At 44.7% G+C, this 71,650-nt stretch overlaps 1 protein-coding gene and 4 non-coding genes across 5 annotated transcripts; 1 reads left to right on the plus strand and 4 right to left on the minus strand.

The window, feature by feature from the left end:
• Positions 1–4,529: 4,529 nt before the first annotated feature.
• Pecr (peroxisomal trans-2-enoyl-CoA reductase) lies at positions 4,530–31,757 on the plus strand. Its single transcript, XM_052193481.1, has 8 exons — positions 4,530–4,704; positions 12,580–12,713; positions 13,401–13,566; positions 18,633–18,714; positions 22,189–22,285; positions 25,333–25,443; positions 28,817–28,928; positions 31,502–31,757. The coding sequence occupies exons 1-8, from the start codon at positions 4,581–4,583 to the stop codon at positions 31,585–31,587; spliced, it is 912 nt and encodes a 303-aa protein (XP_052049441.1). The 5' UTR covers positions 4,530–4,580; the 3' UTR covers positions 31,588–31,757.
• A 3,737-nt stretch (positions 31,758–35,494) lies between these two features.
• Positions 35,495–35,685, minus strand: LOC127693141 (U2 spliceosomal RNA). The gene has a single exon (XR_007979616.1). It is a non-coding gene; the product is annotated as a U2 spliceosomal RNA (small nuclear RNA).
• Positions 35,686–44,049: 8,364 nt separating this feature from the next.
• On the minus strand, positions 44,050–44,240 carry LOC127693153 (U2 spliceosomal RNA). The gene has a single exon (XR_007979626.1). It is a non-coding gene; the product is annotated as a U2 spliceosomal RNA (small nuclear RNA).
• A 6,810-nt stretch (positions 44,241–51,050) lies between these two features.
• On the minus strand, positions 51,051–51,241 carry LOC127693165 (U2 spliceosomal RNA). Its single transcript, XR_007979630.1, has one exon. It is a non-coding gene; the product is annotated as a U2 spliceosomal RNA (small nuclear RNA).
• Positions 51,242–62,373: 11,132 nt separating this feature from the next.
• On the minus strand, positions 62,374–62,564 carry LOC127693173 (U2 spliceosomal RNA). Its single transcript, XR_007979636.1, has one exon. It is a non-coding gene; the product is annotated as a U2 spliceosomal RNA (small nuclear RNA).
• Between the last annotated feature and the right edge of the window lie 9,086 nt (positions 62,565–71,650).

Genomic DNA, 71,650 nt, shown 5'->3' on the forward strand with positions numbered 1-71,650 from the left:
TGAGATCAGTCTCGTCTATATTGGGAGTTCTTGGACAGCCAGGACTACCTTGTGAAAGCCTGCCACAAAAACAAACAGAAGGTTAATAACAGACCAGGGAGTGAGCTTCAGTCAGTGAAATGGTTGCCACACAAGCTGGAAGCCATGAGTGTGTGTGTGGGGGTGGGGGGGCCGGGAAGCCTGGGGTCATAGCAGCCTATGCTGTTATAATCCCAGCATTGGGGAGATAGAGAGAGGCAGACTTGGGGATTCCTGGTGAGCCAACTTAGTCTGTTCAATAAGCCACGGGCCAAAGAGAGACCTTATGTCAAAAAACCAAGGTTGGTGGCTCCTAAGGGATTATGCTCTCTATTGCCCTCCTGCCTCCCCGCACAAGCATACATATTCACATGTACACATACACACACCATTACATTTTTGAAAAAGAGTTGATAGTCATGTGTGTGCATATGTATGTGCGAGGATGCACGTGTGCACACTCGTAGGTTCTTACGGAAGCCAAAGGAGGGCATCAAGTCCCCACAGGGCTGGAGTCACAGGCGACTAAACGCTTCCCAGTATGCGTGTTGAGAACCAAACTGGGGTCCTGTTGGAGATCAGGAAGTGCTCTTAACTCTGGAGCCGCTAAGGTTAAATATTTAACCTGTGGAAAGATAGCTGACTCACCGGAACAGCACTGGCTTGGAGAATGAAAGCAAATGTTAACTCCAGGTTACTACAGCAGAAGAGAAAGGCAACGCCCATCTGCAGCGATGGAGACCTAGCTCGGCCCATTACCTCCGTGCCACCTGTTCCTTCCTCCTTTTCCTACACAAGCCTTGGAGCCAGTAGACTCCCTATCACGAACCTTGCAGATGTCCCTGACATCTTCTTGCTTTGCTGCTTTTCCAAATGAAAGCTTTCGCTCCCCGCTCCCCTCCCCAGCAGGCTGTCCCAGTCATGGGATTTTGCAGTGGAAAAATAACAGAATTCAGTAGTCCTGGCTGATGGTGTGGGCCCGGGCCCTCAGCTACTCAGCTACTCTGGAGGCAGGAGGATTGCGAGTTCAATGCTTAGTTGAGTGTGGTCAGGAGCACCCTGGGCAACTAAGGAGAGCCCTTGCTTGGGGTAAGAAATTAAGAGGGCTGGAGATACAGCTCGGTGGGAATGTGCTTGCTCCGGGTACACAGGCCCTATTGCCTCATACACATACTGAGGTCATTGGTTCAACCCCTAGTAAAGAGGAAACAAATAAACAACACTGAGGCTGATTCTGCACCAAGTGTCTGCAAAGAAAACAGTTCCGGGAAGCAGACGTGGTTGTTTATAAAGACCGTGGACATTCCTTACTGTAGGAGCTGAAGATTGGCTCCTTTATTTGGTTACTGTCCTACCTATGGTGGTAAGTCCCTCCCCCACCCTCCACCTCCTCCATTCCTATGCTACAATATAATACAGAGCAAAGACAGGGAAACCCAAGCATCCCCTTGACTGAGCTGTGTTCCCCATGCCTAGAGCAGTACCTGGTACACACAAGCTCAGTACTGACTAACACTCACATGTGAGCTGCCTTAGAGGGCTCTGGTTTGGAGGTACGAGCAGAGTTAGATGCCTCACTGGTATTCCTGCTACACAGAGATTCTGTGAGTCTGCATGTTGTGTGTCACTCTGAACCAGCAGCTGTTCTGCAGGGGGGTGGGGGCAGTCAACCAAGAAGATGGGGAGGGGGAGGGCCAGGGAGCTGGGTGAGCAGAAGCACTGCTAATGGCGTGTGACGGCACAGGGGGTGTGGATGGATCCTGGTGACAGCAAGCTCTCTTCGCCAAGACAAAGGAAGCAGCGCTGCAGAATACAGAGATTAGCGCTGGACTTGGCCCAAGGAGTCACCAACACAGCATGCTGGTGGCCCAGGGTGAGGCATGGCTTATGAAGGGGCCAGAATGCAAATCTGAAAATAAAGGACTTCCGGGTGAAATTGACAGGTGTGGTGATTTTTTGGGTCTAGGAGATCTTAAAACCTGGGAGGCAGAGGCCAAGACAAAGAGAACATATTTCTTTAAGCCAAGGAGTCCTTGGAGAGATCCCATACCCTTGAACCACAGGTTTTACCAGGATTGAGGGAAAGAACTGACTGCTCAGCTGCAGAGTCCCTGCAGCTGACAGATGGCACCTTGTCATGCCCATTGGGCATAACTGCCTCCCATCCCCAGTCAGTTCTCATTAGAGTCCCTGCCTCAGTCTGTCCAGTGACTACACTAAGCACCCCCCCTCTCTCTCTCACACACACACACACACACACACATACACACACTCACTCTCTCTTTCTCACTCTCTCTCTCTCTCTTTCTGTGTGTGTGTGTGTGTGTGTGTGTGTGTGTTAAAAAGCATATTTGAGGGAGAGGGAGATTTAGCTCTGTGGAGGAACGCTAGTGCAAACTCCGTGGCTGAATTTTCAATATGGCAGAAGAACAAACAGCATAGACCACTTTGTCCTTGGGATCAGAGATCTGGGCATTGTATTTTTTTGAAACAATTCTTCAACATCTCTATCTAAATTTATTTTTAGGAGACTGTAGAGATGGTTCAGGAGGAAAAGTTACTAATTTCTGTGCAAGGATGAAGACCTGAGTCAGATCCCCAAAACCGTGGCTTGTAAGCCAGACAAGAGGATTGCTGTGACTCCCACCAGTTAAAGGGGGGCAAACTCCTGGTTCAGTGAAAAACACTGTCTTAAGGGATTATAAGGTGGACAATGATAAAGGAGGGCATCCAACAGTCTCCTCTAGCTTCAACAGGAACACACACACACACACACAAATATACCACACACAAAAAAATTTATTTTTAAAAAGAGGTCATAGTGATGCCATTTTAAATGTGTTCATGATCACATAACTGACATAAGCGGAAGGATAGCCAAGCTCTTGACCCAGACAAAGATAGCCAGAGAGCTGGAGCACTTCCTTTCTGCATGTCTGTTGGAACCCATCAGCAGCTAAGCTGGAGAGGCAAGAGCTCTAAGACAGATGCAGAGGGGGCAGGGAGGTGGAGGCACTGGAAAATGATGTGCTCCCAGAACTGCAATCAGGATGGTGGGAGAGACCCAGGGTCTAACTCCACTCTCAATTCTCTCTGTGAATTTCAAGTAGTGGCTCCAAGCCCCGCCTCCCCAAACAGACACAAATGGCATTGGTTGATTTAATACCTGGAAAGGGAAAGCCGAGAGCTCCCCAGTATATTTAGAAAGACTGTTGCTCCTGGATTAGGACCAATGGACTAGCATAGTCTACATATGCCAAGTTCATAAGGAAAAAAAAAACAAGCAGAGAGTGGCTAAGAGGGTAAAGATGGTGCTGCTAAACTTGATGTCCTGGGTTCAATCCCTAGCACCCACATGGTACAAGAAGAGAAATGACTCCTGCAATTTATCCTCACACACACTCATGTGCACGCATGCGCGCGACACACACACACAAATGTAATGTTAATTTTTGAATGAACAAACAGAAGGGTAGGGTGTGGTATCCCATGCCTTTAATCCCAGCACTCAGTAGGCAGAGGCAGGTGGATTTCTTAAGTTCCAGACCAACCTGATCTACATAGTGAGTTCCAGGGCAGCTATAGAGAGTGACCTTGTCTCAAAAGAATAATAATTAAAAACAAACAGAATGTGAGCAATAAATTGTTCCCTGAACCAACTCAGAGCTGACAAGTTTCTGGCTGAAGGACTGAGCTAGAAGGCAAGTTCCAAAAACATAAACCTAGAGATGAATCTTGCAAGAACACGCAACAATTCCTCGTTTTCTGCTGCTGTATAACCCAGAAGAAACGGCTCAAATCTCCAGTCTAGGGAAGGGTGCTTCTTTCTTTCATTTCTGGGTGGAGCACGGAGAATGGAGGTGAGGGTGGGTCTAATTCATTTTGTTTAATCATTCATTATTTAGGCTCTGTGGATAACTGCAACTGTATGCCCTCTTCTGCCCCTCACCCTCCTCCCTTCGACTCCCTCCCTGAAGATGAAGGGATCTGGGACCTGGATGGCTTCCTTTCCGCTAACCTAAGCCTTCCCCACTTTCTAGCCATCCGCACACAGCTGCTGAAGCCCAGACAGCCAGATGTCTGTTGCAGATCGGCACTGCGTGGGCCCAGACCTGCAGCCTTTCTCTACACCGATGCTCTGGAGATTTAATTTTAATTAACGGTGGGAGCTACGGCCCCAAGGATTGGATTTTCAGAACACAAAATATCCTTCCCATTTTGTTCTTTCTCACTCTCTCTTTTCATTTCTCTGTCGTTTCCCCCAATGTCACCAAAATTTAAAAATAAATATGAAAAAAATCGAACTAGGAGTCTCACCCACACGTTCACTGGGACCCAGGAGGGAAGCTGAGGATGCAGAGGGCTGCAGGCGGCCGCCAAGAGCGGTCCAGCTCTGGGAGGAGGCCTAGCGCACCGCGAAGGCGGGGCCTGGGCGGGACCTGGGGCGGGACCACGCGGGCTTTGGGGAGGGGCCTGCTCAGTCACGTGGCCACGGACTTCCAGTGCTCTGCTACTTTAAGGAACCCAAGGGCTGGTTCAGGGACAGACGCTCTGCGGCAGCTATGAGCGCGTGGAAGAATGGTCAGAGCTGCCTAGCGGCCGGGTTGTTGCAGAACCAAGTGGCCGTGGTCACCGGCGGGGGCACAGGCATTGGAAAAGCCATCTCCCGGGAGCTCCTGCACCTGGGTATGTGAGCAGCCTCAGACCTCGGATCGCAGAGGTCTAGCTCGGATAAACTGGGTTCAGACGCTGAAGGGGTCAGAGACAGAGGGAGTGCTGGCGGACAGGAACCGGTTGCAAAGCTACGGGCTGCAAAGCCGAGCAATGAGAGGAAACGAAATAACAGAGGTTTTATTCCTAGTAGCCGAGAAATGTTGAGAAGCTCTGATAACATTTTCTTCTCACGTTCCCTGTGCTAAAGCAAGAAAAAGGAAAAGTTATTAAACTTAGAATGATCATGTAAACACACGCATGAGGAATGAAACCATCAAGAAGAAAATCGTTGCATTTAATATTTGGATATGTGAGGATGTATATCTCCTTTGAGTTTACTCTTAAACCCAAAGCAAAATGTACCAAAGTTACTACCCAGGTGGTGATGACACATGACTTTAATTCCAGCACTCAAGAGGCAGAGACAGGTGGATCTCGGAGTTTGAGGCTAGCCTGATATACAGAGTTTCAGGACAGTCACACAGTTTCAGGCTCACAGAGAAACCCTGTCTCGAAGGTGTGGGTGTGAGGGAAGAGTGCAAAGTTCGAAGGCATATTTGAAAAGGTATTTCCAACACGACTCTTGTATTGTGCAAAGAGCTTTGACAAGTAGCTTTTTTTAAAGATTTATTTATTTATTTTATCTATATGAGTGTACTGTAGCTATCTCCAGAAACACCAGAAGACTGTATCAGATCCCATTACAGATGGTTGTGAGCCACCACGAGGTTGCTGGGAATTAAACTCAGGACCACTGGAAGAGCAGTCAGAAGCTCTTAACTGCTGAGCCATCTCTCCAGCCCTGACAAGTAGATTTTTAAAAATCTGACATCAAGAGCAGCAAATGAGACGATGATATGACCCAGGGATTCCACACTGAGCTAACACAGGAAATAAATACATGGAGAAAGGATTGGCTTTACCTTATCAGCAGTACATTGTAAACGAAAACAAGATACCATTGAAGTTTACATTTTACCATTATTTCCAGCCTGTCTGCCACCACGAAACTTTCCCTGGGAAGAAGAAATATATATATATATATATTTGATACAAAGATCAGGACCTTGGCCTCTGTCAGCAGATTTGCAGAAGCTTGGTTCCTCTTCTATGAATTTCTAGTTTTTGAACCTCTTTTTGAATAAGTTTGCATTAGGCAAACACTATGCCAGTTCTGGGGTCGGGCAACAGATTATTGTGGTCTGACTGAAATATTAGGAGACTCTGTGCCCTGGAGATGCTGTGAAAGTCATGGAGTATGTCCCTAGGAAACTAACTTCCTGTACCTAAAAGAGAAGTGAACGTTGTACTGCTGTATTTGTAATTGGATTGCCTTCCATGAGAGAGTATGAAAAAAAAGTTCTTTTTAAAGGTTTGTTGTATTTTAAATTATGTACATGTATTGGGAGGCAGGGAAGGGCCTGCACACGTGAGTGCAGGTGCCCATGAAGGCTACAAGTGTCAGATCCCTGGAACTGGAGCGTGAGCCACCCAGTGTGAGTGGTGAGAACCAAACTCGTGCCCTCTTGCAAAGAAGTGCAAGCTCTCCTAAGCTCCGAGCCATCTCTCTAGCATCAAGTATATGAAACACTGTCTACTATGGCTTTTTTGTCTTTGGTTTTTTTTTTTTTAAATGCCAGCATTAATGGCTGTTTTCTGAAAGTTATTATATAAACCCAAATTGGGCAATAGACTATTAATGAAACATTAGCCGAGAGCTGGCAAGGAGGCTCCGTGGATGATGGTGCCAGCTGGCAAGCCTGATGTCCTAAGTTCTATCCTCAGGACAGGAATGATGGTGGGAGGAGGGCACTGACTTCCACAAGTCACCCTCTGACCTCTGCACAGGCACCTCGGCACACACACACACACACACACACACACACACACACACACACACACGGATAAATCAGTAAAGTATTAGCTGGTTACCCATGTCTGCCTTCCTCTGATCTGTAGGATATCAGCACATCTTAGTGACTGTTACAGGTAGTCCCTGGCACTACACAGCATAGAGGAGACCTAGCGGGGACTGTGAGCTAATGCTATGCAAAACAAACTGATCATCTTCGGGGAAAATCACAAATGTTTCCTTACCTTTGTTGGTTTTGTTGTTATTGTTGAAAACTTTTATTTCTAGTAACAATCATGTATGGGGGGGAAAGGCAGTACTAAAACCATACCAGGGCAGTGTTAGTGGGAAGGGGTTGGTCAAAAGGTGCCAGGTGTCATCTGGGGGAGTTGGGGATCGGGGTGAATATGCCCAGAATATGTTGTGTGAGATTCCGAGAGTAAATAAAAGCAGGGGTTGAAAGGGTGCAAAGTTTCAATTAGAGAGGATAAAGTCTGGTTGGCTGTTACCCATTGGTGCTGACTACAGTCAATAATGCTGTGTTGTACAGAGGCACCTGCTACCAAGAGTTCAATTGCTGGCAAGAATTCAATTCCTAGGACCTACATGGTGTAGAGGGCAGACTCCTGGAAGCTCTGACCTCCACATGGGTGCTGTGGTACACACACACATACACACACACACACACACACACACACTGAACAAATGTAATAAAAATAAGTAATTGTAGTTTATGTTTCAAAATTGCTAAAAGACTTTTTTGCTTGGTTTCTTCTTTTCATATTTTTTAAAGATTTATTTATTTATTTTATGTATATATGCTCTCTTCAGACACACCAGAAGAGGGCAGCGGACCCCATTACAGATGGTTGTGAGCCACCATGTGTATGCTGGGATTTGAACTCAGGACCTCTAGAAGAGCAGTCAGTGCTCTTAACTGCTGTGCCATCTCTCCAGCCCCTCTTCTTTTCCTTTTGAGACAAGGTCTCACTGTATAGTTTTGGCTAGTCTGAAAGTCACAGAGATCCACCGAGTTACTGGGATTGAACGAGAGTTACTACTTCTGGTCTTACTTTACATTTAGCTGACAATTAAATTATCTCTACTGAGAATTGAAGCCAGAACTTTGTACATGAGCAGCAAGTTCTTTACCACCTATATACATCCCTAGACCTCTCTTTAAAAACAAAGCAACAACAACAAAATCTTTTTATTTGGAGTCTGGCCTTCTCACTTTTTAGCCCAGGCAGCCCTTGAATTTGTGATTCTCCTGCCTCAGCCACCTGAGTAGCTCACATTACAAGCTAGAACACCAGGCCTGGCTGAAGGATACTTTAGATAGCATTACCACGAAGGAATGGTTAAGCATGGAAGGAGACGTGTTAATTAGTCAGATTTGCTCATTAATTACACAGTATATAAAAATAACAAAATAGCCAGGCAGTGGTGGTGCACGCCTTTAATCCCAGCACTTGGGAGGCAGAAGCAGGCAGATTTCTGAGTTCAAGGCCAGCCTGGTCACAACAGAGTAAGTTCCAGGACAGCCAGGGCTACACAGAGAAACCTTGTCTTGGAGAAAAGCGCAAAACAAAAAACAAAACAAAACAAAAAAACAAAAAACAAAACATCAAAAATGTACTCAGTGAATGTACATTTATTTGTCAGTTAAATGTAAAATAAGACTAGACATAGTGACTCTTTCATTTAATCCCAGCATTTGGGAGACAGAGGCAGGTAGATCTCTGTGACTTTCAGACTAGCCAAAGCTGTATAGTGAGATCTTGTCACAAAAGGAGAAGAAGAAATGGTCCCAAGAATTTCTGTAATGTGCAACTTGTTATGTATGGTTGTCCCTTCAGCATCTCCGACCTTCAGCTCAGCCATTTCCGGTTTGTATTGAGAAGCCTGCACTCCGTGTCTTCTGGCTGCGCGCCTGTAAACCTGTCCAGTGTGTTAGCATGCCTGTGTGAGCTCGTCCCCCTCTAACGCCCCAGGCTGATGCCACGTCCATTGTTAGCAGTTTTTAATTCCTTCATTCGCTTCTGTCGCATTGGCCAATCTCGTTTGATCATTCCCTTTTGCAGCATGTCACACAGTTTATCATTGGGAGGTGAGGAAGTGACACCGCTGTGTTCTGTGTGTACTGTCTGTGTTGAGCTGTGTTCTGTGTGTACTGTCTGTGTTGAGCTGTGTAACAGCAGATGGGCAGGAATCAATTACTAAAAGACCTCCCTCCTCCCTGTCCCCCGTAGAGTTTCTCTGTGTATTGATGGCTGTCCCAGAATTTACTCTGTAGAGCAGGCTGGCCTCAAACTCTCTGCCTGCCTCTGCCTCCCAGAGTACTGGAATTAAAGGTGTGTGCTACCACTGCCTGACTGATTTCTACATATGTATATATAGGGCACAGATCCCATTACAGGTGGTTACCGGAAATTGAACTCATAACCTCTGGAAAAGCAGTGTTCTCAACCACTGAATCATTTCTCCAGCCCTCTACTTTTAGTTTAAATCCCACGATACATTGTTAATTCTCGTCCTTCAAAGAATCCTTTTTTCTTTCAATGTGAATAGAAAGAAGAAAAATTTTGTATAGTCACAAAATGATCATTTCCAGCTCCGATTTTTCAGTCTTTGATAGTTGTTGACAGGTATGTAATGCATTTTAGTCGCTTCTAACCCGTGCTGCTCTGACATCCCTGCCTGTCTCTGGAACTAGTTTACTCTGACTTTGGTGTCTTCTGCTGTGTGAGAGACCTACTGAGTTTAATTGCAGTTGTCTGAAGAGTGTGGATTGGATGAGGGGTTTTGTTTTTGTTTTGTTTTAATGCATGATCAACATCCCAGTGGGTACAACACTGAATAAAAGTACTCTCAGCAGCCGTTGTTGTCACTTAGCCCTGCAGGAAGGGGCGGGGCCTCATTGGCACCTCTTCCACCCCTGACAAAACCTTGCTGGTCCCAGTCTTGTGCAAGTCTTCGTAGGACAACCAGAGGTGCAGTGAGTTCTAGGTTATAACAACCACCTCGGGTCCAGAAGACACTGTTTCAGGGAGTGGTGGCTCACACCCTTAATCCCAGCACTTGGGAGGCAGAGGCAGGTGGATTTCTGATTTCGAGGCCAGCCTGGTCTATAGAGTAAGTTCAGGAGAGCTGGGCTATACAGAGAGACCCTGTCTCAAAACCAACCAACCAAACAAAAACAAACAAACTACAGAAGACACTGTTTCAAGTGCTCTCTTTCTCACTCTCTGACTGCTTTTAGGGGACTTAGCTCTCCTTCTGATATCATTTTTCTTCTGCTTGAAGGACTTCTTTTGATTGGTTGATTTATTATTATTATTATTATTATTAATTATATGATAAATTTTTCTCACTTTATATGCATGGCTTTTGCTATCATTCTTGAGGAGATGCTGGCAGTTATTTTGCTTTTGTGTTGGTCCACTGACTTCTGCCTTGCTCTGTTCTGAAAGACGTCACCGTTGTCATTGTTGGTCTGGGCGTCGTGCATTGCTTTTCTCTAATTGTAGTATTTTTTTGAGATTTATTTTTACTTTTTTTTCCTGAGCTGACTGTAAGTTAGTATTTTTTTTTATTCGATATATTTTTTATTTACATCTCAAATGATTTCCCCTTTTCTGGCCCCCCCACTCCCCGAAAGTCACATAAGCCCCCTTCCCTCCCCCTGTTCTCCCATCCACCCCTTCCCACTTCCCTGTTCTGGTTTTGCCCTATACTGCTACACTGAATCTTTCCAGAACCAGGGACCACTCCTTCGTTCTTCTTGTACCTCATTTGATGTGTGGATTATGTTTTGGGTATTCCAGTTTTCCAGGCTAATATCCACTTATTAGTGAGTGCATACCATGATTGATCTTTTGAGACTGGGTTACCTCACTTAGCATGATGTTCACCAACTTAATCATGTGTACGTGTATAAATGGGGGGGGGATGGCGCATGTGAATGCAGGTGCCCTTAGAGGCTGGAAAAGAACATCCGATCCCTTGGAGCTAAAGTTGCCTGTGGTTGTGAGCCACCCAGCACAAGTGCTGGGAACTGAACTTGGGTCCGTTTAAGAGCAGTAAGCGCTTTTAATGCTTGTGCTGTCTCTCCAGCACTATCGAGGTCACTTCCACGATGGTTTCTATCAGCTGACATCTCTCGGTATTATTTTCTTGCTCCTATGCAGGTCCGGGTTGATTTTGCTGGATGCTGATTGACTTGAGCCTCGTTGCTGCTGGCTATATTTATAGTCTTATAAATATTTTTCAGCTCTCCCTCCCCACCTTCAAGCCACACTGGGATGCGGCTCAGCTACTTAAAAATAGTTTGATATTTCTAAAGAGTGTCTTTTTTTGGTTGGTTGGTTTTGGGTTTTTTTGTTTTTTTGTTTTTTTGTTTTTTTTTTTGGTTTTTGGTTTTTGGTTTTTCAAGACAGGGTTTCTCTGTGTAGCCCTTGCTGTCCTGGAACTCACTCTGTAGACCAGGCTAGCCTCGAACTCAGAAATCCACCTGCCTCTGCCTCCCAGAGTGCTGGGATTAAAGGTGTGCATCACCACTGCCCCCAAAGAGTCTTTAAAATTAAGAGTTGGTCCTGGAAGCCTTTTCATCTCTGGCTAATGCTGCTTCACTGTCAAAGTCACACGGTCACACTTTACCCGTTTTTTTTTTTTTTTTTTTTTTTTTTTTTTTTTTTTTTTTTGGTGATCAACAGATTACCTACTTCTGGTGCTGAATGCTGGGTTCCTTCCCTGGCTCATTTTGAAGGGTTCTTTCCCAGCCTGTTCCTGTCCTCCACACACAGATCTGCGCTGCCTTAGATGAAATTCAAGCAAAACTGTAAAAATCTCTTCATGTCTCATCTCCATGGGATCGTGTAACCAGCTGCCTAGCCCTCTCAGTTCATCCCTCCCACTTCTAGAGACTTCCAGGCTGAGAATAAATGTATTCTCTTCTGTAGTCTGGAAGCTCTCTACCGGTGGCCATGATCCAGACAGTCCAAGTTCGTTTCCCTGAAATTAAAGAATTAAAAGGCACAAAAACCCCCTCAGGTGTAAGAGGTAGCCACGGAGAGATCTCGCCCGCTACAGACACGCAGCAGCAGACACACAGAGAAAAAGACTCTGCAAGGCTCAAGGAGGATGCCGGAGCCACAGGTTCCGGTCTCTTCTTAAGGGCTGAGGGCTTTTTAAATCTCTGAAGAGTTTTCCTCCCCTAAGTTAGAAGATGGGTGTTTGGCCCACAACTATTGAGGAAGTTGTCCTGATCCTGCCTTGAATTTGTTGACCCAGTCCAGTCCATCGGCCAGGAGAAAAGGCCCACAAAGGATTTTAAGGAGAGTGAGGAAGAAGCCAGCTCAAGTTTAAGCACCTCTCCCTCTCTGTTTAGCTCCTTGCAGTTCCTTGTCTCACAGGGCTCTGGTTTGCTCGTAGGTCCCTTCTGGAACTGGCACTCAGCTCTCAGAGGTGGCTACTCATTTTTAGTTCCCTGGCACTTGATATTCATTATTTCAAAACAGCTGTCCCTCCCCCGGGCCGTGTGTGTGTGTGTGTGTGTGTGTGTGTGTGTGTGTGTGTGTGTGTAAGAGAGAGAGAGAGAGAGTTGTCTGGTTTCTTAGTCATTTCAGTTCCTATTGCTTCAGTGTATCCAAAACCAGCCTAATTCCTCTTCCACCCCTCACCTTGCACAGGAATACACAAACTAGTTTCTGTATTATGTGTATGTGTATGTTACCTATTGGTCTGCTTATCACGGTTGTGCTTGGTGCCTATGGGGACCAGAAGCAGGTATCAGATCCCCTAGATCTAGAGTTACAGAGAGTTATGAGTGGCCACGTGGATGCTGGTGATTGAACCTGGATCTTCTGGAAGAGCAGCCAGTGCTCTTAACCACCAGCAAGCCCCCTCCCCCTCCTAGCCCCTTCATCTGGACAGCTCTTGGAAGCTTACTTTCTTTCTTTCTTTCTTTTTTCTCTCTCTGGCTATTTTCTCCTTAGGGTGTAACGTGGTCATTGCTTCCCGGAAGCTGGACAGATTAACCACTGCTGTGGATGAACTGAGAGCTTCTCTGCCTCCCTCCAGCTGCGCTCAAGTCACCGCCATACAGTGCAACATCCGGAAAGAAGAGGAGGTAAGGCACACACACTGTGCAGTGCACTTCTCCAGTGTTCTTCGCAGACACGGTTCCTGACCCCTGCTGGGCTCCAAGGTGACCAGGCTCACTAGAAGGCAGAGCCTGCAAGGAGAGACGCCTGTGCTCCTGACTTACTGAGCTGGTGACCTCGGAAGGAGGGGTGGTGAGCTAAGCAAGAATATACTCTCAGCTAGAGACCCTTTAAGGCTGTAGTTTTCAACCTTGTAATCCTGTGACCCATTAATACAGTGCCTCATGTTATGGTGACCCAGAACTATAAAATTATTTTCATCGCTACTCTATAGCTATAATTTTGCTACAGTCATCTATCTTAATGTGGATATCTGGTATGCAGGATATCTGATGCAGGACCCTGGGAAAGGGTTGGTTAAGGTTGGTACTTAGAAATGAATGCTACCGAGGCTTGCTGTGCTTAGGGGTTATCCATTCTCTCCGGTGTATCTTGCTATCAAAATTAGAATTTTGGCTTATGATTTATGAGTGTGGTACAGTGGGAATTTCACACTGTGGGATTTGGGGGTTTAGTCAGTGGCGACTTTATGTGTTTGGGTGGTAGTATTTAGAATGAATAAGCATTATAGAGGAGTCTACAAACTGCATATTTCTAAACCTGGGCCATGTAGTAGATTAGCTATTAAACCTTCCCTTTCGATGTTTCTTTAGGTAAATAATTTGGTCAAATCTACCTTAGCCAAATATGGTAAGATCAACTTCTTAGTAAACAATGCAGGAGGCCAGTTCATAGCTCCTATCGAAGACGTCACTGCCAAGGGATGGCAAGCTGTTATTGAAACCAACCTGACGGGTACCTTCTACATGTGTAAAGCAGGTGGGCATCTCGACAGCACAAACCCAACATGCCTTTAGTGTGAAATCACAGGGAAGGATGGAAGAGGAGCTGTTGGTACTCACAGGCCCACATCAATAACGGTTCTTTGGTATCTTAGCAAAATTCATATCTTGTATTTGTGTTCTCGTTTTCTCTCTCTCTCTCTCTCTCTCTCTCTCTCTCTCTCTCTCTCTCTCCCTCCCTCCCTCCCTCCCTCCCTCTCATTTTTTGAGACAGAGTTTCTCTGTATAGCCCTAGCTGTACTGGAACTCACTCTGTAGACCAAGCTGATCTGGAAATCAGAGATCTATCTGCCTCTGTTTCCCAAGAATTAGGATCAAAGGCCTGCCACTGCCACTACCACCGCCCAGCTGGCTGTTTCTCTTTAGAGATTTATTTCTTTTTATTTTAGTAATTTGTACATGTGCCTGAGTATATGCATGTGTACCATGGTGCACAGTCGTCTGAAGACAGGGGGACAGGAGTCAAATCCCTGCAACTGCACTTTAGGGTAGACAGGAGCCACCGTAAGGGTACAGGGACAGAAGCGGGAACCTCAATGAGAGTGCTTGGTGCTTAACCACTGAGCTACATCCCAGCCCCTGGGCCTCCTCCATTTGATCTCTTTTCTGTAAGAAATCAATGTTAAGACAACCTGACATTAATTTACAAAATGTCTCTTGTCCTGTCAAAGATTAAATTTAAATTAAATTTTTTCAAGAAGAACCTTACCTTTTGGGAACGTATACTTTCTATCTAATTATATCTAGAATACTGTACTGAAAGTATGGTTTTGCTGTTGTTGTGTTGTTTTTTTTTTCTGTTTGGGGGGGTCAGATTTTTGGTTTTATTTTGTTTTGCCTTGTTGGTTTTTCTGTGTAAACCTGGCTGTCCTGTAACTCACTCTGTAGACCAGGCTGACCTCAAACTCAGAAAGAGTTCCACCTGCACACCATTCCTGGCCTGTGGTTGTTTTAGTATTGTTGATTCTCACTAAATTTCATAACTTTTTAGCTTATTATTCTGTGAATAGGTTAGATAATTATCTAAATAAAACTGAAAAAAGACAATCCTGCTCTCTAGAGGGAACAGCTAGGAGGGCACAGGGCATACGATTAGTGGAGCAGCTGGGACAGAGGGCTTCAGGCTGCCATTTGCACCAGGGATCCAGGTGGCTCCACAGCCTTTTTGCACAGACCCTGCCAGAAGAGAGTTGGTCTCCCAGGAGTACAGACACAGGCTTACAGGCCCACAGGAGGGACAAGCTCCAGCCAGAGACAGCAAGACCAACTAGCACCAGAGATAACCAGATGGCAAAAGGCAAGCACAAGAACCCTACCAACAGAAACCAAGGCTACTTGGCAACATCAGAACCCAGTTCTCGCACCACAGCAAGTCCCAGATACCCCAACACACCGGAAAAGCAAGAGTTGGATTTAAAATTGTATCTCATGATGCTGATAGAGGGCTTCAAGAAGGACTTAAATAACTCCCTTAAAGAAATACAGGAGAACATGGGTCAATAGGCAGAAGCCCTTAAAGATGAAACACAAAAATCCCTTAAAGAATTACAGGAAAACACAAACAATCAAGTGAAGGAACTAAACAAAACCAACCAGGATCTAAAAGTGGAAGTAGAAACAATGAAGAAATCACAAAGTGAGACATCTCTGGAGATAGAAAACCTTGGGAAGAAATCGGCAGTCATAGATGCAAACATCAACAACAGAATACAAGGGATAGAAGAAAGAATCTCAGGTACTGAAGATACCATAGAAAACATTAACTCAACAGTCAAAGAAAATGCAAAATGCATAAAGCTTGTAACCTAAAACATCTAGGAAATCCAGGACACAGTGAGAAGACCAAACCCAAGGATTATAGGTATAGAAGAGAGTGAGGATTTCCAACTTAAAAGGCTAGTAAATATCTTCAACAAAATTATAGAAGAAAACTTCCCTAATCTAAAAAAAGATATGCCCATGAACATACAAGAAGCCTACAGAACTCCAAACAGACTGGACCAAAACAGAAAGTCTTCTCTGCACATAATAGTCAAAACACCAAATGCACTAAACAAAGAAAGAATATTAAAATCAGTAAGGGGGAAAGGGCAAGTAACTTATAAAGGCAGACCTATCAGAATCACACCAGACTTCTCACCAGAGACAATGAAAGCTAGAAGATCCTGGGCAGATATCATATAGACCCTAAGAGAACAGAAATGTCAGCCCAGACAACTATACCCAGCAAAACTCTCACTCAACATAGATGGAGAAATCAAGATATTCCATGATAAAACCAACTTTACACAATATCTTCCCACAAATCCAGCCCTACAAAGAATAATAGATGGAAAACACCAACACAAGGAGGGAAACTACACCCTAGAAAAAGCAAGAAAGTAATCTTCTTCCAACAAATCCAAAAGAAGATATCCACACAAACATAAAAATAACATCAAAAATAACAGGAAGGAACAATCCCTATTCCTTAATATCTCAACATCAGTGGACTCAATTCCCCAATAAAAAGACATAGACTAACAGAAATATTTTTCACGTAAATCTTCAATTTTATCAGAAAGTGTTTGTAATTCCTCTTTCAATTAATTTAGTAATTTTTTATGTCTACCATTTTGTCTGCATTATTTTTCATGAAAATCTTCAATTTTAACATGTTTTTCTATATATTTCTTCTATTTTATCAGAAATGTTTTCCATGTAAATCTCTTATTTTATCACAAAATGTTTTTAACTCAACCTTCAATTAATTTAGAAAGGTTTTTTTATATCTACAATTTTATTTGTATCATTTTCCATGAAATAGTCAATTTTAACATTTTTCTATATATTTCTTGAATTTTATCAGAAATATTTTCCATGTAAATCTTCAATTTTACCTGAAAATGTTTATAATTCCACTTTCAATCAACTTAGAATTATTTTTATGCCTATCATTTTATCTGTATAATTTTCCATGATAATCTTCAATTTCAACACGTTTTTCTATATATTTCTTCAATTTTATCAGAAATATTTTACATGTAAATCTTTAACTTTATCAGAAAATGTTTATAATTCCACTTTCAATCAACTTAGTAATACTTTTATGCCTACCATTATTATATCTATATAAAATTTTCCATGATAATCTTCAATTTTAACATGTTTTTCTACATTTTTCTACAATTTTATCAGAAATATTTTCCATGTAAATCTTCAATTCTATCATAAAATGTTTCTACTTTCTTTTTCTTTTTTCTTCTTTTGGCTTTTTGGATTTGGTATTTTTTGAGACAGGGTTTCTCTGTGTAGCCCTGGCTGTCCTGAAACTCACACTTAGACCAGGCTGGCCTTGAACTCAGAAATCCGCCTGCCTCTGCCTCCCAGAGTGCTGGGATTACACCACTGCCCGGCTTTCTTTTTCAATAAAAGAGCATGCTTTTCAAAAAGAAAAAGAAAAAAGAAAAAAAGAAAGAAAGCCAGGTGGTGGGGGTGCATTTGACCTGAGGCGGAATCTGTTTAGAGTAACTTACACTGACTTAGTATCCTCTTTATGCTAAAATCCCGTGACTTTATGTGGTTTTTAATATTGGTGTTTCTAGTTACAGACTTTTCTGGACTTTATGACCATTCTGTTTAAAATCATTTATTATTTGATAATTTCATACGTGTACACAGCTTTGATAGTACCACCCTCACTCCTCCTCCATCTCCTCCACAACCCTCTCCCTCTGCTCCTCTGTCTGTCTCCTAATTTCATGGGTTTTTTTCCTTTCCTTTTCTTCCTTCCTTCCTTCCTTCCTTCCTTCCTTCCTTCCTTCCTTCCTTCCTTCCTTCCTTCCTTCCTTCCTATCTTTCTTTCTTTCTGTCTTCATTTATTATTCATTTACTTATTTGTTTTGGGGGGATTTTTTTTTGAGACAGGGTTTCTCTGTATAGTCCTGGCTGTCCTGGAACTTACTCTGTAAACCAGGCTGACTTCAGATCTGCCTGCCTCTGCCTCCTGAGTGCTGGGGTTAAAGGCATGCGCCACCATTACCTGCCTCTCACTACTTTAAATTTTTTTCCATATAGGTTAGCCATGTTATTTCCTTCAACCCCCCCCAACCCCTCTCAGATCCTCCCTACCTCCCTACCCACCCAACATCCTGCTCTTTCTCTCTTACCTGAGTGCTGGGATTAAATGTTTTCACCATCACCCCCTGGCTACCCCAGGTCTTTTTTTTTTTTAAGATTTATTTATTTATTTTATGTGAGTACACTGTAGCTGTCTTCAGACACACCAGAAAAGGGAATCAGATCCCTTTACAGATGGTTGTGAGCCATGTGTACACGTGGTTGCTGGGAATTGCACTCAGGACTTCTGGAAGAGCAGTCAGTGCTCTTAACCACTGAGCCATCTCTCCAGACCTATCCCATGTCTTTAACTGATGAATTTTTGGTTTAAATCTTTTGTTAAAAGTTTGTGGTTTTTATCTTTACACCTCACATTTTAAAATTCATCTTAGGGGTGGAGATGGAGCTCAGTTGACAGAGTGCTTATCTACACACAAGAGGCCGTAGGGCTCTATCCTTGACACTCTGTAAGCCAGACGTGGTGGTGGACAACTGTGACCACATCACTTGGAAGGTAGAGCCCCGGGAACAACAGCAGCTCGGCTACCTAGGGAATTCTAGGTTAGCCTGAGATGCATAAAAACAAAAACAAAAACAAAACAAAAACCTTGCCTCAAGATTTTTAAATTCAGCTTATACTAGATACTCTATGGCTGTTGCCATCTTAATTGAGTCAGTGTTCCAGTGATTTTTCATCTAGATTATTAGTTTATCAAAGTTTTTTTTCAAGCTTATTTTGTAGCTTTCATTGACCTTTTTCGGCTTTGCCTTATGGTTTTATTAAATTAACTTCTTGCTATACAGCCATGGGGATCATCCTGGGCTATGAGAGACCTCATCCCAGCCACAAAAACTAAGTAAAAAGAGCAAACATCGAATGTATGCTGGAGCAGGCTGTAGCAAAGGAAGACTCTGTCTAATGATTGTCGTCTGTCTGTGCTGCAGTTTACAATTCCTGGATGAAGAAGCATGGAGGCGCCATCGTCAATATCATCATCCTTGTTAACAATGGGTTTCCAAACGCCGCGTAAGTAGTCTGTGGTATTTATTTATTTATTTATTTATTTATTTATTTATTGGATTTGGTTCTTTTGAGACAGGGTTTCTCTGTATAGCCCTGGCTGTCCTGGAACTCACTCTGTAGACCAGGCTGGCCTCGAACTCAGAAATCTGCCTGCCTCTGCCTCCCAGAGTGCTGGGATTACAGGCATGCGCCACCACTGCCCGGCAGTATTCTGTATTTCTTTTCTTTCTGTGCCTTTAGATTTTGTTCTCTGAATAAGGGGCTTAAATCAATGGTTCACCCCTTTAATAAAAAGTTATAACCCCAATAATTTCCTTTTGAAATAATGTTCTTATTAATTCTTGCAAGTTTGCAAACAGTGTATGGTGGTTTGAATGGGTTTGGCCCCCACAGACTCATGTGTTTGAATGCTTGGCCCATGGGGAGTGACACTTAGGAGGTATGACCTTCTTAGAATAGGTGTGGCCTTGCTGGACTAAGTATGCCACTGCAGGGGTGAGCTTTGCCGACCTATGCTCAAGCTCCGCCCAGTGTGGAAGAGAGACTTGATCTTCAGATGAAGATGTAGAACTCTCAGCTCCTTCTCCAGCACCGTGTCTGCCTGGACACTACCATGCTTCCTGCCTTAATGATAATGGACTGAACCTCTGAACCTGTAAGCCAGCCCCAAGTAAATGCTGTCCTTATAAGAGTTGCCTTGGTCATGGTGTCTGTTCACAGCCATGAATCCTTAACTAAGACACTATGTGTTTTGATCATATTCATCCCCTTCCCCCCACGCTTCCTTTTATTTGAACTTTAAAAAAGAAATTGTGTATGCTGGAGGCCAGAGGTCAACATCAGGTGTCTTCACCAATCCCTCTCCCCCTTATTTTTTGACACAAGAGTTACTCACTGAACCATGGCTGGCCAGTGCATCCCAGGGATCCTCCTGTCTCTGTCTTCCCCTTGTTGGAATTACAAACATGCACTCCTGTACCCAATTTCTATGTGAGTATGAGCATCTAAACTTATGTCCCCAACCTAGTGCAGCAAGTACTGAACCTACTGAGCCTTTTCCCTGGTTGCTAATAGTGCCCATTCAGATTACAGTTGCCATGTATAGTGGTTTGAAGGAGAGTGACTCCCATTAACTCATAGGTTTGCATGCTTCATCCCAGTCAGTGGGACCATTTGGGAAGAATTAGGAGGTGTGGCCTCTTTGGAGTGGGCGTGGCCTTGGGAGATGGTGTGTCACTGGCAGTAGGCTTGAGGTTTCGTGGAGGAAGTGTGCATGTTTGTCATTTACCTGAAAGTTATATTATCTGGAGGTCCTATATCCTTTCTGCCAAGTAGTAGAGATGTAACAAATCTAGCTGTCCCTGTGGGAAATAGCTTCTTTGTTAAATTATGAAAATTAAATAGATCTGGATTAATTTTGATTTGAACAACATGAATATACCTGATATTAGGACTGATAAATTGTGACTTACACCAGAAACTCTGAGTTTCTGAAACACACCACACACACACACACACACACACACACTAAATTCCTGAGAGATTGTAGTTCTAACTAGAAACAAGTTGACTTCCTCTATGGAAATTTTAATAACATACTAGCTTCCTGTATGAAGGAATCTGGGATTCCTTCAGTTGTGCATAGTATTGGCTACTCTCTGCCTCTCTAACCACAGTTCCGGGCAGAGACAGCTTGGAGGGGAAGGGTGTGTCTGGTCTCCTGGGTCAGAGGACCCCACCCATCACAGTGAGCCAGAAGCAGAGAACAGAAGATGCTGGTGCTCAGCTAGCTTTTCCTTTGTCCTCTTTTTATTCTCACCTCTTGGGATGCTGCTGCCACCTTCGGGGCAGGTCCCCCCACCTCCCTCCCCTTCCCACAGTGAACCCCAGTGAATTCTCTCAGCAAACATCTTCACAGACACACTCAAGAGGTATGCCTTACTAATTCCTAAATGAATCAAATAAGGCTGACAATCAGACTTAGTTAATCAAAATTAACCATTACATACTAGCTTTTAACTGTTGAGCTGTCCCAAATTCTTTACCCAATGAGATGGGGGGGGGGTCAGAGAGGAGGGGGGAATTTTTCAAATGAGCTAGGAGAGAATTGGTCAGTAAACATGCAGGGCTAAAAGTTGGAGGAAATCCTTCTTCCCTTACTACCTAATCTGTCTCTCCCTGCTGGTTTCAGATGCTTATAAATGGATTTTTCCACGTTAAACCATATTGCAGTTGTTTCCGGGGATGTTATTATGTTGTACATGAAATTCTGGATCACATTATCTCTGCACCTTCTTTTTTATTTTTTATACGCTTTAAAAAAAATTTTATTTTACATATTTGAGTGCATTGTTGCTCTCTTTAGACACACCAGAAGAGGGCATCAGATCCCTTGACAGATGGTTGTGAGTCACCATGTGGTGGCTGGGAATCGAACTCTGGACTTCTGGAAGAGCAGTCAGTGCTCTTAACCACTAAGCCATCTCTCCAGCTCCTGTGCCTTCCTTTTTAAAAAGTACATGGTTTCCGTGTTGTTGAGACAGGGTTACCTGGCTTATATGTTTGACATTTATCCCTGGTATGACTAGAACTTCCTATGTAGACCAGGCCGCCTTCAAACTCAAAGTGATCCAATTCTGTCTCCCATGCCCTGGGATTAAAGGCATGCAGTACCATGCCCAGCTTTTTAAATTTTTAAAAATTATATTTACTTAGTTTTTTTTAATTTGGGGTGTGTATGCTCCACAAGTCTGGAGGTCAGAGGACAACTTGAGGGGTTGTTTCTCTTCCTCCACAGTGAAGTCTTAAGGCTTGAAGTCAGGTGTCAGGCATTGCAGTAGCCATATCCACTAAGCCATATCCATTACCCAAGACCTAAGTCTTTTGAATCTTTTATTTGGAATTCCACTGATTATGCATGTAGCCACATGTATTATTTCCATATGCCCAATTATTAAAAGTGTCTACAATATCAACATACTTGTATTAAACTTACCATTTGGGACTGGCAAGATGGGTCAGCTGGTAAAGGGGCTTGCCGCTAAGACTAAGACCTGTGTTCTGTCCCCCTGAGCCCACATGATGGAAGGAGAGAAATGGCTCACTTGAGGCTCTCTGCCTTCCATACATGCATTGTGGTACATGCTTGAGTATACACATATACATATATGAGTGGAGAGAGAGAGAAAAAACCCACAATCTGTTGTTCTCTTTTGTAATAAAATGTTCGTCGACATATTCCTCCCGGCACGTGGCTTTTGAGAGACACAGTTTATCCAGTGTGTGTTGTTTGATAGCTGTGGCTTGGCTTTGATGGAAAAAGACCCTGCCCTTTCTTTAAACAGAGACTCACTGTGACAGAGACTCATAGCAGAAACAATCTCGTGGAGTTCTCAAGTCATTGAAATGCTCGTCGACTTAGTTGATGGGAGAAATGTTCGACAGGAACTGATGATGACAATGCTTGTGTCTTTAAAGGCACAGTGGGGCAGCAAGAGAAGGTGTTTACAACCTAACGAAATCCATGGCTTTGGCGTGGGCCAGCAGCGGAGTGAGGATCAACTGCGTTGCTCCTGTAAGTAACTGTTACAGGAGAAGTCTGCTGACAAACTGGGCTCCTGATTCAGATTGCGTTGTGGATAATCGTGTCACTGGTGTAATATATATCTATGTAAATATACTATTAACAGTTGACCTTTAACATAGATTAAACTTGAAAGGCAGTCCTTCATTATAGCAGTAGTGTTGTTTGGTAATGAGAGAGTGATGCACACTCTTGGTATATATTAGAATTATGTGTTTTAAACAATAGTGATGCAAGAACCTTACTTCCTATCGTGGATTGTGAGTACCCACATTATAAAGAGCATCAAGGAATTACCTCGCAAGGTGAAGGTTGAGAAATACTAGGGAACTGGAGAGACGGCTTGGCAGGTAAGAGTGCCTATTGCTTTTGCAGGAGACCTGAAGGAGACCTGAGCTCAGCTTCCATTCCACATCAGGCATCTCACAACTGCCTGTAGCTCCATCTCCAGGGATCTGATACCTTCTAGCCTCCCTGGGCAGCTGCTTTGGGATCTGGCGAGATAGCTCAGTGGGTAAAGCGCTGGCTGTACCAGTGTGAGGAGCCGAGTTCAGATCTCCACACTCACATTAACAGAGAGACAGAGCAGCACACACCTGTTCCTCCAGCCCTGGGCCCCGCCCCATCATGGCTGGCCAGTCTGTCTGAGACAGTGACTTTCAGGTTCAGAAACCCTGCCTCAAAACAAGCAAACAGAAAAAAAAGGAAAGAGCAAAATGAAGAGCCATAGACGGCACAGACAGATGTTGACATCTGGTTTCTCCATGTGCCTGTCTGGTTGAGAACATACATAGGTGCACACACACGTAACATGTATGTTCACCATAGCATACATAACCTAACAATTGTGGAAAGTTAACTATACTTGTACACATTAAAAAAAAAACCATGACTTTGAAGAGTAGCTTTTTGTTGTTAACTTTTTATTTTTATTATATTCAACACAATATATATTTTTATACCAATCGTAAAAGTAATGGACATGTTATTAAATGAACATAAAAAGATAAAGTCTTTTTGTTTGTTTGTTTTGTTTTGTTTTTAGTAAAGCTTAAAATCTTGACTCTTACTATGGTAGAAACACAAAATAAGAACAATTTCTAGACACTGGAGTTCACTATAATAAGGCTGTACTTCAATGTGAAGAGTAATTTTTTTCCTAAGTGATCTTGTTATTTCTTGATATATTATGAGTCCCTCACATTTTTTGTGGAAAAAAAATGAATATCAGTGGGAAGAAGCTCTCAGTTTTAAGACCAAGTAGAAGCTAAGTTATATGTTATAATGTCACAAATGTAGCCACAGAATTGACTCAAAAAATCTGTTTGTTTTTTTGTTGTTGTTTTTTTTTTTTTTTTGGTTTTTTTTGAGCCTGGTAGTGGTGGTGGTGGTGGTGGTGGTGGTGGTGGTGGTGGTGGTGGTGGTGATGCACACCTTTAATCCCTGCACTCATGAGGCAGAGGCAGATGGATCTCTGAGTTCGAGGCCAGCCTGGCCTACAGTGAGTTCCAGGATGGCCAGAACCACAGAGACCTGGTCTCAGGGAAAAGCATCTTTTTTTGTGTGGGTGTGGTGCGTGTGTGTCCATGTGTATGCATGTGCACATAACGTGAGAGGCAGAGGCCAGTGCTGGCTGTCATCTTCTGCCACTCTCTACCTTAGCTTATGAGTCGGGGCCTCTGTGTTGACCCCAGAGCTCCCTGATTCGGCTAGACTAGCTGGCCAGCCAACTCCAGGGACCTGCACTCCCCACTGCACCTCCCTGGTGTTAGGGTTGCTGGACCATGCTGCTGCTCCACTTGGCTTGGGTGTGGGTGCTGCCTGCAGGTCAGAATGCAGATTCTCATGATTTCACAGCCTGCAGTTTACCAGCTACGACTGAGCCATTTCCCTGGCCTCGACTTGCTTTTTGAGAGCAGTTGTTGTGGGTAGCCCAGGCTGCCTAGAATTCATTATATAGGTTAAGTTGTCCTTGAACTCATGGTCTTCCTGCCTCTACCTCCCCACATATTTACTTGTTGTGAAATAAGTCATAGCTTGAACCATCTGATATTTTGTTCTTGGCATTTACTCCGAGAGACATTAGGTGAAATTCATCTTTCTCCTCCTACACAGGTCAACTCAGGGTAACTTTTCCTACGATGTTTTCTGACGATGGAGAAAGTAGAGATAATGGAGATTGGTAGCACACATCTGTAAATGGTGGAGTGTTGGGGAAGGAGGTAGGCACATAGCCATGGAGCCCACTGACCAACCAGCATAGCCATCCTAGAGCTTGGGCCAGCTAGTGTAATCAATCAGTGAGCTCTGGGTTCAACAATAAGGTGGCAAATGAATAAAGAAGAGACTTGATGCCAACCTTTGACCTCCATGTGACATCCATGCAACACGCCCCTCCCCCCACATACACACAGACTTAAAATTGAAAATATATATATATATATATATATATATATATTTAAAATTAACTATCAGAGTACATACATGTATTTTGGATTTGGGTGTATTTTTTAAATTTCACTTGAAATGTAAAAACCAAGAAAAATCCTGTTTTTGCACGTCTTCCCTGGTAAAGCAAGCATGCTCAGAGGAAGAGAAACTAGACTCCCTAGGCCCATTGCTCCTGGTTAGGTATCCCACTGAAGTACTTACATAAACATACTCCTCAGAAATCAAGTCTTTCATGGAAAAGACCAAGGCTTAGCTAACTATTAAAGGGGAGAAACCCCCACCACCAAATTATCATTCAAATGGACCTGCTTGTAGATCGTGGTTGGCTGAATCCCTTTCGACGGTTTTGAATAAAGCTGATTAGAAATGTTTCTCTTCTGTATTGGTGTTAAGCCACACACTGTTTGTCTCTGGTCAGTGATCCCCTGATGCCTTCTTGTTGCTGTCATGTGAGCTGCAGAGATGGAACCCAGGGCCTTGAGCTCGCTGGACAAGGGCTCTCCTTCCCCTCTGCGTCCCCAGCCCTTGATGTCTTGACAAATAATTCTCCTCATTTACTCACCTTCCTGTTTTGTTTTCTCATATAGGGGATCATTTACTCCCAGACTGCTGTTGACAACTATGGCGAATTGGGACAGACCATGTTTGAGAGGGCCTTTGAGAATATCCCAGCTAAGCGCCTTGGAGTCCCAGAGGAGGTGATGTATCTGGGTAGCACTGATGAGAATACCCGGAGAAATCTGTGACATTTGGCACCCGGGGCGTGTGGCCTGGCTGACCAGTAGAGAGGATTATTTCAGTGCCATCAAACCATGTCTCCTGTGCTTTGGGCTCTGGGAAATAACCTGGTTAGTTGCATTAACTGCTGACAGCAGACTTTCCTTAGGAAGGAAGGCCATGAGGTTAGAGACAACACATTTTTGTTGTCTTTGCAGCTACTTTTCTATCACAAGCAGTTATTACAAGCAGCCCCAAGCAAGCCAGATAATGACAGACTCATGAAGTTCCACATTGGAATGAAGTATGTTAAAACCAGTAGCTTTTCAAATGATCGAGGAATAAACTTAGTTCTACTGGTGATAGGATAAAGGAAAAAGTTTCTCATTGAAGAATGGGGGGGGGGGAAGCCAGAATAAATAAAGACATGTGGGGCTAGGGAGATAGATGGCCCTGCAGTCATGAGCAGGAAGTTCTCAATGCCCAGCAACTATATCAGATGGCTCCCACTGCATGGAGATCCAGCACCATGGCCTCCGCAAGGACCCGCATTCACAGCTATACTACACACACACACACACACACACACACTCAGTTAGACATAGTAATAAATATTTTGAATAAATAATACATGTGTTACTTCTTGGTAGGAGTATCAATTTTACTTAAAAGTCAATTTTTGCTGGGCCTGTGCCTTTAATCTTAGTACACAGGAGACAAAAGCAGACACATAGATCTCTGTGAAGTTGAGGCCAGCCTGGTCTACGCAGAAAGTTTCAGGCTACCCAGGGCTACCGAGTGAAACCTTGTCTCAAAAAACAAACAACAAAAAAAAACAAAAAACAAAACAAAATTAAAGTCAAATTACAAAATTTTGGGTGTCAGTAAGATGTGTCAGGTAAAGATTTGATCCTAACCCCCACAGGCTGTCCTGCCACAGGAACACAGGGGCACACACGAGTGCTGTACCCTTAGAGGCCAGAAGAGGGTGTCGATCCTCCAGAGCTGGAATTCCAGACAGTTGGGAGCCACCTGACATGGGTGCTGGGAACCAACCCATTCGTGTTCTTGGCAAGAGCAATAACATGTTCTTAAACTACTGAGTCATCTCTCCAAGCCCAATTTTTAAAAATTTAAAAAGTCAGGTGGGTCACGCCTGTAATCCCAACACTCTGGGAAGCAGAGGCAGACAGATTTCTGAATTCGAGGCCAGCGTGGTCTACAAAGTGAGTTCCAGGACAGCCAGGGCTATACAGAGAAACCCTGTCTCGAAAAAACCAAATCAAAAAACCAAAAATAAATAAATAAATAAATTAATTAATTAATTAATTAATTAAAAAGTCAGATTTCCCCTAAATCAATGTATAAGTTGAATATGATTTTGGAATTTAACGTGCAGGAAAGGGTTTATTTAGATAAATATTAAGTTTTATTCAGCATCATTGTGTGTGTGCGCGCATGTGTGTGCCTGTGTGTGCTGCACTGCACTCACTGATAGTCTAGTCAGGAGAGGCCTTAGGACAACAGTTTATAAATACATTAGACCATTTCTCCTGCATATAAAATCAAAGCTATAAATATCTTGATGGGGGCGAGAAGATGTGGTTCTAGTTTCTAGAAATAGCTTGTTGTGTTTTGCTGTGTCTTTCCAGAGACACATACCTACATTTACTGAGTTTTTTTATTTAAAAAGACTGCTGTGCTAATTTAGATCCTATGTTTTTGTGAGGGGAGTAATCCTACAGTAAAGGTTTCTGAATGCAGTCCTGCACTCTAGTGAGAGAGAGGCCATTTCTAGACATGAAATCCTGAACTATCACAAATTATATGCAAAAATTTGGAACATACTAGCTTGGTGTGGTGGCACACACTTTTAATCCCAGTACTCTCGGAGGCAGATCTCTGTGAGTTTGAGGCTAGCCTGATCTACATAGCGAGTTTCAGGCCAACAAGAGCTACATATGAAATTCTGTCTCGAGAAGCAAATGAAAGGAAAATACTGCTCCAGATAACTATTGATGGGCCATGTTATATTAAAATTTTCCTACAGAAAAGGGAGACTTTAAATTATCTGAAAGGCGCTGGTGGTGCACGCCTGTAATCCCAGCACTCTGGGAGGCAGAGGCAGGTGGATTGCTGAGTTCAAGGCCAGCCTGGTCTACAGAGTGAGTTCCAGGACAGCCAGGGCTATACAGAGAAACCCTGTCTCGAAGAACCAAATCCAAAAAGCAAAAACAAACAAACAAACAAACAAACAAAAAACCCTAAATTATCTGAAAGGAAGAGATAACAAGATTAAATTCTATTTAAGACAGAAGGCTTTGTTAATGTGAGTTAGAGTATCAGAATCCTACTGGAGCCAGGCAGTGATGACGGCATACACCTTTAGTCCCAGAACTCGAGAAAAGAAAAGAATCATATTAGAAATCTTAAACTAAGCCAAGAAATGTAGAAGATGCTTATTACTTTATTTAAAAATAACAAACATTATGTGTTAGTATTTTAAATAAAAGAGCTACCTTTTTCAAAACAAAACAATTCCTTTTCCATTCATTTGACACATTTACAAACTCTTTGATGTGTGGCTTCATTTATTTTGGTTTTGTTAGTTGGTTGTTTCTGTTTTTTTGAGACCGGGTCCCATGTATATGAGCTGGTGCCAGATTTGATCTGTAACAGAGGGTGACTTGTATTTCTGACGCCCCTGCTTCCGTGTCCTGTGTGCAGGCATTACAGCCTGTGCTGCCACACTTGGATTAGTTGCTGTTGGAGATTGCCTTTGGGCCTCGTGCACGCTAGAGAAGCACCCCACCAGTTCAGCTACACCCCAACCCCAACCCCGACCCCGACAGTTTCCTTAAAATCAGTGGGAGCCTAAAGACATGATGTCATGAGCTTTCTATGCTATTATTTGAGCCTTCTTGTGACATTGGGGGTCTTTGGCCTATCTAACTTGTAGCATAACTCGTCTTTGGACCTAAATGTTGACACCGTTCATTATGTAATTTTGGAAGTACACGTTCTTCACGTCTTCATCCGCTACTTGAATCTAGTGTGGTGGCACAAGCTTTCCCAAAATTCTATTTCCCCTTGAAAGGTTTTGTCATTGAAAACAGACAGTGCCAGTTGTTTCTGTTTGAGGCGCTAGCCTCACTTCCTTTATCTAATAAAAAGGTGCTTGCTGAGGGCAACATGCTCAGGGGAAGGTTCAGTGGAGCAGAGGAGAGATGTGAGACGGTAATGGCGGGGGTGACCAAAATTCATTATGTACATTTATGAAATTGTCGAAAATGTTAATGAACGCATGGGGAAAAACATGCTCCTCTGTATGGATACATTCTGTTCTCTCCCCAGATCTCCCCTCTGGTGTGTTTCCTGCTGTCCCCTGCAGCTTCCTTTATCACTGGACAGCTGATCAATGTGGACGGAGGCCAGGCTCTGTACCAGCATGACTACAATATACCAGGTAAGCAGCCAGGAAGCGAAGCGTCGAGAGCCCTTCCCTGTCCATGCTCCAGGTCTTAAGTCACTGCCGCAGAGGTGGGAGTTTTCTTTTATAGGCCATCGAAAAGTGCAAAATGTTGATATTTATGATAGGATTTTAAAGAAAATGGTCCCAGCTTCAAAAACTATCTAAACCTCTTAAGTACAAAGAAGGATAGAAAGGAGGCAGAGGCCAGCTGTGCGTGAAGGGTTACAGACTTAATTCTTCTTTCCAATCTAAGTGCTTACATAGATGGAAGGGGCGGGGTCAAATTCGACTTTGTCCTCTCTTTGGAACATACACATCAAAAGATAAATTTCTGTATTGGATGATTCTTATTCATAAAAGTGTATTTTGAAAGATTTATTTTCATTATTTAGTGTATATGAGCGTCCTATCCGCATGTATACCTGCATGCCTGACAGAGCATCAGACCTCATCACAGATGGTTGTGAGCCACCATGTGGTTGCTGGAAACTGAACCTAAGACCTCTGGAAGGGCAGGCAGTGCTCTTAACCACTGAGCCATCCCTCCAGCCCCATAAAAAGCAGTATATTTATTTTATCTTATAGAAGCAGAATCTCAGTGTGTAGCCCATTCGGCATCCCATTCATTACAGGTCTGTGCAGCAATGCTTGGCTTGAAAACTATATTTACATTCATAAATTAAATTCAATAACAATATTACACACGATTGGATGTGTGACTTTGTATCTCTTTTGGTTTTGGAGGGGTCTTATAAAATCAGATAGTCCAGGCCAGGTACAGCCAGAGACTCACCTTTAACCCCAGAACTCAGGAGGCAAAGGCAAGGAGATCTCTGTGAGTTCCCAGACCAGCCAGGGCGAGAGAGAGACCCTGTCTCAAAACAGAAACAAAAACATCAAACAAACAAAATCAGATAGTTCAATGTCCTATTTTTTTTTCAAATGACAAAACAAATCCCCAGAAAATAAAGGCTGCTCTTTCAGAGGACCTGGGTCAATTTCCAACACCTTCATGATGGTTCACACCATCTTAAAGGTGGAGGAGCTGATGCCCTCCCTTGGCCTTCGCAAGCCCTAGGCACAAGTGTGTTGCACAGCCATAGGCAGGCATTCACATATATGTAAAACATAACATCTCTAAAAGCATGCTAATGTCCAGGGCTGCTGCTCATCCCACTGGCATATGCAAACCCTGGGTTGGATTCCCAGCACCCCTTAAAACCAGAAGTACCAGTGCACGCTATTCAGTAACCCCAGTGTTCAGGGCAGTAGAGGCAGAAGGAACACAAGTTCATGGTTATCCTCAGCTACATACCAAGTTTTAGGCCAGCCTGGTCTATGTAGCATTGATTATAGATCTTTTTTTAAATGTGCATAAAAAAAACCCAAAGCCTCAGAGAAAATATAGACACAAATATATTTGACCTCTTTCTAAAGATAGTTAACTAGTGTCTATTAGCAAACGAATGTCTGGTTGATAGGAGTGTCACAGATTTCCTATCCTTGTGGGTTTCTTATGTGGATATGGTGATATCCCTAATACTATGAATGTCTTGTTGGTTAAGTTGTTTTTGCTTTTTCCCCATTTTGGTGTTTTGAGACAGGGTCTCACTTCTGCCTGCCTCTGCCTCCCAAGGGCTGGAATTAAGGGCATGTGCCACCATTCCTGGCTTCTTTCCCTCTTTGAAGAAAGTCAGTGCAACCCCAGTAAGCAGCACTGATCCAACTCCACTGTGCTCTCTATTACAGTTTTGGCTTTGCAGCTGAGGACCTAACAGTTCATAGTATTAGGACCATGGTGGCTCGAGCCTTTAATCCCAGCACTCCAGAAAGGTGATTCTCTCTGCATTGGAAGCCAGCCTACTCTATATCTTGAGTTCCAGGACATCCAGGACTCTGCCTCAAAACAAAAACACCCGAGACTGTATCTCCTAGGGATGGGACATTAGGGGATTAAGTTAGAGTAGGTAGAGTGACACCACCACTAGGACTTGGTGTCAGGTCCTGTGTGGTCATCACCATTGACCTTTCAGTCCAGGAAGCTATTGGCTCATGAAGAGGTGAGACGCACCTAAGAGCCTTTCCTCTTCCTCTGCGTTTGTTCCCATGAGGTCTCATCCTTTCGAGCAAGGCTGGCTTCCTTGGTCCTGGGATGGCAGCCCGCCACTCTGAGACCACATGCTTTTCTCTGTCTACATCTAGCTGACTGAAGAGCCAGGAGAGGGAAGGGCTTCATGTCAGGACGGCTTGCTCAGTCCTGCGTCTGCTTTATGTTGGGTCAGCTCACAAAGATGTCCACCTGTAGGCAGTCACCTGAGGCAGGGACTGGGAGGTACTGAAGTTACCCCCTTTACACGCAGGGAGACTCAGCCGAGAAAGGTAGTGAGTAGCAGGCCTGGCATTCAAATAGAAGGATTTTTGCAAAACCGCCTGTCCTGCGAGCTCTGTTCCTCAGCCTCCGTGAGCTAAGAAGCAAGGCAGCAAACAAAACCATGAGGCTTGGGTGGAAACTGGGGCGATGGGTTTAAGAGATTTTTGCAAGTAACACTTTTCTGCTTACTAAACAGATCATGACAACTGGCCTGTGGGAGTTGGGGACCTTTCTGTTGTCAAGAGGATGAAGGAATCTCTTAAGAAGAAAGCCAGGCTCTAAGCCAAAGAACCATCCATCTTGTTCCTTCGTGCCTTAGCGTCTTGAGAATGTTTGGAACTTCACAGGAGCTTATGATTTCTGTAGAGGAAAAAAAAAATCACTTCAATGTTAATAGTTTTATCTTTGCAAAAACTACTCCCAAAATAAATGTTATCTTCATGTCTAAACCAGTTATGTTTTAATGATTTTTTTTTTTTGAGTCAGAGTTTCTCTGTGTAGCTCTGGCTGTCCTAGAACTCACTCTGTAGACCAGGCTGGCCTCAAAATCAGAAATCCGTCTGCCTCTGTTTCCCAAGTGCTGGGATTAAAGGTGTGGACCACCACTGCCCAGCCTTTATAATGATTTTTTTTAAGGTTTTCTTTTTTATTTTTATTTTAAACTGTGTATGTTGGAGGAGGGTGGGTGCACACTGAGTGCAATGGCCAAGGATACCAGAGACATCAGATCCCCGTGAGCAGGAACTTTAGACAGTGTGACCTACCTGACGTGGGTGCTGGGAACAAACTCACTTGGGTCTCCCAGAAGAGCAACATATGCCTGGCCTAGGGAGTGGCACTATTAGAAGATGTGTGCGTCACTGTGGGTGAGGGGTTTAAGATTTGCAGTTTAGCCGCCTGGAAGCCAGTATTCTGTTAGCAGCCTTCAGATGAAGATATAGAACTCTCAGCTCCTCCTGTACCATGCCTGCTTGGATGCTGCATGTTCCTGCCTTGATGATAATGAACTGAACCTCTGAACCTGGAAGCCAGCTCCCATTAAATGTCCTTATAAGAGTTGCCTTGACTGGGCAGTGGTGGCGTACACCTTTAATCCCAGCACTTGGGAGGCAGGGGCAGGCAGATTTCTGAGTTCAAGACCAGCCTGGTCTACAGAGTGAGTTCCAGGACAGCCAGGGTTACACAGAGAAACCCTGCCTCAGAAAAACCAAACAAACAAAAAAACAAAAACAAACAAAAAGTTGCCTTGGTCATAGTGTCTGTTCATAGCAGTAAAACCCTAACTAAGACATGCACTTAACCACTGAGCCATCTCTCCAACCTCCTTACCTGGGGCTTTTTAAAAGAGCAGAGATTAACAAAGGTACATTCTTATTTCTAAGAGAGATATTTGAAAAGCTGTGGGCTGGAGAGATGGCTCAGTGGTTAAGAGCACCGACTGCTCTTCCAGAGGTCCTGAGCTCAATTCCTAGCAACCACATGGTGGCTCACGACCATCTGCAATGGGATCCGATGCCCTCTTCTGGTGTGTCAGCAATAGCTTACTCATATACATAAAATAAATAAATATATTTAAAAAAAAAAAAAGAAGAAGAAGAAGAAAAGCTGTAACCATTAAGGGTCACAAAGGTGTTGTGACACACATCTGTAATCCCAGAACTTATGAGGTAGGAAGATCAAAATTCAAGGCCATCCTTAGCCACATAGGGAGATCACGACTCGCAGAAGCTTTTGCAGTCTTATCGCAAAATAGAAATGAGAACACTAAAACTGGCATATTTATGATTAACACAGATGGAACATAGAAGTTTGTAGTTCCTTTGGATCGTGAGTCAAAGTTGTATAAGACAAAACTACTGCTGGTGGGAAGTGAGGCATGGGGCACAGTCTGTGGTTCCACATCACAAGACACGCTTGCATCTCCTCATTTTGCCTGGGATAGCTCACCCCTGAATGTGGCTTTCTGTTAGCTCCCCTAATGGTGCTGCTGCTAGGTGCCTGCAGAGAGGGAAGACAGACCCTCATCTTGAGTAACTATAACTTTGACAAGAGAATGCCAATACAAATAATTCCTAAGTATGACAGGAGATTTGGGGTAGAGGGTTGCCGGGAAGTATACAAAACCCTGAAGCACATGAAAAGAATAGCCAGCAGCACAGGGGGGCTGAGATGAAACATTCCCCCCACCCCCACCCTCTACCCCCTACCCCCACCCCCACCCCCCACCCCCGACACACTCGGGTCTAATAGAGTGGTCACCACTGTGGCTCCACACAAGGCAGAGAAGTAACTGTGTTGTACCGCTTATAGAACTTTCTAGAATTCCATTTTAGTGTGCTAAGACCAAGCGAATGTACACAATGTCTCACCAGAGGACTCTGCTGCACTACCCTATGGAGGTGCAGGGCAAGTTTGGTACTGTTGGTTCTGTGGAAGTGGCTTGCCTCTGTGTTGAGAAGCCAAGCCCACCTCCTCTTACGTCTACAGTTCTCAACTTGTGGATCAGGACCATCAAACACCACGTGTTTCTAATGGACTCCCCCAGCCATGGGTTTATTTTCATTGCTACTCCGGAGCTATAATTTTGCTACTGAGCCACGTTGAGAAACGCTGTCCTACGGTGTCTCTCCGTCATCTCCCATTACATAGTGAGTTTCACGTTGTACAGCCTTGTGTCTGTGGGAATCAGGCTACTAGGCTCACTTTCATATCCCTCTATTGCTGTGCCCATTATACCAGCTCTAGGCTGTGCCTGACTGTTCTGCGCCCTGCAGCCTTTTCCGTGCTGATGTCTTGGAGTGGGTGGATAAGAATTAGTGTGAGGTATAGAAGTAACACCTTGTTGCCACTGCTCTGTGTTACCCCTTTGCCTCGTTTCTGGGCCAGATGATTTGGTATTGTTGGCCACTATTCAGGAATCTATGTGTACTCCTCCACAAGTTGTTTTCTGTCCACTGCTACCGCATGGCTCCATCCTATACCACAAAACAGCCAACTACTATTAGGGTGCTCCTTTAAGAGCTCTGTCGTGTGATTAAATGCAGAACACCAGTCTGTCTAGGAAGCTCCCTCTTGGGATCCAAAATATGGCCGCAAAGCTTCGACTCGAGGTTTGGATACTTCTTTCCGTTTTTCTTCTGCACTTGTTGTTGGCCAGGTCTAAACCAACCAGAGTCCAGAGCTAACTAGGCATGCTAGTTGGGAATCTAGCTCGATGGCAGAGTGCCTTTAGGTCCTATGGACAAACATCTACAGTTGTATGGTAGGCCAGGTGCATTGTATGTAGATGCCGGTCCTGGAGCACCATCTCTTGAACTAAATGAGCCCATGCCTGCGCACTGTCTCCACCCTCGGAGTACTGAAGCTGTCAGTATCTTGGTTGAGTGGGGAGTATCTTGGAGGTGGTGAGAGAGTCCTCATTCCTTGGTCTAACTGGGTTCTGCCACCTCTTTCAACCTGCAGCCTCCAAACTTGCCTTTCTTGGGGTTGTCAATTTACTGATATGAAACACCTGGTGTCCCTCCTGATTGAAAGCATGTGATGAGATTTCTAATCTCTCTGCCATCCTTGGCATCTGTCCATTGATTGTATTTGCCCCTTTCTGTCCAACTTTACTCTTTTCTGTGCATCCCGCAGAACTCTGTGAGGATTCCCATTTTTCCATTTATTAAACAGTTTATAGAGTCCACTGATGTCCAGCACCCCAGGTCCTATCATAACTTGTGGTAAGACTCAGACATTTGAGGGATTTGGCAGGCCGACCAAGTTCACTGGCCAGCTAATGTAGCTGAAATAGCTTGGGCTCTAGGTTCAGTGAAAGACCTTTAGTTAGAGCTAAAAGCAAAACTGGAAACATGATATTCAAATAAAAATCTAGTTGCCAGGAGAACAAGAGGTGTAGAGTTGATTACTTAAGAACTCTGGCTGGGGAAGGACAATGACCGCTTTTGTACCTTCAAGACCCTTAATGCGGGCCAGGAAACCCCATGTCCTCCCATTTTTTGAAACCGGAACTTCTGCATACACGTGGAGCATATCAACTTACACTAACCAGATACATTCAATACAGTAAACTCAACTTAAAACTAAAGAAAATTAAGCACAGTATGAGCTTTTGTACCAAAAAGAAAAAAACCCTGAGAGTTCTTTAAAAGAATCAATCTTTTTTTTAACCAAAATTATTCCCCGGAGGGGGTGCACCGTTCCTGGAGGTACTGCAATACCAGGTCGATGCGTGGAGTGGACGGAGCAAGCTCCTATTCCAACTCCTAGTTCCAAAAATCCATTTAATATATTGTCCTCGGATAGAGGACGTATCAGATATTAAACTGATAAGAACAGATACTACACTTGATCTTAGCCAAAAGGCCGAGAAGCGATACCCAATAACCTTTTCGCAGCCATGCTCTGCATCCGCGTTACACATTTAAGTCGTGGTGACTTCGTACACCATTATTTCCTGCTTTCTCCCGCCATCTCCTTTCTTCTCTTCGTTTCCATCTCTTTCACACCTCATTGCCTCTCCAGCACCCACAGCTTCAGCTATAGTTTCCACACGATCCTGGCTCTCCCGGCGTTCCCGAGCTCGCACGCCAAGTCTTATTTGCATGTCCGGCCCCCTCGTGAGGGGCGTGGCATCGGAGAATGGAGCCTCCTACTCGCTGCCTCCGCGAGACGGAGGGCACTTCCGGTTTTCCTCCCCTCCACTGAAAACACAAGCCTCAGAGGGGGGTTTGAAGCCCCCCTGTACCTGAAAAGTAGAGTACAGGGATGGTGGCCGAGGGGCGGACCTACTTGTCCAGTTCGCGTTGTACGGAAGAAGAGCTTTTAAGTTGACGTTTATGCCACTTATTTCAATATGTGGGATGGGGGGGGGGGGGGGGTTCAGAGATGCGCAAGTGATTTATTCCAAGCCAACTGCCAAATACCAGACCTGACGACTTAGCACTAGCTCTGGAAGGTTATGGTTTCCTCTGTAAAGTCACTGCACAGCCCCTTTAACTGTCGGGGGAAACGGGGAGCAAGAGTGCACAGAGGTAAGAGTTCTTGCAAGCTGAAAGACTTGAGTTCCATTCCTGACCTACCCAGCTGGTAGGAGACGATTGACTCCTATCGCTTGTTCTCTGGTACCCATATGCTATGTCTGGCACGCACTACACCCCCACCCCACCCCCACACTAAATTTGTAAATTTAGAGAAAAGAAAGCAGGGAGTCAGTTGGCACTGCCTATAATTTCAGTGCTTGGGAAATGTATACAATTTCAGGTTTCAAATAGAGCCTCAACCGTGAAGCCATTAAGACTAGTTTGCTAGATTTTTTTTTTTATTTGTTTTTTTCGAGACAGGGTTTCTCTGTATAGCCCTGGCTGTCTTGGAACTCACTCTGTAGACCAGGTTGGCCTCGAACTCAGAAATCTGCCAGCCTCTGCCTCCCAAGTGCTGGGATTACAGGCGTGTGCCACCGCCGCCCTGGCTTTTTTTTTTTTTTTTTAAATCTTAAAGGAGGGGCTGGAGAGATAGCTCATTTGATAAGACTTCTAACTGCTCTTGGAGGGAACAAGTTTAATTCTCAACCCTCACATCGGGAGACTGCATCGGGGGACCTGCAGGCATCACACATACATGCACATACCCAGAAACACAGGTACGTACACACAATTAAAAGTAAAAATCTTTTTAAAAGAAAAAATCTGAAATAGGTTTTAGTAGGGATTGAGACAGGCAAAAAGATGGGGAAATCCATGAGTTTCATTGTGTGTTAGGGAGGTTATGGGGGGCAGTCTCCTTTGCAGCCTCAAGACAGAATTTATGACCTCAGGCTTGATAACAATCAAATATCTATCTATGCAAGACTCATATAAAAATGCTAAACTAGCCAGGCGGTGATGGCTCAGGCCTTTAATCCCAGCACTTGGGAGGCAGAGGCAAGCGGATTTCTGAGTTTGAGGCAAGCGTGAGTTCCAGGACAGCCAGGGCTACACAGAAAAACCCTGACTCAAAAAACAAAAAACAAAAAACAAAAAAAAAAAAAAAAAAAAAAAACCTAAGCCAGCAAACAGCCCCATGGCTATCAAGAGACACCTAAGGTGCTGGGCAGTGGTGGCGCACGCCTGTAATCCCAGCACTCTGGGAGGCAGAGGCAGGCAGATTTCTGAGTTCAAGGCCAGCCTGGTCTACAGAGTGAGTTCCAGGACAGCCAGGGCTACACAGAGAAACCCTGTCTCGAAAAAACCAAATTAAAAAAAAAGAGAGAGAGAGAGACCTAAGGAGCATGTACTGGCTGGCTTTGTGTGTCAACTTGACACAGTCTGGAGTTATCACAGAGAAAGGAGCTTCCCTTGAGGAAATGCCTCCATGAGATCCAGCTGTAAGGCATTTTCTCAGTTGCTGATCAAGGGGGGAGAGCCCCTTGATGTCATCCCCGGGGCTGGTAGTCTTGGGTTCTATAAGAAAGCAAGCTGAGCAAGCCAGGGGAAGCAAGCCAGTAAGTAACATCCTTCCACAGCCTCTGCATCAGCTCCTGCTTCCTGACCTGCTTGAGTTCCAGTCCTGACTTCCTTTGATGATGAACAGCAATGTGGAAGTGGAAGCTGAATAAACCCTTTCCTCCCCAACTTGCTTCTTGGTCATGATGTTTGTGCAGGAATAGAAACCCTGACTAAGACAGAGCATAACATAGTTTTTGTTTCTATTCTTTCTTTCTTTTTCTTTCTTTCTTTTCTTTCTTTCTCTTTCTTCCCTTCTCTCTCTCTCTCTCTCTCTCTCTCTCTCTCTCTCTCTCTCTCTCTCTCTCTCTTTTTCTTTGAGACAGGGTTTGTCTCTGTAGCTCTGCATGTCCTGGAACTTGCCCTCTAGACCAGGTTGGCCTGAGGTCAGGGATCTACCTGTGTGCATCATCACACCCAGATCTGAACAACACAGGGTTTTTAATTTATACATTTTTGTGTGGCAATGAAGCTACTCATCCGTGGAACTGAAGCCCTTGGGAAGCTCAAATGTAAGCTCTTTGTATGACCTTTCCTTCACTCTTAGGACAGCAGAACCCATGGCTGCTGGGAGCTGATGTAAGGAACTTGCCTTAAATACTGCCATTTGACTTTAGACTCCATTTTATCCAAGCTGACCAACCCGCTCTCTAAGCAACAATAGTTACCCAAAACATAATGTCTGTTCTTTTTTTTTTAAGATTTATTTATTTATTATATGTAAGTACAGTGTAGCTATCTTCAGACACACCAGAAGAGGGCATCAGATCTCATTATGGATGGTTGTGAGCCACCATGTGGTTGCTGGGATTTGAACTCAGGACCTCTGGAGGAGCAATTCAGTGCTCTTAAACACTGAGTCATCTCTCTCCAGCCCCATCATGCCTGTTTTTTTGGTTTTGGTTTTTTCGAGACAGGGTTTCTCTGTATAGCCCTGGCTGTCCTGGAACTCACTTTGTAGATCAGGCTGGCCTTGAACTCAGAAATTCGCCTGCCTCTGCCTCTGCCTCCCAGAGTGCGGAGGTGTTGGTGGTGGCACATGCCTGCCTGTTCTTAACATGAGAAAGAATACATGAATTTGATTGGTTGGATAAAATAACTACAAGCAGTAGTTTTTCTGTTTATAAACCCGGCTTCAGCCCCGACTCAGGACTTCCAGAAGAAACACGGCTCCCAAGTCGTCTGGCTCCCGAGTTGTCAGGCTGCGCTGATTAATCAGCTCATGTGGCAGGAATAATAAGAGATTTTACTGTTTCTCGAGCCCACTGGCCTTCTCTCTCCCCCCTCCTGCTGCACAGGGACATGACGTAACAATCACAGATAGAGGATTGAAACTCATATTCCCACTGCATGCAGGAGGCCAAATAGCTGCACGCCCTAGGGGAGCAAGCAGAGAACACCCCAGATGCTCTGAGCCGAAGCCTGAGTGTGCTCAGCTCCTGCACGCCACAGCCCAGAGCGGCAGGTGTGTGATAACCGGAAGTCTCCTAAGGCTAAACATAGGGTACAGCTTAATAAAATCTACCATTTGATAAAAACATATCTTAGTAAGGATAAAACAGATGTAGGATTTTGAACATGATAACTGTATGTAAGATCATTGTTATTGCCGGGAGGTGATGGTGCACCCCTGTAATCCCAGCACTCTGGGAGGCAGAGGCAGGTGGATTTCTGAGTTCAAGGCCAGCCTGGTCTACAGTGTGAGTTCCAGGACAGCCAGGACTACACAGAGAAATCCTGTCTCAAAACAAAAACCACAAAAAACAAAAAAACAAAAAAAAATCATTGTCATTTAAGTCTGTTTAATAATAACGTGGTGCTTGAGCCAGCTATGATGGGCTATACCTATAACAGCAACACCTGGGCAGTTGGTGCAAGACCACAAATTCGTGGGTAGTCTGGGTCATTTAAAAAAACCTTGTCTCAAGAAAACAAAATCCCAAAGACTGGGGAACGCGGCTCTGTGAGAAAAGCACTTGCCTGGCAAGCACAAGGACCTAAGTTTAATCCCCAGAATGTTTAAAAGGACAGAGCGCTCAACGGTTAGAGCACATATTGATCTTGCAGAGAGCCTGGGTTCGATTCCCAGCACCCCCAGGATAGCCCACAATAATCTGTAACTCCAATTTCAGGTGATCCGATGCCCCCTTCTGACATTCGTGCACTAGCTATGCACATGGTGTACATACATACATGCAGACTAAGCTTTCTTACACATAAATACATGTGAAGTAAAAAAAGAAAGAAAGAAAGAAAGAAAGAAAGAAACAAAGAAACAAAGAAAGAAACAAAGAAAGAAACAAAGATAGATAGATAGATCATAGCTGAGTATGGTGGCTTGTGCTAGGTGTGGCGGCTTGAGCTTAGAATCTCAGTGTGCCGGATGGGGGCAGATGGCCTTGGTACCCAGCCAGCCTGGCCTCCTCCTCAGGCTAGCAGGCCACTGACTATTTCAAAACATTAATACAAAGGCATGGCCTATGCCAGTACGTAGGCCTGAGTATCTATCGGTCTCCACAAACGTTTGCTCACACACGTACCCTGAGAGCACAAAGCTGAGGTGTGGCTTGGGCTGGGAAGGTGCTTGTTATCGTGTATGAAGTCCCAGGTTAGACCCTTCCAGCATCACTAAACTGGGCATGATGGGCATCCCTGCAGTCCTGGGAATTGGAGGCCAACCTGGTCTACAGAGTTCCAGAACAGCCTGTCTCTGAAAAACCAACCAACCAACCAATAAAATTACATAAATAAAGCAAGCATAGTGGAAGGGCACACACGTGTAGTAAGCCCAGTAACTGGAAGATACAGGCTGGAGGAGTATGTATTCAGGCCCAGCCTGAGCTACACGAGATTCTGCCTTTAAAACATCATCATCAATAATCAATCAATCAATCATCACCATCACCTTGCCTACCACAACAGAATTCTATAGGCGTGAATGTGCTTATCTACAAGCATTCAGAATGTAGGGTCTGGGCTTAGAGTTCCATCAAGACTCTGAGGCTTCTCATAGCACAGATGAACAATGAATCCCTGCTTTATTATTTTTTTTTTAAGATTTATTTATTTCATTTATATGAGTACACTGTAGCTGTCTTCAGACACACCAGAAGAGGGCATCAGATCTCATTACAGGTGAGCCACCATGTGGTTGCTGAGAATTGAACTCAGGACCTCTGGAAGAGCAGTCAGTGCTCTTAACCACTGAGCCATCTCTCCAGCCCCAATCCCTGTTTTCTAGTTAGGTGTTTGTGACTTTGTTTTATGGGAGAAGCTCAGGTAACCCAGGCTGCCCTTGAACCTCTGTGCTACCGAGGATGACCTTGGCCCCTGACCCACACTCTCCTCCCCAAAGTGTAGGGTGACAATTTCGTTTGCTCCACACTTGTTTTTGTTTTTTGGTTTTTTTTTTTTTTCCTGTTAGGAGGTTTCATTTGGGCGCAAGTTTCCTACAATTTATAACTTGTGTCACCTTGAAACCTGCTTCATAGTCACTGAGTTTAGTTGAATTAGGAAAAGGTACAGGTTGTGACATTTTGAATATGCCTGGTCCCTGGGAAGTGGCATTATTAGGAGGTCTGTCACTGTGGGGGTGGGGTTTCAGGTCCTGTGCTTAGCTCCACCCAGAGCAGAAGAGAGCCTCTTCCTAGCTGCCTGTAGAAGAGAATCTTTTCCTGGCTGCCTCTGGGTTAAGATGCAGACCTCTCAGCTCCTCCAGCATCGCGCCTGCCTGTGTGCTGCCATGCTTCCGGCCATGACACTAATGGACCAAAGCTCTGGACCTGTACGCCAGCTCCAACTAAATGTTTTCCTTTTATAAGAGCTGCCTTGGTCATGGTGTCTGTTCACAGCAATGAATCCCTAACTAAAACACAGGTTTATGCATATTTTTTTGTCAGCTCTGAGGGGCCCTTGAGAAGCATAGACTCCTTGGTATTGTGGGAGGGCTGGCCTTGCAGAGGTGAGAAGGGAAAGAGGGCCTAGATGTCAACTCTCTTGCAATCATTGATTGTCTTTTACATTGGGAAGGTGTTTGTTGCCGCAGGAGAGTTGTAACAGTGCAGTTCATTATGAGGGCACTGAAGGGAGTTGGGACTTTTCAGGATCCATAGTTGAGGCAGCAAGCAGACTTAGAGCCCAGGCACGCCGGACAAGCTTGAAGCAAGGTTGTGGTTGAGTCATTCCACAAACAGACCGTCCATAAAAGATAAGGGGCATGCCTGGGAAATCTCCTATGGGTCATACACTATCTGGACTGGAGTCTCCTGTCTCTTGTCCCTTGGATGCAGTTTACTAATGTCAAAGTGACCTTCCTGCTAACAAAAACAAACTGCCCTCCTACATTGCTGACAGCCCGATCTGCACGTATGCCAAAAAAACCCCCACCCTGCGCGCCAGAATCCCCCACCAATGTTTGAATCAGCAAATCATGTGTAACCACGCCAAACCCCCCTGAAAACCCCCCTGACTTTTCCTATATAAACCCCTAACTTTTGAACCTCAGGGTCGACTCCTCTGTCTCCTGTGTGAGATGCGTGTCGGCCCAGAGCTCTGATAATAAACTACCTCATGCGTTTGCATTAAGTCGGTCTCTCACGTTTCCTTGGGTGTACACTATCCCGAGAATAGAGTGGGGGTCTCCCCAAAAGGAGGTCCTACAGGGAATGCGGTTGGATACAGCAGTAGAGTCACCTATGGATTTATAGTTAACTACGACAATAGACTCAAACAGAAAAGATGGGGCTGAGGTAAGACTGGCACGCAAAAGGAAAGGTGCCTCCAGGTACAGGTCAGGAGTTTGCACCCCTTTTCTTTTAAAAGCTCTTTAAATTTTATTTTATATGTCTCAGTGGGTTACTTGCATATATGTCTTACACATGATCATCTTATTAGATGCTAAAAAGGAGCTTGAGAACTAGCTCAGAGGTTAAGGGCACTGCCTAGACAGTAGTCCTATGGGAGCCAATACCTTCTGACTTCCATGGGCACCAGGCACCCAGGTAGTACACAGACATATATCCAAGCAACACACTCATACACATAAGGTAAAATATTTTTTATTCCCTCTTATCTGGACCACAGATTGCCCTCCCACCAGTGTCCTCTACACCCTGCCCCCCAACTACCCTTCCTCCTCCACATTCAGGCAATCTGGGCTTCACAGCTGAGGGAGGGAATGCTTGTGTGGAAGCATGAAGGACCTGGACATAAAAGACGTGAACAAAACAACCACAGACTAAAAGACTCTAATGTCTAGATGACCTGGCTTCCTTCTTGCCAATACTGCAGGTATTTGCTTGCCTATGGGGGTCTTCAAGACCGGTCCTAATTTATAATATCCAATTCAATATGAATGCCAAGAATGATACCTTACTTACCATGAGAATGTGCATCCTGCTCTGCCCACAGCCCTGTTTCCTCTTAGTTCTCTAGTTTCCACCCTTCTGCCCTGCTTCTTGCTAAAAAATGAATAACAAAGAAACAGGCATGTATGGGCACAGGCGAACACACACACACACACACACACACACACACACGGGGGTGGGGGGGAGAAAGAGAGTTTTCACAATGTCATTTTTAGTGACACTGGCTTCCTTCCTCAAGTCTCATTATTTCAGATACAACTGAGTAATACAAGAACAATAGTGAAAACTTTTTTTAAAAAAAAATGAAGTGGCCCTTTAAGTAGCACAGACCTCTAATGCTTAATTTTACTTATGCAAATATCCAAAAACCAGAGAAAAGGGTGTAACAAAAAATAAGTGGCAAACACGCAACACAAGTATAGGTTAGGCACGTCACTTCTGTAATAGTGCAAAAACTATGTATCTTGTTGGATTGTATTTTGTAGCAACTTAGCCTGAGACTGCAGCAAAAAGGAGATAAACAGACTTCTACCAACCACCATACAACATGATCTATTAAGTTCTGCTACAACACATGAATCAGAAAGACAATCACATATACACATTACATAAGCCCACTTAGAAAAGAAAAGATGAAAGCCTTAGCTTCTTCCCACCTAGTCGCAGTTACAGTGCATTGACTGTGCAGAGAACTACAAAACTTAAGGAAATAGGATGCTCTGCCTTAAAGGCCCGATAATTAAAACAAGAACCCTGAATACCGGGGCTGGAAAGAACCTTCTATAACGAGATCCAAAGGTCTTTTCTGGAGACCTGAAAACAGCTACAGCATACTGCCACCTCTAGCATTCACTCAGTAGCTAGTCTTACATTTAACCAGTATTATTCCCCAGAGGGGGTGCACCGTTCCTGGAGGTACTGCAATACCAGGTCGATGCGTGGAGTGGACGGAGCAAGCTCCTATTCCAACTCCTAGTTCCAAAAATCCATTTAATATATTGTCCTCGGATAGAGGACGTATCAGATATTAAACTGATAAGAACAGATACTACACTTGATCTTAGCCAAAAGGCCGAGAAGCGATACCAAAGCCACTGTATACAGCCATGCCCTGCGCCCACGAGACACATTAACATCGTGGTGACTGCTTACAACCCTCACTTCCTGCCTTTCCCGAGGCTTCTTCCTCCTCCCGTCCACGTCCGCATCCTCCACACCCCACTCCCTCTCCAGCAACCACAGCTTCAGCTACAATTTCCACGACCCCGGCTCTCCCAGGGTTCCCCGGCGCGCACGCCAATTTTAATTTGCATGTCCCGCCCCCTCTGGAAGGACCTAGGGACGCACGCCCAGCCCAGTGCACGTCGCCAAGACTCTCGCGAGGAGGCAGGACATGCAAATCAGCTCCTCCAGGCGGCCTCAGCGGTTCACAGACGGACTCAGACAATTCCGGTTTGTAATCCACCGGAAATAGAGGGACCTAAAGGGGGCAGGTCTACGGCCAGATCCACCCAGAAGCCCTGAGGCAGAAAGAGGAGGAATGGTGGTAGATCGCCTTGGCTTAAGGAAGATTTTCCATGTTGAGAGGCTGACTCCGAGTGCGTTGGGAGGCGCAGGGAGTCTGGTTGGGAGTGGTTTTCTGTTAAGTGTTCCCACAATGTTGTCAAGGTAAACTTATTTAGGTAAAAACTGTAATAAATGTTAACCAAAAAAAAAAAAAAAGTCATATATTGAAATTCCTTAGTAAATTGTGTGATGTCAGGAACTGTGTTCCTTCAGTTTTCAGGCTAAAAAATGCCAATGGTTAATATGATCAAATACAATAATAATGCAGGGATCAATATTTGGCACTTGATAGTGACTAGGCAGACTCACTACTCTTACTAGCAGAGCCCTTACAGGTTGAGAGATCTTTGCCACCCAGAACCTTAGGTCATTTTCAATTAAAGGACAGTAGGTTACAGATGGAGACTTACAGAGGAGTCAAACATAATCCTGATGGGAATTTACCCAGAAATTATACTGAAGAGTCGTATGTTCTGATCTGGTTCTGTGTCTCTTTGAGTGTTATAGGGAATAAAGCTGGATAGGATACGGTAGACTTTACAATCCCAGTAATTGGAAACTGCAGGATGGAGGATCCCGTCAAGTAAAGCCTAAACTAGATGAGACCCAGCCTCAAGTAAAAGACAATTTGCTAAATATAAAGGGCAAAATACTAAAAAAGCACAGTTCTAAATGTGTTTATGTGGGGCTGGAGAAATGGCTCAGCGGTTAAGAGAACTGACTGTTCTAGAGGTCCTGAGTTCAATTCCTGGCAACCACATGGTGGCTCACAACCATCTGTAATGGAGTCTGATGCCCTCTCCTGGTGTGTCTGAAGAGAGCAACTGTGTATTCACATACATAAAATAAACCTTAAAAAAAAAAATCATGTGCTCCCACTGAGAAAAAAATAAATTAAAAAAAAGCGTTTATGTGTAAGTACTCATATTTATAGGATCTGTGCTTAGAATTGCCCCCAAAGACTTTGGGACCTCTGATGCCAAACACAAACCCGTGGTGATTCATTCTGTTCAACAGTTTTTGTTGTGTTTTCTTATATTGGTAACATTGTATCATCTTGAAACCAGCACCTACTTAATGAATTTTCATTAGCATTTAGTTCATTTAGGAAAAGGTGTAGCAGAAATTTCCCTGTCCAATTAGTTTAAATATTAATACAAGATTGGACAGGGAAAGGGGAGGTGGAGTTAAGAGTTTCAGAGGCAGAGGATGGAAGAAGAGAAGGAAGGAAGATGGAAGAATAGGACGACCCAGATTCCAGGTGGCTCTAAATAGCCACAGGTAGCTATGAATATCATACAAGAGATGGATAAATACAGGACAGTCTGTCTTATCTAGGTGGGCAATTTATATCAATATCAACTGGCTCTGAAATTATTGTGTGGGAATCTTGTAAATTGAGAAGTTATTGATATATAAGTCTGACTGATTAATTATAAGCCTCTAGAGTTTTGATTTTTCCGGGTTACTGGGATTTGGGACCGCTAGGGAGTGGATGGCTGGGAATGTGAACAGTAGCCAGTGCGAGAGAACCAGGATCATCCTTGAGGCAGAGGCGGTGAGACTGCAGGGCCAGTGACTAGCTGGTGACTGACTGCACGGGGTGCCACTTTTTCAATATTTCCCGCTACAGAAAGGCACCTGTGATGGTTTGAATAAGAAAGGCCCCAAAGACTCGCATGCATGAATGCTCAGTCGTCAGGCAGTGGAGTGTTTGAGAGGATCACATGTTGGAGGAAGTGTATCACTGGGGTGGGTAGTCTTTGAGGTTTCAAAAGCCCATGCCAAACCCAGAATCTCTTTTTCTGCCTGTGCACCAGGAATTAGCTCTCAGCTGTTGGTCCAGAGCCTACCTGCATGCTAACATGCTTCCCACCATGATGATAATGGGCTACACCTCTGAAGTTGTAAACCAGCCCCAGTGAGAGTGCCTTTTCTTCCAAGAACTGTTCATGGTGCAGCAACAGAACAGTGACTGAGATTGTACACCATTAAACAGGCCATGCTTAAGTTTTGTCAGATTTCTCAGTGAGACCTTTGAGGGCTTGGAATACTTAGGACTATCCTTGCAGAGATGGAAAAAGATTTGAGGCCAGATACTTGTGATCATGATTCTTATCAGCGCCAGGAAGGCTATGACAGGAAAGCTGTGTTCGTTAAAAAACAAAACAAAACAAACAAAAAACAATAAAATGGGATTACTGGGTACACTTGTATCGTTAACGCCATCTGCTGTTGCAGGCTCTGCCTGTGTTCCCCAGAATTTGTTTCATTTATCCAGGACAATTCCCCTAAATCTTTTACTCCATAAAACCTATCCTTGGCAGTGATGTCATCTGTGCTTTACAACACTGTAGGTGCCTTCTATGTTATCCTAGGGCCAGGCCAATCCTGACTCCTACAGATGCTATGTTTACCTCAGTCAATCTCCCTAGGCCCTAAACTTGGGCACTATCTCTGAGTAAGCAGTACTCATCTTTAAGAAAGAAGCCAGATGTACTTTGTAAAGAATTTCAATGTAAACATGTGTTAAATTTCTTGTACACTTGAAACTGAGATAACTGTTATCAGAAAACCGTTTCTTCTTTCCTCCAAATTGTGCTGTGTTTAAATACAGCTAAAATAAACCAGCTGGTGTCAGACTCTGGATGTTTGAACCAGTGATAGCAACTAAACTGAACTGAACCAAGTTTCATTCTTCCCTTGCCCAGATCATTTCCCTGTAGTAGACCCCCACCGACACACACAGACACACACACAACACACACACACACAGAGTTTGCATTTTCACTGAGGATGAATAGTTTGTCAGGGGCTAGGAAGATGACTCAGTGGTTAATCTTCCAGAGGTCCTGAGTTCAGTTCCCAGCAACCACATGATGGCTTACAACCATCTGTAATGGGATCCGATATCCTCTTCTGGGGTGTCTGAAGACAGCTACATTGTACTCATATAAATAAAATAAATAAATTTTAAAAGTAAATAAATAAAATTAAAAAAAATAGTTTGTCATCTTTACATTCCATAAACTACTAAGTTAATCCCACAGATGTGAGGACAAAGACCATCAACCCAAATAATTAAAACAAACCATTAAAACTTTTTAAAAATCCATGTACTGGAACTATATCTCCCTAAAGTTGAGACTCAAGAGATCTGCAGTGGACTGGGGAAGATAAAAGTGTTTATAGCTCAGGGAATAAGGGGTTTCCAACTGGGGAAAACGGCAGGCATATAGGTGGGATGACAGAAGCAGATCAAAAGCATAAGTTGGCCATAACGACCTTTTATGAAGCAAAGGTGTTGCAAGGCGGTTATAACAACAGGTGGTCATACCAATGGGTGGTCATACCAACGGGTGGTCATAACAACCTTTTTTTAAAAGATTTTTATTCATTTTATGTATATGAGTGTTTTATTTACACATACACCTATGTGCCAGAGGAGGGTATTAGACCCCATTTCAGATGATTGTGAGCCACCATGTGGTTGCTGGGAACTGAACTCAGGACCTCTTGGAAGAGTAGCCAGTGCTCTTAACCACTGAGCCATCTCTGCAGCCAAACCTTTTTCATACATACATACATACATATAAATTTTTTTATTCGATATATTTTTTATTTACATTTCAAATGATTTCCCCTTTTCTGGCTCCCCACTCCCTGAAAGTCCCATAAGCCCTCTTCCCTCCCCTGTTCCCCCATCAACCCCTTCCCACTTCCCTGTTCTGGTATTCCCCTATACTGCTACAATGAGTCTTTCCAGAACCAGGGGCCACTCCTCCGTTCTTCTTGGATATCATTTGATGTGTGGATTATGTTTTGGGTATTCCAATTTTCTAGGCTAATATCCACTTATCAGTGAGTGCATACCATGATTGATCTTTTGAGACTGGGTTACCTCACTTAGTATGATGTTCTCCAGCTCCATCCATTTGTCTAGGAATTTCATGAATTCATTGTTTCTAATGGCTGAATAGTAATCCATTGTGTATATATACCACATTTTTTGTATCCATTCCTCCCTTGAGGGACACCTAGGTTCTTTCCAGCTTCTGGCTATTATAAATAGGGCTGCTATGAACATAGTGGAGCACGTATCCTTATTACATGCTGGAGAATCCTCTGGGTATATGCCCAGGAATGGTATAGCAGGATCCTCCGGAAGTGACGTGCCCAGTTTTCTGAGGAACTGCCACATATAAATTTTTAATATATATAATATATATTAAAATTTATTTATTTTTTTGTATATTGACAATGTTGCTGTCTTCAGACACACCAGAAGAGGGCATCAGGTCACACTATAGATGGTTGTGAGCTACCATGTGATTGCTGGGAATTGAACTCAGGACCTCTGGAAGAGCAGTCAGCCATCTCTCCAGCCCCTATGATATTTTGAAACAAGGGCATGACTGCCATTTCCTGGAAGAGGCAGTACAGAACCATTTGTAATTAAGGTTACAGGTGGAGCACAGCCCAATCCCTGAGAAACAAATTTAATGCTAAATAGAAATGAACCTATTTTGTCTCTACTATAATATGGCTTTCCAGGCTAAGATGAAGGTAGGTTGGTTATCAATAATGTGATCATAAACATTTGGTAAAATGAATACTTCCAGAGGTCACAACTGCTTATGTAAGGATCTGTTGAAAGTACACATACAGCATTGTTCCCAGCACGTCTTGTAGAGTTCCTACAGACTTGGGGCCCTGACAGGATCTCAGAGTGGCAACTCCTTGTGGGGACCAGTTCTTTCTGTCAGAGAGCAGCATCTCCTTGAACACACACACACACACACACACACACACACACATAGTCACTAATTGGTGCACAGCTGTGGGAGCTGATTTATCTGTGACAGGAGAGTTTATATAGAGTATTTCTGGATGAGCAGTGCAGTTAAACATGGCCGCCTTTTGCCTTCCCAGGGCCATGCATCTTGTACTTACAGATGATTTTCCTTAGGGGACTATCACTCTCCTACTTAGTCTAAGATTTCCTGTCTTCTTCCTCTTCTCTTGAGCACTGTGTGAATATGCTTAAGACTTGTACCACTTATAAAGCCCCATTCCCTCTCTCAGCACAAGACCATTACTTTTGTTCTGTCCCAACAAGGCTCAAGCCCAGGCCTGCTTGTTGGATGGCTGTGAAGGAGCTATTCTCTGAGTTAACTAGAAGAAAAGATGTGCAGGACAGAGCTACTGTAGGCATGAATGCGTCACTAACTCAGCCCAGGGTGAAAGCAGATTGGATCGCAGGTGTGCACCACAACACTCACTCCCTGGACCGAATCAACCAGCGACAGAGCCATGGCACATTCGGGCAATCTGGGCTTCACAGCTGAGGGAGGGAATGCTTGTGTGGAAGCATGAAGGACCTGGACATAAAAAACGTGAACAAAACAACCACAGACTATGACCTGGCTTTCTTCTTGCCAATACTGCAGGTATTTGCTTGCCTATGGGGGTCTTCAAGACCGGTCCTAATTTATAACATTCAATTCAATATGAATGCCAGGAATGATACCTTACCATGAGAATGTGCATCCTGCTCTGCCCATAGCCCTGTTTCCTCTTCCTTCCCTAGTTTCCACCCTTCTGACCTGCTTCTTGCTAAAAAATGAATAACAAACAGGCATGTATGGGCGCAGGCGAACACACACACACACACACACACACACACACGGGGGGGGGGAGAGAAAGAGAGTTTTTACAATGTCATTTTTAGTGACACTGGCTTCCTTCCTCAAGTCTCATTATTTCAGATACAACTGAGTAATACATGAACAATAGTGAAAACTTTTTTTAAAAAAAAATGAAGTGGCCCTTTAAGTAGCACAGACCTCTAATGCTTAATTTTACTTATGTAAATATCCAAAAACCAGAGAAAAGGGTGTAACAAAAAAATAAGTGGCAATCACGCAACACAAGTATAGGTTAGGCGCGTCACTTCTCTAATAGTGCAAAAACTATGTATCTTGTTGGATTGTATTTTGTAGCAACTTAGCCTGAGAATGTAGCAAAAAGGAGATAAACAGACTTCTACCAACCACCGTACATCAAGATCTGCTAAGTTCTGCTACAACTTATGAATCAGAAAGACAATCACACATACACATTACATAAACCCACTTTAAAAAGAAAAGACTAGATGAAAGCCTTAGCTTCTTCCCACCTAGTCGCAGTTACAATGCATTGGCTGAGAGGGCTACAAAACTTGAGATCCAACCGTCTTTTCTAGAGATCTGAAAAAACCTACAGCATATTGTCAGCAGTAGTATACGCTCAGTAAACAGTCTTATATTTAACCAGTATTATTCCCCAGGGGGGGTGCACCGTTCCTGGAGGTACTGCAATACCAGGTCGATGCGTGGAGTGGACGGAGCAAGCTCCTATTCCAACTCCTAGTTCCAAAAATCCATTTAATATATTGTCCTCGGATAGAGGACGTATCAGATATTAAACTGATAAGAACAGATACTACACTTGATCTTAGCCAAAAGGCCGAGAAGCGATACTGAAGCTACTGTATGCAGCCATGCCCTGCGCCCACCAGACACATTAACATCGTGGTGACTGCTTACAACCCTCACTTCCTGCCTTTCCCGCGGCTTCTTCCTCCTCCCGTCCACGTCCGCATCCTCCACACCCCACTCCCTCTCCAGCAACCACAGCTTCAGCTACAATTTCCACGACCCCGGCTCTCCCGGCGTTCCCGAGCGCGCACGCCAATTTTTATTTGCATGCCCCGCCCCTCGCGAGGGGCGTGGCGGCTCCGTCCCGGACCTCCTCTTGGCTGCCTCAGCCCGGCTTTTAGGACTGCTGGGAACACGCCTACTTCGAACTCTTACGAGGAAGGGTGCAGCCTAGTGGTGGTCGATGCTCCAAAGGAGATGCTGTGGCGGATGGTGGCAGAAAGGGGGACACCTACTGTTCCTAGTTTGCCTTTGCGTGAGCTGGTACGAGCTTCCCCGGTCTGCGGAGAGGCAGCTTCTGAATCGAGAGGGCGGCGCAAGGATGGGTTATCTGGCGCGCGCGCAGCGGGTCTTCCCACTGGGCACTGCGCTTGCGCGTCCCCCCCCCCCAATCCTGAAGCTTGTTGACTCTGCGCTCTCCCCTCCCTCACCTGGTCACTTAGCAACCGAACCTCGTGGGTGTCTCTGCCTTCTACCGCTTCTGCGCCTGCCCAAGTTAGATATTTGGTATTTTACCTAATCTTGCTAGTAGCAGTGGGGCAGGCTCCGGGAAAATGCTGTATACATTCCATCCTCGGATATTCTTAAAGACCTTTACCCAGGATGCTGGAAACATGGCTGAGTGGTTAGGAGCACTGACCTACTCTTGCAGGTTCTAGAGTCGGTAACCATCTTTACATGATGCCTCACAACTGTCAGGTTGTAGGGGATTCAAAACCATCTTCCGGAAGCCGGGCGGTGGTGGCGCGTGCCTGTAATCCCAGCACTTGGGAGGCAGAGGCAGGCGGATTTCTGAATTCGAGGACAGCCTGGTCTACAGAGTGAGTTCCAGGACAGCCAGGGCTACACAGAGAAACCCTGTCTCGAAAAAACCAACCAACCAACCAAACAAACAAAACAAAAAAAAAAACAAAAAAAAACATCTTCGGGCATCTGTGGACAACAGGCTCACACGAGGTACACATGCAGCCAAAATAGCCATACACATACAATTCATCTTTAAAATTTTTATTGGCCTCATCACATATTAGAATGTCTGGACAAGTAGGATGAAGCAGAGTTACATTTTATTAAGCTTGTAAACTTATTTAAGTATAGGTGCGCAGGAAAAGGACTGCACACTCAAGTGTGGATGTGGACCTCTCAAGATAGTCTCCTGCATGTCTTTTATTTTATTTATTTATTTATTTAGTGTATATGAGTACACTATAGCTGTACAGATGGTTGAGAGCCATCATGTGGTTGCTGGGAGTTGAATTCAGGACCTCTGCTCCCTCTGGCACTAAGATTTAGTTATTATATTATTATTATATGTAAGTACACTGTAGCTGTCTTCAGACACACCAGAAGAGGGCATCAGATATCATAACAGATGGTTGTGAGCCACCATGTGGTTGCTGGGAATTGAACTCAGGACCTTCAGAAGAGCAGTCAATGTTCTTAACCGCTGAGCGATCTCTCCAGCCCCCAGTCTCCTGTGGGTCTTAGCAGTAGCCATGTGTATGATTTTTATGTTGTATAAACATTGCTCCCCAATTATCCCCTGATTAATCAGGGGAATAAAACTGACTGACCAGCCAATGACTAAGCAAGGCAAAGAAACAGGCTGGGCTTCCAGCTAGGGGAGAGGGGAGGCGGGGACTTAGTTGAGGGGAGAGTCCAGGAGACCTCCTGAGAAAACGCCTTGGGCCCAGAGAGCCAGATCGCTACTAAAATGCAAGTGTATCTCCTGGAGTTTGACTGGGAGGTAGCCAGATTTGAGGATTAAAACAGAGTAATACTGCTCAGTTGTTGTGCCCTTAAAGCTTGTTAAATAAATATAGTAGTCCAGTCTCAATTATTTGAGAGCTAGCTGAGTTAAGAGGCAAACTTCAACAAATACTTACAAAATAGCTACTAACAGGGTTGTAGAGATGGCTCAGCTGTTAAGAGCACTGGCTGCCCTTCCGAAGGTCCTGAGTTTAATTCCCAGCAACCACGTGGTGGCTCAAATTCATCTGTAATGGGATCTGATTCTCTCTTTTGATGTGCATGAAAAACCGAGCACTTATACACATAAAATAAATAAAAATCTTTTTTAAAAAGCCACTAACGGGGCTGGAGAGATGGCTCGGCAGTTAAGAGCACTGACTGCTCTTCCAAAGGTCCTGAGTTCAAATCCCAGCAACCACATGGTGGCTCACAACCATCTGTAATGAGATCTGATGCCCTCTTCTGGAGTGTCTGTAGACAGCTACAGTGTACTTACACATAATCAATCAATCAGTCAATCAATCTTTTTCTATAGAGCCACTAATGTAGGAATAGTGTCTCCATATAGGCATTTCACTGGAAATTTTGTTGATTATGTTTGACTCTCAACTTGCAAAAAACTTGAACTGAATTCCAGGAAGAAAACCTCCACCATCTTCCCAAGTGCTCTATAATCACCACCACCACTACCACATTTTTCCTTTACAGGGGTTCCTCTGTGTAGCCCTGGCTGTCCTGGAATTTTCCCTGTAGACCAGGCTGGCCTGGTCTAAGCTCACAAAGATCCATCTGTTTCTGCCCCCAGTGTGGGGACGTGATGGCCAGACCTGACCCACAGCGCTGTGTTTTCGCTTGCCTAGCAGTGAACTGCTCTACCCTAGCCAGAGTGTGCAGACCTGCGCAATAACTTACAGTTTCCTGGTGATGACTAAAGAGGCAACACAGAGCCGGGCATCCCGTAAGGGGCCGTTGACTCCCCCCCCTCCCCCAGGAGTGCCTGGAAGATCCTAGTGGCCTGCAGGTGACATGAGAATGGTGGGCTGTAGGTTTTAACAGCTGCCTTTGTTGCTGTGCAACCTGCTTATTGTTATGGGAACAGGATGCAATGATCGTCTTCTTACTATATAGTGGGAAAGAAACAACTGAGGGAGGTAAAACAATTTTCCAGCCCAGCTGTGGTTCCAGGGAGAGCTGTAGTGAACACCTTTCTGATGTCTGACTTTAAAACCCGTCTTAACACCCCTACCCCACCCCAACCCCATCCCACCCCACTTCTGCACACTATGCTGTTTGGCTCTAAGACTCCCCTCCTTCTGCTAGCAATAAGAATAAAAACATTTCACCGACATTTGAATTGTCTAAATCTTTGGTCTTTCACAGTGAATTCAAGTGCCACAGTACCAGTGCTGGGATTAAAGGCGCATACCCCCCATCCCAGCACCCTTCTTTCTATCCCTCGGGTATTTATAAAAAGTAAAGATTGATCACATTTCCCTCTGGCCTCACTGACTTAGATAAACCTCATCAGGGCTTTGCAGGTGCGCCGGCCCTTGCTCTGTGCTCTGTGGATCATGTGTGGTAGTAATCATTTCTTGGGTGTTTGGACAATGGGTAGGTGGTGATGTGTTAGCACTGACCAGAGAGGCATTTGGGAGGCTGCTGGCCTGGCACAGGGGGCAGGGAATAAGATGTGGCAGTTGGTGGCACAGCATGAGAGACTATTGCTGGGGCTGTTGTAGACGATTTCATTCCAGGTCAAGGCCCTGGGAGAGGAAGGGATGTTTCTTCCACAGTTAACCTTGGCCTGTCCCACCCTTCATTTTAGTTGAATTTATGTTGTGTTTGTAAGTGTCCCAAGAAGTTAAATACCAAAACAAAAAGGTAGGTATATTTTTTGAGCCAACATCAAAGACAACATCTAGGGAACACACGTCCAACAACATGAACTCTGGAAGGTGTGGTTCCCTTTAAAGCAGTGATTGTCACCTTCCTAATCCTGCATGTGACCCTTTAATACAGTCCCCCCAGTCATACAATTATTACACTGCTAATCCATAGCTGTAATTTTTCTACTGCTATGAGTCATACTGTCAATATCTGTGTTTTCCGATGGTCTTAGGTGACCCCTTTGAAAGGGTCATTCGCCCCCCTGGAGGGGTCCAGACCCACAGGCTGAGCACCGCTGCTCTAAAGAGATTCATGAGACCTTTATCGTCCCAAGAAGAAAGTAGAGTGGAGTTTGGTATTACAATCCTGTAACTGACCACCTGGGCAGTGGAGGTAGGAACCATCTGTAATGGGAGCCAATGCCCTCTTCTGGTGTGCATGAAGACAAAGCACTCATATATATTAAATATAAATAACATTTATTTAAAAATAAATAACATTTAAGAAAATATTTGTGTACTTGTGCACTTGCATGAGTATATGTGTAACATGTGCGTCCAAGTGGCCTTGGGAAGTCAGAGGGTCATTGGATAGATACGAGTCCTGGGAGCAGAACCCAGGTCCTTTGCAAGAGCACTAAGTCTTCTTAAACAATGAACCATCTCTTTACCCCCAGATTTTTTTCTTAATGTGATAGTTTTGTCTTTGATGGGCTTCTTCTCTCCCTAGTGATGCAGATACAGGCCGGGTTAGACTAGATTAAAGCAGATACGGGCGGGTTTATTAGGAGGTAGCTCTTGAATAGAGGTCAGAGAAGTCAGGACACCGTCCCAGCTCCTAGCTGCATGTCATCACGCCCCGCCTAAGCTCTGTAAAACCCCCTTGCTTTAGCAGGGATGAGTGACTTCTCTTGGAGGGGTGGGGAAGGAGGGCAGATGGGGTTTCCCAGTCTGTGCAGGGGCGAGCATGGGTTCCAGTTTTAACAGTCTTGTCATTTCTGAATATAAAATCATTCCTTTTCATAGTAAAAAAAGGCACTTTAGTTTTGTTTTTCAGTGCAAAGGGTGGGAGTGGGGTTTGAATTCAGAGCTTTGCCATGCCAGGGAAGTGATACCCCAGTAAGTCACACCCCTGACACTTCTTTCACACATAGTCCAGTCAGTAACTCTTTTCTTTCAAGGCTTGTGAATTCTGATACAAGAGTCCCAACCCAGGATTTCATGCTCCCTGGACCCCTGAATCTGGCTTCTCCATTAATGCATTCTGGCCCTGACTCCCTCAGAGGCCAAGGACTATGGTTCCCAAACCTTTAGGACTTTCCTGGCTCTCATGTCCTGACAGGGTGAAGTGGGCCAGACCTCAGAAATGGGTTCCAGGTTTCAGGAAGGGCAATAAAAACCGTCTTGGCACAGTTCACAGTCATTTCTGTCGATGGCAGTGACCATGTAGGCATTTCTGTCAGGGGAGTAGAAGGACAAAGGGACTGGAGCTGTCTGTCCTGGAACTCTCTGGCCTTGAACTCAGAGACCCACCTGCCTCTGCCTCTGCCTCTGGAGTGGTGGAACTAAAGGCCTGCTACCCTTCCACCTGACCAGTCAATGTCCGCGCTTCCATGAAGGCCTCCGTGGGCTCCCAGCTCCGTGCAAACGGCAGACGGAGATATCAGCTCCCATGTGGACCTCTCGCAGCTCCCACAGCGTGGCCATAGCGGAGTTCTTTGTTGCCTCCCACCCTTTCTGTTTCAGTGCTTCCTGGCCCTAGTAGACCCCAGCAAATGTGTGGGTAATTGCTGAAAGTAGATTTCTGGGCCGGTGAGAATGCTCAGTGGATACTGGCCCTTGCTGAACAGATCCAGTGCCTGAGTTCTATCCACGGAGTCCCCAGAAAGGTGACAGGAGAGAACTCCACACAGTTTCACACTCCTCTGACCGCCACATGGCTCATAAGTACTTCCTCCATCACACACACACACACACACACACACACACACACACACACACACAACACACACACACACACAAACGATAATAAAGTAGAGAGAGGGACTGAGACGATGATGGTAAGAGCACTTGCTCTTCTTCCAGATGACCCCAGTTTAGATCCCTTGATTCACAGCCTGGAACGCTAACCCCGGGGATCTGGTGCCCTCTGCTGGTTTCTGCAGTTCATAGCATGCAGCCGACACAAACACATTTCACATAAAAATAAATCTAAATATTTTCTGTCAAATAATTTACTTTAATATGATTTGATCCAAGAAAACGAACAGGGCGTTATCTCTATCCTCATTCTTAAACTAGGAGCGGCTCAGTCACGAGACGTCAGAAGGAGGCAACCTGACCCTTTGCCCAAATTTTCTTCTAGACAGTGACAGTCCATGGGGGCAGCACCAGGTACTTGTTTTAAGACCTCCCGTTGGCCCTGGCTGGGACTTGGTACGTGGAGGGTTGCTTGAGAAAATCCTCCTCTTTGGGTAGTTTTATCTGCCCTTCACATCTGCCCCTCCACACACATACTAACCTCTAGAGGAAAGTTGTATTTTCTTCATTCAAAACAAAACAAACAAAACAAAACCCCCAAAAACTAGTATATGAAAATTGGATCTCGCCAGGCAGTGGTGGCGCACACATTTAATCCCAGCACTTGGAGGCAGAAGCAGGCAGATTTCTGAGTTTGAGGCCAGCCTGGTCTACAGAATGAGTTCAGGACAGCCAGGGGCTACACAGAGAAACCCTGTTTCGGAAGGAAGGAAGGAAGGAAGGAAGGAAGGAAGGAAGGAAGGAAGGAAGGAAGGAAGGAAGGGAGAGAGAGATGAGAGAGAGAGAGGAGAGAGAGAGGAGAGAGAGAGAGAGAGAGAAAGAAAGAGAAAGAAAGAAAGAAAGAAAGAAAGAAAGAAAGAAAGAAAGAAAGAAAGAAAGAAAGAAAGAAAGGAAGAGAAGGGAAGGAAGAAGGAAGAAGGAAGAAGGAAGGAGAAGGAAGAAAGGAAGAAGAAAGGAAGAAGGAAGAAAGGAAGGAGAAGGAAGGAAGGAAGGAAGGAAGGAAGAAGGAAAAAGGAAAGAGAAGAAAGAAGGAAGGAAGGAAGGAAGAAAAGAAAGAAAGAAAAGAAAGAAAGAAAGAAAGGAAGAAGGAAAGAAAGAGGAAAGAAAAGAAAAAGAAAGAAAGAAAGAAAGAAAGTTGGATCTCTGTGACTTCCCATTATATTCTACTCCTCTGATTCAGGTCCTTACCCAACCCAACTGAAAATCTACAGGCTGCCTTATTTCTTCTATACTTTTGAACAAGTCATCAGGCTCGGCGCAAGCACCTTCACTTGCAGAGATGTCAACCTCCCTAGGATCTTCTTGACTGCAGTTAGGTGGTAAAGATGGGATACAAATGCAAATTGCTCGTGTTGAGCTTGGTATACCATGGTCATTCCATAGAGCGACGGCTTCCCAAGCCTTTGGCCAGTGCCGCGTCTTCTGTCCTCACCTCCCTAGGCTTCGCCCCATCTCTGGCCCTCAGCTGCTGCAGCAATCTGTCACCCCAACCCCACACATGGGGATGTAACAAATTCTCTAGGGTGTAATCTTTGACTACTTTTTAAGATATCCAGGGATGCAGGGAGGCTCCTTCGCGCCTGGGATACTTGGAAGTTGGGAAGGAGGTGGAAGTCATGTTGGTGTCAAAGAGATGGGAGGGGGCTGGAGAAGATGGCTCAGCGGTTAAGAGCACTGACTGCTCTTCCGAAGGTCCTGAGTTCAAATCCCAGCAATCACCTGGTGGCTCACAATCATCTGTGATGAGATCTGACGCCCTCTTCTGGTGTGTCTGAAGACAGCTACAGTGTACTTGCATATAATAACGAATAAATCTTTTAAAAAGAGAGAGATGGGAAATGTGAATCTGACATTGAGCAGATTCTGTGCAAGAAAGAGCTAGCCCCTGCTGTCTGTCAATGACTTCCCTCTTTTTCCTTCCACTACCCCTTATATACAGCTGTTAGAAAGATTAATACTGAATCACATAAAAAATAAAACAAAAAACAACAACCCCAGCCTCTGGGGAGAATTAAGAGTTACAATGTCATTCTTCCTAGATTTCTGAAGAATGGACACCCACTTTCCACTTAACTCTTTGCAGATGATCACTGTCGTCTTTTTGACAAATTTCCCCTTTGTGTCGCCTCCCTTCAGGGTTGTTTTATACTACAGCAGGCTTAAACTGCTGGGTGGTTATGTAGTTGCAACCTTGACTCCAAACGGAAAAATTACCTGCAGGAACCAAGTGGGGGACTCACTAGTCTCAGGAGCTAAACCAAAGGTCACATGCCCCAGGAAATGGCAACCTAGATCGGTACACAGGAGTGTAACAAGACCTGGACCGTTGCTGGAGGGTGGAGACCTGTCCAGACCGAATGCACCAAGAAAGATATGTCCAGACTGCAGCGTCCTGCAAGCAGTGTAAAGGGCTCTCTTCTGATAATGCCAACTGCTTTAAAGTTATTTGCACCCTTGTAAGATGACCTTTCACTACCCTCCTGTTAGTAACCCCGATAAAAACTCATCGGTTCACCAAATTGGACATTAGTCTGTTGTGGGCCCCCTTTCTGGGAATGAGTATGAGTTGTGTGTCTCTCGGGAAAAGTCAGTCAGGCCATAGCTGCTTATGGAGTTGTTTTTCTAGGTCAATTAAAGTGGAAAGACTCATCATAAATATGAGTGTCACTATTTTATGTACTAAATAGAAAGGAGAAAACAAGCTGAGTTGTAATTAGTTAAAAACTAACTCGCTTGCAAACTGAGTTAAAAACTAAATTATTGTGTACACAAGAGAGAAACCTAGGAATCAGTAGGACCTTATTCTTAACCTAAGGATTCTTAGCCACAGGATGCCTAGCCCAGAACCTTAAGGCCCAGCCTCTCAGTAGTTGACTTGTGACGCCAGTCTAAAGAGATTGTTGATCTAGAGCCTCACTCCTTATTGTGTAATTGTTATATAAAAATGCTGGCAGGATGTCTATTCTGTTTCCATAATCTCACTTAACCATTGCTTGTTCAGAAAAACAAATAAACCAAGAACAAACAACCAAGCCCCCCCACAACAGAGTTGAAACAATTATGATTTTTGCCTTTAAAAACTTCAATCCTGGTCTTCCCTCTTTGCAGCAGCTCTCAGATTGGACAGGAGGCTGATGCCACAGCACTGCTGAAAAGAAAATTGTTTTTCAGTGGTGGCACACGTCTTGAGAGGCATAGGCAGGAGGATTTCTGAGTTTGAGGTCCCCCTGGTGTACAGAGTGAATTCCAGGACAGCCAGGGCTACACAGAGAAACTCTGTCTCAAAAAAAAAAAAAATTAAATTGAAAGATGTTTTGTTTGGGGCTGGTGTGTCTTTCCCTAGTGGTTCTGAATTCCCACAATAAAGCATTCATGGCTGCTTCCGCCTCAGGCTTCTGCTGCCAAAATCAACTAACCATGCCCACCAAACCGAGTCAATATTGTGACTCTGAGGAACATGCTGAACAGCAGGCAAAAAAGGTTTGCTTCTTAGGTGAGTCTACATCCTACCAAGGTGACATTTGCTACCACAGGCTCCTCACACCTGTGCAAAGCAGTTACAGGCGTTGATTTGGCTTTGATAATATAGTTGGACCTGATGTATATGTATGTGCATGTGTATGTGTGTGTATGTATGTATGTATGTATGTATGTGTTAGGATTCTGTATAAGCTCCACCCCCACAATTACCTGGCAACAGCTGGGTATGCCCCGCCCCACAGTTGCCTGGCAACAGCCAGATAGGCTGGGGCCACTATAAAAGGGGCTGCTTGCCCCTCCTCTCTCTCTTTCAATGCTCTTGTCTCTTGGCACTCTCTCCTCTCTGCCCCCTCGGGCTCTCCTCCCCTCCCCCCTCTCGCCACCTGGTCATGGCTGGCCTCCACTTCTCTACTTTCTCTCTCTCTCTCTCTCTCTCTCTCCTCTCTCTCTCTCTCTGCCTTTCTCTGCCTCCACTACCCCATTAGCTCCCATCCTCTGTCCTGAATAAACTCTACTCTATACCATGTCTGTGTGTGTCTGGTCTCTCGGAGGGGGGGGAGGGGGGGAAGGATGCCTGGGCATGGGCCTGCTGGGGCACCCCATTCCCCACACTGTCGTATACCAAATTCTCTAAACCTCTTTCTCTTTTAATGAACCAACATTTGATGCCAAAACCCGGGAATAACAGTAAGTAAGTATGTATGTATATATGTGTGTATGTATGTGTGTATATATATATGTACATATATATATATACACACATGTGTGTGTGTATCCTGCAATTAAATAAGGTGTAGAAAGAGTGTAGGAAATCTGGGCTGCTTTTGTCTTCTCAGGGCCGTGCCTCTCGTGCTTACAGATGAATTTCCTTAGGAGATCATCTCCTCCTGCACTTAGTCCAAGGTCTCACTTCTTTTCCTGTCTCCCACTTCCTCTTCTCTTGAGCACTGAGTGGGTGTACATGACACTTACACCCACTAAGAAGCCAGATTCCCTTGTCTCCACAGTCCATTACTTCTGTTGTTGGTCAACAAGGGTCAAGCCCAAGTCTGTGGGTGAGTGGTGTGAAAGGTGGCATTCTGTGTGTTATGTATTCCAGGATGGCCTGGAACTCTATGTGTAGATCAGGCTGCTCTTGAACTCACAGGGCCCTGCTTGCCTCTGCCTCCTGAGGGATGGGCTTGGGGCACCCATATATTTGTCTCCAACCAGTAACCAGGGCCTTGAGGGTATATGGCAATCTGGGCTCTTGTAGTTGAGGGAATACGGAAGCATTCAGAACATGTGACAGACAGGACAATGAGTATTTGGAATTGAACCTGGGATTTCTGGGAGAACAGCCAGTGCTCTGTCTGAATCCTAACATTCTTTGACAAGGGTCAAAAAGTCTTAAGACTATAACAGGCTGGAGAGATGGGTCAGAGGTTGAGAGTACTGGTTGCTCTTCCAGAGGTTCTGAGTTCTATAAAGAGATCTGGTGCTCTCTTCTGGCATACAGGCATACAGGCATACATACAGGCAGAATTCTGTATATATAATAAATAAATAAATCTTAAAAAAAAAAACAAAAACAAACCACAAGTGTAAAAACCCTAGAGGTTAGGAGGCCAAGGCAGGTATAAATAAGCACAGCTGTCCTTGACAGCCAGGACAGAATTCATCTGAGATAGGCAACACTTCTGAGTTCCAAGCCACCCATGACTATATAAAGAAGTATTCTCAAAAACACCCAATTCCAAAGAGGGAAAAACAAGTACAAAGGCAATTCTCACTTTAGACAAGAATTATTCCCCAGAGGGGGTGCACCGTTCCTGGAAGTACTGCAATACCAGGCCGATGCGTGGAGTGGACGGAGCAAGCTCCTATTCCAACTTCTAGTTCCAAAAATCCATTTAATATATTGTCCTCGGATAGAGGACGTATCAGATATTAAACTGATAAGAACAGATACTACACTTGATCTTAGCCAAAAGGCCGAGAAGCGATAACCAGCTAGCTTGCCGCAGCCATGCTCCACACCCGCGAGCCACATTTGCATTGTGGTGACCTCTTGTAACCATTATTTCCGACCTTCCACTGATGCCTTCTCTCTTCTCTTTGTTTTCATGTCTTCCACACCTCTATCCTTCTCCAGTACCCACAGCTTCAGTTACAAATTCCACGATCCCGGCTCTCCCCGCCTTCCTGCTCACTCACGGCGAGTCTTATTTGCATTCCCCGCCCCTCACGAGGGGGCGTGGCGACCATACTCTGAGCCGCCTCCTCCCTGCAGCAGCCTCTGCGCGGCACATTTACACTGCAGAGGAAAGCGAGGTGGGAACTGGTTGCTTGAGGAACCGAGGGTTGGTTTTGAGTCAGGGCGGTACGTTCCGCGTCCTTGAAGCTTCCCTCAGTCCTGAGACTGACTGTATGTGACTTGACACCGTGTCCTGCCTTTCTCAAGGGCCATTTAACGACCCAAGGCCTCTCCTGTGACCATCACAAGCGCGATCCTGGGATGTTCTGTCGCCCAGGCATTCGTAGCTCATTCAGCCTTCTGATTCATTCAGCCTTTTGACTCTTACTTCAATCTGTGCTCGTTATTGGCTGAAGTATCATTTGGACTTCTCTCGGTGCGCCAGCCCTTATCAGGTGCGCAAGGTGGAGTAGGTTTTCAGCAAATTTGTGGGAGACTAAACCTTGGGTACATTGTGATGCGAACAGCCCCAGAATCAATTGGGGAGGGATGCTGGCATGATTCAAGGTAAAGATCTGAAGTAGTAGGATACCAAACAGGTGAGAGAGTCAGGTGGAAAAGATGTAAGTCTCTAGGGCCAGGGCAGCAGGCCCTCTCTTCTCATTCATTATGTAGCCCTGGCTGTTCTGAAATTCGATAAGTAGACCAAGCTGGCCACGAACTCTGAGATCACCTGCCTCCTCCTGCCTCTGCCCGGCAATGGGAGGTGTTTTCTGTGCACAACCGTTAAAACGTTTGGTCAAGGGCTGGAGAGATGGCTCAGCAGTTAAGAGCACTGACTTCTCTTCCTGAGCTCAATTCTCAGCAGCCACATGGTGGCTCACAACCATCTGCAATGGGATCTGATGCCATCCTCCGGAGTGTCTGAAGACAGCTTCAGTGTACTCATATACGTAAAATAAATCATGCTTTAATTTTTGTTGTTGTTCAAAGTCAGATACCGTTAATTTTCTGGGTGGATGACTTCAGATTAATTACCTTTTCCATACTTCCCATATGCAACTCCATAGTCCTCAGCTATGTGCTAAAAATGAGTGAGTATTCAGAGTTGCCAGATCTAAGCACGGCGTACAGATTCCCTCTACCATCCCTTCAGCCTGAGCCTCAGGCTCCTGCAGCCTGTCACCCTGACCACCCAGGTTGCAATTGTAACACATTTTCTAGGGTTTTGACTTTATTTTTTTTCTTTTTAAAGATTTATTTACTATTTTTTCTTTGCTTCTTTGTTTTATTTGATATATTTTTTATTTACATTTCAAATGATTTCCCCTTTTCTGCCCCCCCCCCACTCCCCGAAAGTCCCATAAGCCCCCTTCTCTCCCCCTTTTCTCCCATCCACCCCTTCCCACTTCCCTGTTCTGGTTTTGCCCTATACTGCTACACTGAGTCTTTCCAGAACCAGGGTCCACTCCTCCGTTCTTCTTGTACCTCATTTGATGTGTGGATTATGTTTTGGGTATTCCAGTTTTCTAGGTTAATAACCACTTATTAGTGAGTGCATACCATGACTGATCTTTTGAGACTGGGTTACCTCACTTAGTATGATGTTCTCCAGCTCCATCCATTTGCCTAAGAATTTCATGAATTCATTGTTTCCAATGGCTGAATAGTACTCCATTGTGTATATATACCACATTTTTTGCATCCACTCTTCTGTTGAGGGATACCTGGGTTCTTTCCAGTTTCTGGCTATTATAAATAAGGCTGCTATGAACATAGTGGAGCATATATTCTTATTACATGCTGGGGAATCCTCTGGGTATATGCCCAGGAGTGGTATAGCAGGATCTTCCAGAAGTGAGGTGCCCAGTTTTCTGAGGAACTGCCAGACTGATTTCCAGAGTGGTTGTACCAATTTGCAACCCCACCAGCAGTGGAGGAGTGTTCCTCTTTCTTCACATCCTCGCCAACACCTGCTGTCTCCTGAATTTTTAATCTTAGCCATTCTGACTGGTGTAAGGTGAAATCTCAGGGTTTTTTTGATTTGCATTTCCCTAATGACTAATGAAGTTGAGCATTTTTTAAGATGCTTCTCCGACATCTGAAGTTCTTCAGGTGAGAATTCGTTGTTTAACTCTGTACCCCATTTTTAATAGCGTTATTTGGTTTTCTGGGGTCTAACTTCTTGAGTTCTTTATATATATTGGATATTAGCCCTCTATCTGATGTAGGGTTGGTGAAGATCTTTTCCCAATTTGTTGGTTGCCGATTTGTCCTTTTGATGGTGTCCTTTGCCTTACAGAAACTTTGTAATTTTATGAGGTCCCATTTGTCAATTCTTGATCTTAGAGCATACGCTATTGGTGATCTGTTCATTCTCTGCGTGGCTGCGGATCCAGGGGACTAGAAAGGAGGTAGAAAGACAGGCTGGTGACAGAGATGGGACACTTGTTCAGCAGCAATGTTCAGTGCCTGGACACTTTGTGCACAAAAAAGCTGGGCCCTGCTGTCGGGAGTGACTTTGTTTCTGTCTAAGCCCCACCCCACAGTTACCTGACAATAGCCAGGTAGGCCTGGCGTACAATAAAAAGGGCTGCTCAGCCCCTCCTCTATTTCTTACATCTCTTACTCTCCTATCCTCTCTCTTGCACCCTCTTGGGCTCTCCTCCCCCCACCTCTCTCCACGTAGACATGGCGGCCTCTGCTTCTCTATTCTCTCCCTCTCTCTGCCTTTCTCTGCCTCCATTACACTCTTACCTCCCCTCCCCCATGCCCTGAATAAACTGTATTCTATACTATACCGGTGTGTGTCTGGTCCCTCAGGGGGAAGGGAGGTCTTGGCATGGGCCCGCTGGGGCACCCCCTTCCTGCACAGATCATAATCTCTAGCCTCTTTCTCTTTTTATGATCACAACAGACTTCCCCTCTTCTTTTTCAGTGCTCCTTATATACAATCTTTTAGAAAGACTAATAGTGAATTACATAATAAAAGAATCTGTTAGCCAGGCAGTGGTGGCCGTGCCTTTAATCCCAGCACTTGGGAGGCAGAGGCAGATGCAGGCAGATTTCTGAGTTCCAGGCCAGCTTGGTCTACAGAGTGAGTTCCAGGACAGCCAAGGCTACACAGAGAAACCCTGTCTCAAAAAACCAAAACTAACTAACTAAATAAAATCTGTTGCCCTAGCCCTGGCTGCCCACCCCCCACCCCACCCCCACCCCTGCCATGGTCCTTGAGAGTAAGGGGTTAGAAGGCTTGGAAGCAATGACACAGATTCTGGGAGCCACATGAGAGGCAGAACCAGACTCATTTATTGTTATAGAGGACAGTTACTCCCCCCTCGGTCAGTAACTGCTTGTCCTGCAGCGGCCTCCTGCCTCCTGTCGCACGTTCTGTCTTTGTTCATGCCTGGGTTTTCAGGCAGGTTCCAGGATTAGTAAATGTGGATGCACCTGCTGGTGAAGTTTGACTTACATATTTGTTCCCTGAGGAGTATAGAATGATTGAACTTGGTGGACTATGTCCCCTTGGTGAAATTACATACCAAGTAGGGAGTCAGTCAAAAAGACCAAAAGCTAGGGTCACATGCAAGAAGAGACATGTCCTGTATCATCTCGGGTTCTTCTGACAACACGAATCCAGCCTCTGGGTAAACAGAACCCATTCATGTGGAGCCCCTCTCCTTCCTCTCTCTATCCCTGCAAGGGGCAGCTGATAATCCTGCTTTTGCTCACACTTTCCCTTTGTGACAGTGACTCCTCTTCAGGACTGTCCAGACTGCAATGGCTTGTCCTGTGTACTTTTAAACTCGGGACTAAGGTTTCTAGAAACTTCCAGAAGGGTCCAGTTGATGCCTCTCTTTTCTAGAACTCCACAGGTGCTTTTCTCAGTTCAAAAGGAGTTAATAAATATGCTCTCCTGTTCTATCAACTCCTTTCCTGTCAGTAGGTCAACCTGTCTCTTGCTAGACCTAAGCAGGAAGACTTGGCAGCCTCCTGCCAAGCATAACGTGTGTAAGTTAGAGGCCGCTCTAAATCTACTAAAGGAGGCCTCGAGTGGACGTCAGCCCTGAGCAGCCGTGATGTGGTTCTGGTGAGAGAGCCTAGTGGCATGCCATAGCTTTTCCAGAGTGAATCAAAACCAAGTAATGAGCGCCCAGACTGATCCCCGTCAGCCATTGCAGCAGCTGTGTGGGACCTGAGACGTGTCCTTTCGTTCTCTAATCTTTACCCATCACATGACAGATCCACGTGCGCTGCTGCGAGGATCCGCACAGGTGAGGGATTTCGCTCTGAAACAGCTGTTGTGGGTTCTAGGTTAACGCTGGTTTGAAAATGGAATTAGGAAGGTTGAGAGATTGTTGTCACGACTGATATAGTTGCGCACACCCTTGATCGCAGCAGTGAGGAGGAGGAGGAGGGGCGAACCGATCTCTGTGAGTTCAAGGTTAACCTGGTCTCTATAGTGAGTTCCAGGACAGCCACAGCTAATGGAGACACCCTAGCTCAGAGAGGCATGAAGGGGAGAGAGGTTGAGAGATCGTTGGCTGCCTGGTGAGGTAAGGAAGGAAGGCTACATTAGGAAGCTTGCCTCTGGGTGCCAGTCTCAACTGAGAACTATGGTCTTCTGTTTCTCTCGATGTCTTTAAAGCAATCTCTGCATGTGTGTGGCCACAACTAAGGATTTCTACCCTTTCTTTGTCTTTCCATTTCTTCTTCTTCTTTTTTTAAAAAAAAATTTATTTATTATATGTAAGTACACTGTAGCTGTCTTCAGACACACCAGAAGAAGGCATCAGATCTCATTAAGGATAGTTGTGAGCCACCATGTGGTTGCTGGGATTCGAAATCAGGACCTTCAGAAGAGCAGTCAGTGATCTTAACCGCTGAGCCACCTCTCCAGCTCTGGATTTGTTTTTTTCAATACAGGAATTCTCTGTGTAGCCCTGGCTATCCTGGAACTCACTCTGTAGACCAGGCTGGTCTCCAACTCAGAAATCCGCCTGCCTCTGCCTCCCAGAGTGCTGGGATTACAGGCGTGCACCACCATCGCCTGGCTTCCCAATTCTTCTAAGATGTACATTTTTTAGAGAGCATTTTACCTTTTTAATATGCCCAAGACCTGCGGAGGAACTATCCTTTCCTTTGGAGTTAAGCTATTACACCAACTCCTCATATTTAGAGACTGTATGGAAACTAACTGGACAGAGACAGGTCTCCCTGGAGCTGAAGCAGTCATAATGAATCCAAGCGGCCTGCAAGAAACTCAGGCGCCAATCTTTGTGCCTGATATTTAAGAGCACCATAAAGGATAGGGAAGGCTGGCTCAGGAAAACATCCCTACCTGAAGTGATTAAGTCTATCCTCCATTTCCCCCTCCCTCCCCTCCCTCCCTCTTGTGATCAAGGGTAGTCCAGGCTGGCTTTGAGGTCATGATTCTTGTGCCTCAGTGTCCAGAGTGAATTATAAGCATGTCCCATTATGTCTTGGCAGTGACCAGCCTTTTTAGATTGGGAAAAAAAAAAAAGAACCCCAGGGACGGAGCTCGTGGTGGAAAATCCCTCAGAGGCTCTGCCTCAGAAGGAAGAGGTGAGCTTAGAGAGGTTAGTGAATGCCTCAGTGAGAGCAGCACTCAGCTCCGGTGGTCAAATCATCCAGTGTGAATGACACGTTTCCCTGTGTCCCCGCACACAGCAGACCCTGCCCCGTGATAAAGCTTCACTGGCTGTGCCCAGGGGAGCTCCCTCCCTCCAGGTTCCCTCACAACCAGATCCCATTCTGGTTCTTGGCCTTGTCCAGCCTGTGCTGCTCACGCCACCTCTAGGGAGTCTCAGGCACCTCCTTAGAGCTGTCCTATGCAGAGTCATATACAGCCGTGTGACACTACATGGTGGGGTATATTTTGAGAAATCCTTGTGGGGCAGTTTTCCTTGGTGACATCACAAAATGCAACATCACTAGGGACTGTCATGGACAATCAACAGTGCCCTTAGGAAGTACTGGAATATAGCTAGCAAACTATATCCAGATATATATTTTTTTGAAGACAGGTTCTTATTGTGTCTCCTTGGCTTGCCTAGAACTCATTATATAGACCAGGCTGGCCTCAGACTTACAGAGATCTGCCTGCCTCTGTCTCCTAAGTGTTGGGATATGTTGGGGTCTGAATTGCCACACAAACCACTCAGTTAAACAGGGATAATTTATTGAACACAAACCCCGAGACTGATTGGGTCTGTAGCTCAGAGTCAGGAGCTGTAAGCTACAACCAAGAATATTTCTCAGGCTCAGTTTACATGGGCAGAAAACCATAATGACCTGAGGATGTGCAGGGGGCTGCGGGCGTCGCAAGCCTTTCCCTGAGCTTTTTAGTAGTTGACACAACAGTTTAACCTGCCCCCTATCTTGTTTGGCCCTCAGTGAAAGCCTCAATTGGAGAATTTTTGAGTAGAAGGAGAAGAAAAGGAAGAAGAAGAAGAAGAAGAAGAAGAAGAAGAAGAAGAAGAAGGAGGAGGAGGAGGAGGAGGAGGAGGAAAGGAGAATAAATCTCAGCTCTTGCTCTGAGTCAAACTATTTTCTATTTTTCTGTGCCTACTGTGAAGCTACTTCTGTGTCAGCAATATGGGATGGCTGGCAGGCATGAGACAAAAGAGTTACAAAAGGTGTGTGCCACCGTATCTTGTTCTAATCCTGAATATATAGTTAAAAAATCTCTCACCAGCACGTTTAACCAAAAGATGGATCTTTTCGGTGGAATTGTGTTTACTATGCTGTCAAGACAAGTTTATCCAAATAGATAAAAGTGGAATAAATACATTTAAAAAAATCTCAATTTTAATTATTTGTTGGAGTTCTTTTATATAGTTTAAGAAAGAGCCTGGGGGCTGGAGAGATGGCTCAGTGGTTAAGAGCACTGACTGCCCTTCCAGAGGTCCTGAGGTCAATTCGCAGCAACCACATGGTGGCTCACAACCATCTATCTGCAATGGCATCTGATGCCCTCTTCTGGTGTGTCTGAAGACAGCAATGGTATACTCATATACATGAAATAAATAAATAAATCTTTAAAAAGTTAAAAGAAAGAGACAGCGTGGTGGTGGTGGTAGCAACATATGCCTTTAATCCCAGAACTCAGCAGCAGAATCAGGCAGATGTCTGTGAGTTGGAGGCCAGCTTGGCCTCCGGAATGGGTTCTAGGACATTCAGGGCTACACAGAGAAACAGTCTCAGAAAAACCAAATATATGTTTGTGTATATACATACATACTTATACACACACATATATATGCAAGTATATATGTATGCAAGTATGTATGTATTGCCTATTACTTCCATAGCTAAGAGAGGACATCCTTTTCCATTTAGCGGAGCATTCACAGGCTGAGGTCGGCCTGGAGTCAGTTGACACCTCTCATCTAAATGTTGCTGTGACTATTTTAAAGCGAGTCATTTGAGGCGTGGGGCTGCTGCAGCTTTGCAGGTGGTGTGAAAGCCAGTTTGCTGATCCATTTTCGATCCTTAGCTCCAGCCCGGTTGATTGCAGTTCATTTACAGCGAGAGCCACCAGGTGGCAGCAAGGAGACTCCTCGGGCTTTAGGGCAACCCTGATCAGCTTATCTGGTCCCCTACATCATCTTTGTGGACATTGCACGGGAGAGTTGCAGAACTGTGGCCTGTTTATATTTCAGCAGGTGGTATGGAGAAATAAAGGAACAGGAAGCGAAAACCTCGTAGACATAAATGTGTTTATTTGTGGCAATAAAATTGGTAATATTTGGGCTTAGGTCTTGGGGCAAGTCTTTATGGGACCCTAAGAGCAAATATGAATACATCTCTGTCTTGTCCTTCCCCTGCTACGGTTTTTAATTTTTTTCTTTTTTGGGAAGGATCTTAGTTTGTAAACTAACTGGTCTGGAGCTCGCTGTGTAGGCAAGGCCGGCCTTGGACTTACAGGGAGCTGGGGACATCTGCCTCCCAAGGCCTGAGGTTTGTTACTGTTCTTGTAGAGTTTCTTTTAGTTTATGATTTTGTGACATCGTATAACAAGTGGGTGTTAATGAATGCTTATTAGTATTTAATTGGGAAGAGGCACAGGTCATTCTAGGTGTATCCTTAAAGTTAGTTGGGTTTAATGTCATAAGATCTTGGAGAACATGTACTGGGACGGGGAGAGGGAGATGTTCTTGTAGAGTGAGAAGACATCAGAACCTAGATCTCATTACCTGGTTGATCACTGTGCCACTCAGGAGGCATTAGCAGTGCTTGCTGGGGTGAGGGGTTTGATGGTAGGGGTAAGTATGAGGTGGAGTTAGAATGGGGGAGTACTACCCCAGCTGTTTTGACAGGAGTCCTTCCCAATAAGAGACAGAGTCTGAGAGGAGAGGGAGGGAGTCAGGTGGAAGGTCAGGGGAATCTTGCAGCTCTGAGTAGCAATCAGACCTCTTCTGTATCTCTGACTGGCTAGCAACCAGGTGGCTTCTTTGTTTATACAGATTTCACAGGATAAAGACAGTCTAATGATTACCAAAGAAGTACAGCTTATCTGTTTGATTTTTCATTACATGTCCAGGGTTACAAGTTCAGTCACAATTAGAAAATACAAACAGAACAGATTTCATTTTTTGTTATCAGCCTATAACTCCAATTTAAAGAATCTAAAGAATGTCTCCTCCAAAGCATACAGATTTATTAAAGCACTGTTTTTAGGCTGGCAGTGTTTGTAGTTTGAAAGTCCTCCAGACAAACAGAAGATATATGAATGGGAGCAAGGGGTGGTAGGATATCTTTAGTCCCATGCAACCTACAGAATTGAGGATGTTCAAAAGAAAAAGGAGAGGTGGGGATATTGTAGATGCAGAAACAAGTGACTCAGCTGGCCGTAGGTGTGTGACAGGAGGTG

Source organism: Apodemus sylvaticus, chromosome 9 (assembly GCF_947179515.1).
Source record: "Apodemus sylvaticus chromosome 9, mApoSyl1.1, whole genome shotgun sequence".
In the NCBI taxonomy this organism is placed as follows: domain Eukaryota; kingdom Metazoa; phylum Chordata; class Mammalia; order Rodentia; family Muridae; genus Apodemus; species Apodemus sylvaticus.

Bases quoted from the DNA above. Each gene is read 5' to 3' on its own strand.
- Pecr (XM_052193481.1), top strand. From the start codon at position 4,581: ATGAGCGCGTGGAAGAATGGTCAGAGCTGCCTAGCGGCCGGGTTGTTG. The intron at 4,705-12,579 runs GTATGTGAGCAG...TTTTCTCCTTAG, and splicing joins CCGGGAGCTCCTGCACCTGG to GGTGTAACGTGGTCATTGCT. The intron at 12,714-13,400 runs GTAAGGCACACA...ATGTTTCTTTAG, and splicing joins ACATCCGGAAAGAAGAGGAG to GTAAATAATTTGGTCAAATC.